Raw genomic sequence first — 72,089 nt, forward strand, 5'->3', positions numbered from 1 at the left:
CAATCAGGTTTGAATCTAGGGAGAGTCCTAATAGCAAATTTGGACTTTAATGTATGGATATTTCATAATTTCATTGATCAATATAGTCTTTTTATTTTACTTGTTAATTCCCTCCCTTGTCTCCAGGTACTGGGGATTGAACCTCAGAGGGCTCTACTACTGAGCTACATCTCCAGAACTTTTCACTTTGTAACTTCAAGGCAGGGTATTGCTAAGCTGCTGAGTCTGGTCTCAAACGTGAGATTCTCTTGCCTTAGCCTACCATGTCACTAGGATTACAGATGCACCATTACACCTGGCTCCTTTTAGGTTTTGAACTGGGGAATGCTTAGATGAAAATGAACAGAAGGAAGAACTGTCTGGTGGCATTATATAGGACCACAGAGGTAGGAAAAAGCTGGTGTGCAAGGAGAGGTGGTAGAAAGGTTTTTTTCAAAATATATTTTTTAGTTGTTGTTGGGCCTTTACTTCATTCATTTATTTATATGCAGTGCTGAGAATCGAACCCAGTGCCTCACATGTGAGATAAGTGCTTTACCACTGTGCTGAGGGCCATTGCCAAGTAGGAATGACGCATCAAAATTTCCTTGCCAGCGTACCCCATGTTGCTTAGAGGACATTCACTGTGACATTGCATGTATGTTTTAGTAAGGTGACCTTGCTCAAGGACCAGGGCTCGGGTTTAGAGCTGATCAGGTTTTAGGGAGTATCCCGTCCTTGGGTTTAGGGAAGTTTCAGGTTTAAGGTGTACCCTGGCGGGGGAGGGGGGGATAGGGCGTATCCTGCTGCCTCAGGCACGCCGGATCCTTGAGTTCCCGGTTGAGTTCTCGTGGAATTGAAAAGTATTTGGGACGTGAATTTGGGCCCAGAACTGGGATTTCCCCAGAACGTGTGTAGAGGCTGGTGTGAGTTCGGGAATAAAGAATTGCTGTTTGGGCTGGGGATGTGGCTCAAGGGGTAGCGCGCTCGCCTGGCATGGGTTTGATCCTCAGCACCACATACAAACGAAGATGTTGTGCCCGCTGATAACTTAAAAAATAAATAAATAAATATTAAAATCCTCTCTCTCTACCTTTCTCTCTCTTAAAAAAAAAAAAAAAAAGAATTGCTGTTTGAATCTACAAGGTGTGTGGTGGCTCGTAATTCAGTGCCCAGCCAAGACTGCGGCACCACTGAGCTACAACCCCAGCTGGTAGGTTTTGATTGCAGACAATGCACTGGAGACAGAGTGACTAATGTGGAACTAGAAGACCTGTTCTTTTTTGGTACCAGGGATTGAACCAAGGGGCACTTAACCACTGAGCCACATCTTAAGCCCTTTTTAAATTTTATATTTTGAAAGAGGATCTTGCTAAATTGCTTAGGGCCTTGCTAAATTGCTGAGGTTGACCTTGAATTTGCAATCTTCCTGCCTTAGCCTCTGACCTCAAACTTTCAATCCTTCTTTTCAGTCTCCTCAGTCGCTGGGATTATAGGCATTTGCCACCTCACATTGCAAGAATGCTTTCTAAACAAGATTATATTGAGACAAATCAATCATTTCTGCATCTTTCTGTATTCTTTGTTTAAGAAAATGATTAGGGTATTGCTGCCGCTGCAGAGGTAGATGTTAAAATCCAACAAGAATATTACTTTTGGGATTGGTTTGTGGCTCTGTGGTAGAGCACTTCCTAGCATGTGTGAGGCACTGGGTTCAATCCTCAGCACCACATAAAAATAAAATAAAAGTATTGTGTTCATCTACAACAAAAAAAATTAAAAAAGAACAATACTTTTGAAACAAGTGAAATGATTTAAACCCATTTCTGTAAGACATTTTATGAAAATATACTTAGGAGGCATAAATTGCACTGTCGTCAAATTAATTTGTTTCCTAAGCTCAAATTTAATTTAAAATGAGATATTTCTTCAACTACTTCAATCCACCGACTGTCAAGGGATTTTTGGATAGAAAACACAGGAAATTAATACAGTAATGTTTGAGCAAATAACCAGCACAGTTCTGTCTTCTGTTGCCTGTGATGCTTCTAAAGAGTATTTTTAACAACTTCCTGATGAAATGGCTATTGCTAGTGTGAAGCCAGCCTCATCTCTGGATGACACCTGCAAATTTTTCTCCATCCCCATGTCCTAAAACAAACCCATTAACAAACTCTGCTAAATCCTTGGCCTGCATTTCTTTTGACTGACCTTTCCATTTTTCCATCCCTGGGTTGCCTTCTCTTCAGACTCACCCACAGGGCAAAGGCCTCTTCCCGAAATAAAGCTTTCATCAAGCTATTTCTGTTATTAAAATTGAGGGGATCCCTTGCTTACAGGATGAAGTCTTAATACTGCAGCTGAGCTCCCCATTGTTTCAGCTAGGCAAATTCATTCGCTTTCTTTAGACTTGACTCCTCCACCTACTGAGATTCTGCTAATTGGAATCCTTTGGTGTTTCTTTCTGCCAATTCAGGATCATCATCTCCTTCTATTCGGACTTGAGATTCACTTCTTTGAGTATGTTTTCCTTGTTTAGAAGCTATTTAGCAGATGAAAAAAAAAAAAACCTCTTGTTTTCGAGCTTATAATCACCTTAAGTGCTTTTAAGATAAATCATCTAGGTCTAGGGATAAATAACTTACAGAGATTTCCATTCTTCAAGAACCGCACAGAGCGATTTTACTTTGTCAGAAACAGCACTCCAAATTTTAGGCGGCTGCCTTTTCACTAGGAATCTACACGAGAACCAGAGCAAAATGATTCTTTCTGGTGACCTCTAGTGGGCAAGGGACAATCCTACAAAATTGTGAAAAGTGGAGGGCAAAGTAAAACCCTTCCCTGTAACCAGCAGGGTTACTCTATGGTCAGCTGATCGCATCCTTCCCCACCCTTATTTTTTTCTTTAAGCATGTTTTGCATCTAACATAATTTTCCCTACGACTCACCCGTTTCGCCTTCCGCAGGTTGGGCTGCCGGTGTCAGATGTCGAGTGAATTGCTGGTAGCGGTTCAAAATAATCCCTACTAAGTAAAACCCATTCCCTGGGCATCCAGCAGAGCTTGGGGTTGTTCGCTCAGCGGAGCCTTAAGGGGCTCTTCAAGCTCCAGTGCTGCAGCCGGATCCGGGGTGCACGGGGGAAATCGAGACATTATGGAAAGGATGCCGACGAAGGCAACGAGAAATTCTGTTTTTGCCAGGGAATCCTCCCCAGACTTTCACCCCACTCTATGAGAGACTTCACGAGAGGGTCCAGGCGCGCTACACGTTGGTGCCTTCCCAGGACAGGTGCCGGGGAGAGCGGAGGCCGGGGCCACTCCGCGGGTGGCATCGCGAGGGGGCTGGGATGTGCGGCCGCCTTCGAGCACACGGCACGTGGGTCGCCCTGCGCGGGGAGAGGAAGCGCAAAGTCTGCAGGAAAAGCATCGGCTGGTGTGCCTTCTCTGAGGAATCCTTTTGGGGCGATCTCAGAAGCTGGGACAATTTCTGGAAAGAGCTCTGGCCAAACGCCATCTGTCCCTTCTCTTCAGACCCTGCACCCCAGACCTCACCTCTGCACCCCTCCTTACCCTCCTGTCTCCTCTTTTCAGGGGTTGTTAAATGAGGCCCTTGGGAGATGTCCAAGTCATCCCGATGGCCAGGGGTGGGATGTGGCAGCAGGCAACCTGGCCACTGGGTTTGGCTCCCCCTACACCAGGGACTCTCGGCTCCTGGCATCCCCGCCCTGCGGACCCCTCCTGGCCGCGGCAGGCGGGAGTGCAGCGGGGAGCCAGCGTCACGACGCTGGGAGCCCGAGGTCCAGGGCGGGGCACCGGGGAATCCCAGCCCGAGCGCGCCCGGGAGGTGCGGGCGGACGCGGGCGGGCAGAGGAGGGCGGCGCGCGGAGGGAGGTGAGCGGCGCGGAGCCGGCAGGCAAGGAGGAGGCCGGCGAGGGAGGCCCCGCCCCCGCCTCTCCGAGCCGGCTCCTCGCCGCCTCCGAACCCGCTCACTTTGCCTCTCGCCTCTGGACGGCTGCGGGGCAGCTGCCCGAGCTGCGGCGGGCGGGAGCGCTGCCCGGGACCTGGAGTCTTCCGCACGGCGCCTCCCCTCGGCGCCCGCGCCCCTCAGGGAGGACGGCGCCGCCGCCTTGGAGAGGGCACCCCGGCATCGCAGGGGGCATCCCCCGGCGCGAGGGGCGGCGGCGCCAACACAGACTCGTTCCCAGCCAGTGGGGCGCAGCGCTGGCGCCGGAGGGGACTCCCCGGCCACCCGCAGGTATTGCCGCGCGGGAGGCGCGCTGCTAGCAGCGACGCTGGGCTGCCGAGGAGGCTAAAGCCGAGGGGCCCCGGGCCGGTGCGGGGCAGAGAGGAGCCCCAAGGGAGAGCGGGCCCCGACGGCGCTCTCCCCGGTCTGCCGGAGGCAGGCAGGCCCCACGCGGCGGCCGGGCGACCCTTGAGCTGAGGGTCCCCAGGGCAGCCAGCCATGACCTTCGGGCGCAGCGGGGCGGCCTCGGTGGTGCTGAACGTGGGCGGCGCCCGGTACTCGCTGTCTCGGGAGCTGCTCAAGGACTTCCCGCTACGCCGGGTGAGCCGGCTGCATGGCTGTCGATCGGAACGCGACGTGCTCGAGGTGTGCGACGACTACGACCGTGAGCGCAACGAGTACTTTTTCGACCGGCACTCGGAGGCCTTCGGCTTCATCCTGCTCTACGTGCGCGGCCATGGCAAGCTGCGCTTCGCGCCGCGGATGTGCGAGCTCTCCTTCTACAATGAGATGATCTACTGGGGCCTGGAGGGCGCGCACCTCGAGTACTGCTGCCAGCGCCGCCTCGACGACCGCATGTCCGACACCTACACCTTCTACTCTGCCGAAGAACCGGGCGCGCTGGGCCGCGACGAGGTGCGACCCGGCGGGGCCGAGGCGGCTCCCTCCAGGCGCTGGCTGGAGCGCATGCGGAGGACTTTTGAGGAGCCCACGTCGTCGCTGGCCGCTCAGATCCTGGCCAGCGTGTCCGTGGTGTTCGTGATTGTGTCCATGGTGGTGCTGTGCGCCAGCACGCTGCCCGACTGGCGCGCAGCAGCCGCTGACAACCGCAGCCTGGATGACCGGAGCAGGTACTCCGCCGTCCCTGGGAGGGAGCCCTCCGGGTAGGACGCACTGCTTCTCTGCACGTCCGTCCTGTAGCGTCTGTCCGTCCCGTCCGTCCTTCGCGTCTCCGTCCTGTCTGCCTGATGAACCAGGCAGGGTTCAGGGCCCAGGGAGGCCCCACGCGTGGCAACTAAGGGAAGGGTTGGGCCCCGTCGTCACCCCTGTTTTCTGGGCACTGACCAGATCTGATACCTCTGCTAGAGACTCAGCTTGAGGGCGAGATCCCCAGGCCTGGATAGGGACAGACGGAGATACTCAAACCTCTTATCTTTGTAGTTTACTTCTGAGCAGATAGAGACCTGCTAATTAATTTTCTCTAAACTTTTGTTGCTATTATGCAGTCATTTAACCCTGAGCATTTAATTAGCAGTTTCAAATATTTGTCAATTTTTGGTGGTGTTTGAAAAGATGAAATCTTGTTCTGGCGAAATGTGGTCTGTTGTGCTCTGCCCACACATGCTATACACCCTGCCCCCGGCGTAATGTGTGCTGTAATGGAATTGCCATATGATAAAGGAGGCTAATTTAACGACAGACTCTAAATAATGGATGTCTGTGCCCTTTTCTGCCTTCTTTCTCTACCAGGGATGAAGTTAGTGAAGCTCCTGTCTATCTGGTACCAAAGAAACACACTGTGACTTTCAGAGGGTCTTCAGTAATGAGGAGGGAAAGAACCCTTGCCTCTGGAGAAGAGAAAAACTCAAACTGCCTAAAACCCAGAAACAGTATCTGTGTAGTTTGTTTTGTTCTTTCCACTTTACTAGATGAAAGGAGAATATTTTAATCTGATTCCTAAGATGAGGCTTACCTCTTAATGGTGATAACACTTTTCTGTTTTTAGTACAAGTGAGTTTATTTTGCATATTTAGTGGGAGGAATAAGCATACTAAAGTTGGACTTTCAAGGGAGACAGCCATTTTGGGCACAAAAATCAAGTTGTATATTCTGTTTTACCTTTGTTTGGTAACCCTTTTAAGATTCTCCCTCCATTCACTTTTGTATTTTATTTTTTTTTCCTAGTCACTTTTTAAATTCAAGTTTGCACCCTGTGATCTTTTTTTCCTGATAGGCCCGTGGATGTTAGGAATGGTGCTATGCTTCTTGATTTTGTAGTGGATTAATTTCACATAATATTCTTCCTTGGGGAAGCAAAGATTTCTCCATAAATCTAAGTAAATAAAATTGTCTAGTATTATGGAGTCTATTACTGATATGTCATCTTGGCATGAAATCCAAGATACACGCTTTGAAAATAAATAAATTAGGAAACTTACTTTGTTTATTTTATTAGGTTCTAACTGTTTTCAATTTTTAGATAAGAATTACTTGGTACTCCAACAGGACAATAAAAGTAGTTTATATATCTAAACACATAAGAGTCCTTGATTTAGACTCCCTCCCACCAAAGAGGGTTGCAGGAAAATGAACCATAAATGGCCAGCCTTGAAATGATTCACTAGTAACTAGAATTCTAAGATCAGTGAAGACTTGAGCTGTATTAGTAAAGAAAACAGGAGACTTGAGTTATTAGCACAGATACGCAGGGAGTAGACTACACCAATATATAAGCAAACACAGTTGAAATACATGAATAATAATTTTTTCGAGGGAGCTGAGGAGTTTTGGGAGTTTAGGGAAAGGTAGGCTGCAGATTATTAATGTACAGCATTTGGAAAGAAGTGAGAGGGATGAATGATAATTTCAGAGAGAGCATCAGAAGAAACCAAAAAGGGGAAGAGGCAGAGAAAAAAGAGGGAGGATGCAAAAAAAGCGAAGGAAGAAGAGTAATGTTTAATTTGTATATATATTTCATGTATGTATATAATTATTCAAGTCAGAACTGTTTCCTAGACACCAGATATTTCAGACAAATACATGTTTTTCTTGGCTTAATGGCCCAGTTTTAAGCTTCCTTTTAGAAGTGTAGGTATATCAGACCAATATCTGTAATCCCAAACAGATGAACCGAAGGATGACTGACTGAGAATGTGACACATTTCAGAGAAAGCCCCTCACATGCCTCCTTCAAGTAGTCTTTCAAACCTCTTTTTTTTTGGGGGGGGGGTACCTGGGAATGAACTCAGGGGCACTCGACCACTGAGCCACATTCCCCAGCCCTATTTTGTGTTTTATTTAGAGACTGGGTCTCACTGAGTTGGTTAGCACCTTGTTGCTGAGGCTGGCTTTGAACTCAAGATCCTCCTGCCTCAGTCTCCAGAGCCGCTGGGATTACAGGTGTGTACCACCATGTTGGGCTGAAATTAGTCTTTCTAAAACATCATTCTGGTCATTCAATCATAGCTGAGATTTATCAAATAAAGCTCCTTTCTTGGCCTCAAGACTCTACAATTAAAAAAAAAATTAGTTGTAGATAGACACAATACCTTTATTTATTTTTACATGGTGCTTATGATGGAACTCAGTGCCTCACACAAGCTAGGCAGTGCTCTACCACTGACACAACCCTAGCCCAAGGCTCTTGAAAATTTTATCACAACCTTGATTTATCCCATCATTAGCTGCAAATATCTTTTCAGTATAAGCTGTATTAAGGCACTGATTCAAATATTGTAACTTTGTGTTGTAAAGAAAAGTTGGATGTGTAGGACTTAGAGAAGATAGATTTCTTGAGATTGTTCTGAGAAGGCATTCAAGGTCAGGGAGGACAGGGAAAAAGCCTTCATTGCAAGGCTGCAGAGATTTTGCACGGTCCAACACTGGTGTCATTTATATAAAAACTAGCTTATGCAGCCTGTATAACCCATGTGCCAGTTGTGCTCTACCTGGGAACAAAGTAAGGACGCTTCCAGGTGAAAGGAATAGCAAAAGTGTGAAACTTATATAATGTGTTCAGGGAGTGAGAATTCAATGATAGAGTGAAAGGTGGCTAGAGAGCAGATGTGAGGGAGAATAATTTTATTTTGCAGGCATTGGCTGCAACAGTGAGTCATTGGCTGGTTTGTAGGGTTTGTGGTGTGTGGGTTATGCATATAAAGTAATGAATGTAGCTAGATGCAATGGCTATGCCTGTAATCCCAGTAACCCTGGAGGCTGAGGCCGGAGGATTGGAGTTCAGAGCAGCCTCAGCAACTTAGTGAGGCCCTAAGTAACTCAGTGAGAACTTGTCTCAAAATAAAAAATAAAAAGGACTGAGGATTTCATTTGGTTCAGTGGTAAACATCCCTAAGTTCAGCTTCTGGTACCTAAATCAATCAATCAATCAATATAATGAATGTGGTATGTACCATGAATTGGAGGGAGGTGGTGATTGTACCAGGTAAGTTGAATGTGGAGATTTTTTGCAGAGGGAGGGAATGAGAACCTGATTGCTTTGTGGTGGTAAGAATGGAGAATACATGACAACTCTGGAACATTCTAGGAAGAATTAGAATTACTCCAGGATATTGGAAAGATACACGAATCGGGGGCTGATTCAGTGGATTTCCAGGGGCTGTATGTATTCCCTGGGACTTGAGGTTCCATTTGTCCACCCTGGCCTGCTTGCTGGTTCTCAGTGTCTCTTTACTCTGCAATCTCTGGCCTCTTGAAATTGAATCATTCATCAAGCCCAACTCAGGTTGTTTCTCTTGAAGCCTTTACTGTGTATCCTCCTGAACTTCTTGAGAAATTCCTGTTTGCACTGCTTAATTAGCATCTATAATATATACTTCCTAGCATGGTAGTTATTTTCTCATATTAATGTGTTCTAGCTGCTAAGCTTAGATTAGACAGCCCAGGAAGGCAAGTGAATTTGCTTATGCTATTTCTTATCATGGCATTTTTTTTTAGAAAAAAATTACTTTTCAGGTACAATAAATATCTATTGTTTATATTTCAAAATAGAACCTTTCAGAAAAAAAATTTTTTTTTTCTTTTGGTACCGGGTACTGAATCCAGGAGCAATTTACCACTGAGCTGTATCCCCAGCCCTTTCTTTATTTTTCTGTTTTGAGATAAGTTCTTGCTAAATTGCTTAGGGCCTCACCAAGTTGCTGAGGCTGGTTTTGAACTTGGAATCCTCTTACCTCAGCCTCCTGAGTCTTGGGATTACACGTGTGCCACCATGCCTGTCCTTAATACCATTTTTATTACTCTGTCAACCCTTATATTAATTATACGTGGTTCTGGAGATTGTGCCCAGGGCCTCACACGTGAAGCAAACACTCTACCACTGAACTGCATCCCCAGCCCCAGAAATATATTTTCTGTTGTATGGTTTGGAGAGCTGTTTGGGGTAAGGCAGTGGACTTCAGGTGCCAGAACTCTTGGCAGATGGGATCCTGTACTAGAGTAAGAAAAAGTCTATCAAGAAACAGTATTTATCAAGTACTTATTGTACAAAAGGGATAAGGAACATGGTTTCTTCAGGAAAAAAAATTTTTTTCCATGATAGGAATCAAACTCAGGGTCTCACCCATGCTAGGCAAGCCTTCTACCATGAAGCTACATCCTCAGCCCTTTTTAAAAAGATTTCATCTCACTAAGTTGTCCAGCCTACCTTGGAACTTGCGATCCTCTGGTCTGAGCCTCCTTGGTAACTGCGGTTACAGGTGTGTGCCAGTGTACTCCACATCAGGAACATCCTGATTTTCTTGTGCAGCTTCCTGGGTCCAATCTCTCCCCTCTCCAATTCATGGTACACACTGCTTTTATGGCTGTCCTGTAATTGCTGGGCATCTGTGTTGTTTCTTGTCCATACAAGTTGCTTTGGTGATTATATTGTATATGCATATAATTTTGCTTGCTTTTTTTTTTCCCCCTCCTGCAGCACTGGGGATTGAACCCAGGGGTGTTCTACCATTGAGCTACACCCTCCACCCTTTTTGTTTCTCATTTTAAGACAGGGTTACTGAGGGTTTTAGGGTTTCACTAAATTTCTGAGTCTGGCCTTGAACTTGGGATCCTCTTGCCTCAGCCTTCTGAGTCCCCCGGATTACAGACGAGCTCTACCTATCTGACTGACATTATTGTGTTCCATTTGCAAATATACATTAGAATAAATTCTTGAGCGTTAAATCATTGAGTTAAAGGAAATGTACACTTATAATTTTCATAGATAATTCCAAACTACTCCAAAAAGATGGTATCAATTTATGCTCCCACCCACAATGTATGAGAGATCATGTTCACAATCTGAAGGTGAAGAATGATATCTAGGAGTTTAAGTGTGTTTTGTTTAATTTTGAATAAGATCATACATCTTTACATGTATTGAGAAGTCATTCATCTTAAAGGTTTTTTCTTTTCTTTTTTAAAGAGAGAGAGAATTTTAATATTTATTTTTTAGTTTTCGGAGGACACAACATCTTTGTTTGGCAGTTTGCCTTCCAGTAACATCTGAGGATTATTCTGACATTGATGAGATGAATGTTCTTTTTGGCTCTTTAACATACAGACATATAGACAAATCATCCTTTTTTATCTTTTTGGTACTGGGGATTAAACCCAGGGGCACTTAGCCACTGAACCACATCTCCAGCTCTTTTTTTGTTTTTTATTTTGAAACAGGGTCTTGCTAAATTGCTCAGGGCCTCACTAAATTTCTGAGGCTGGCCTTGAACTTGACTCCTCCTGCCTCAGCCTCCCAAGCCTCAGGGATTACAGGTGTGCCCCATCACACCCAACTCATCCTTTAAAATTACTAAGCATTGCTACCTTTTTTCATAAAAAGATGCTCTTTGCTTGTTGCCTTTGAGAAGTTATGACCTCTGAAAGACAGGTCAGATATAAAGCTGTCCCTTTCACTGCCTGGTCCCTTTTGCCTCAGGACTTCTGTCCCCTCAGACAGTCTCAGTAGAAGTTTATTTGAGTTCTTAATCTCTAGCATGCAGTCTTGTGATGGTTTTGATCAGATCTTCAGAAATTCTTTCTAAAAGTTGTTTTGTGTAGGAATGTTGATCTTTAATTTGTATTACTTTGTATTGGGGTGATGAGAATTTGAGGAGATTTTTAAATGTTTGAATTTCTTACATTGTTATTTTAAGCTCAAGTTAAGGAAATTTAAATAATCAACATGAAAAGCTGGATGATGGAAATTTAAAAATCAATTGTATTATTTCCATTGCCTTTTCGTTCGATATTATAAAAATCAAGTAGGTTTTTAAAGTGTGTTAAAAATAAAAAGCAGTATTTGAAACTGAATGTGAAAGTCTCAGTGCTTTTATTCTGCAGATAAGATGGCTATTTTCAGAAGTCAGTAATTAATAGATCTCTGATAAGATTGAACATAACCCAGAACCTCGGTTAAATCCTGCTCTTTCACAGTAGACTTGTTTCTTTTAATATGTATGGGGTTTTCAATCCTCTGCCAATTTTAGAGTCCAATGGAAACTTTGTTTTGTTAATGTCTTCTAACCAAAGTGCTTTTGGTAAGCAAATCATTTTTTGATAATATTATCTTTTAGTTAAAACTTTGCTCATTGGGAAAAAAAGTGTTTTGATGTAAAAAGTTAATATGCCCCTCTCTCCTCCGTCCTGTCACCCAGTTTCTGGGTATTACACGCACACACAAACACATGTGCACACATTTTCATACATATATATAAACATACATACATATGTATATATTTATATATATAAATATTTTCTTTTAAAATATATAATTTAAGCAAGATCATTGTATAATTACATTCAGCAATTTGCCTTTTTCATGTAACCATACATTTTGGAACTCTTTCTGATATCAGTTCATATATTTCTCATTCTTTTTAATATCTGAATAGTATTCCAGTGTATGGATGGGACATCATTCATTTAATAAGTGTCTGTCCTGGAGATAACAGTAATGGTTGTAAAAGCCATTAGCGCACACACACACACACATATGTGCATACATATCTATGCTTGTATAAACGTACACAAATGTGTGTATTTATTTATTTTTAATATTTTATTTTAGTTGTAGATGGACACAATACCTTTCTTTTCTTTTCTTTTCTTTTTTTTTTTTAAAGAGAGAGTGGGACAGAGAGAGAGAGAGAATTTTTTTTTTTTAATATTTATTTATTTTTTCTTAGTTCTCGGCGGACACAACATCTTTGTTTGTATGTGGTGCTGAGGATGGAACCCGGGCCGCACGCATGCCAGGCGAGCGCGCTACCGCTTGAGCCACATCCCCAGCCCTATTTTATTTTTTCAATGTGGTGCTGGGGATCAAACCCAGTGCCTCACATATAGTAGGCAAGCACTCTACCACTGAGCCACAACCCCAGCCCCATGTGTATTTATTTTTGAGACAGTTTCTGCTGTATTGCCCAGGCTAGCCTTGAATTCTTGGACTCAAGAAATCCTGCCTCACTCAGCCTCCTGAGTAGCTGGGGCTATAAGGATGTATACCACTGTGCCTAGCTGTAATGCATATTTATTGAATACTTAAATATATGCTAGTCACTTAAATTTTTACATAATTATGTCATCTAAGTCTCATTACAGTCCTATGAAATAATGCTGCTTTTATTACCATTTTATGACTAAGATTTAGATAGATTAACTAATATGTCCAGACTCGCATGAGTGGGTAAGAGTTGCCCTAGTTCTGATTCCCATTTTGATTAATTTGCCTCAATTTCTATAGAGTGGTGCAGACCACATTGTTTTTCGTATCTCTTTGGAAATGGGTATAACTCTATATGTAGGCTAAATTCCAAAGTGGAGAAATAGCTGAGTTAAAGGGATTATACATTCACATTTTTTGATGGAAGGGACTGGGTATGTAGCTCAGTAGTAGAACATCCCTAGCATGCATGAAGCCCTGGATCTGATACCAGCCCCTTAAAGTATGAATAAAAAGTCAGGACTGTTTATTTGTTTATTTATTTATATTTTTTATTTTGCAGAGCTGAGGATTGAACCTAGGCTCTCCTGCATGCTCATAAGCAAGTGCTCTGAGTTATATTCCCAGTGCCCAAATTCACCTTTTTTTTTTTTTTTTTTTTTAATATGGTGCTAGGATTGAAACCAGGGCCCAGGACGTGAGACAAGTGCTCTACCTCTGAGCTACATCCCTAGTCCCCAGATTCACCTTCAGAGTGCATAATTGAGTGGTTTTCAGTGTATTCACCGAGTTGTGCAAGCGTCACCATCTGTACTGCTTTCACCATTGTGGCTTAGTGGTGTGTTTGGGGGAGGATACAATGTGTTAAGGAGGGGACCCAGGCATTTTGGCTGAGCAGATGAATCAGAGATAGTAACAGACAAAACATTTGTGTTTGAATAAATTAATTGATCAACTGGTGGGTTCTACTGGAGTATTTGGAACAATATATACATTTAAATGACCCTCTTCGTGAGTAGTGAGGACTCCTTGGCTCTTAACTCTACTGGCAAAGGGAAGTATGTAATTGAAGCAATCATTTGACTTTCCCAGGCAACACATGTCAAAAGGGAAAATCTGTGGTGGAAAGAACCAGGGCTCAGAGTCAGGAGAGGGGTGTGTGTGAAAGAGAGAGAGACAGAGAGACAGACACAGAGGCACACATTGTACAGTTAATTAGCTGACTCATTTAGTAAATTGGGATATCCCACAGAAAGGGTGAATGAGAGAATAAAGACCAACCCTCAACTAAAAGCAAACTTCCTTAGCTTTATCTTTCCAGGTTTGAGGCCCCTTCTTACTGTCTAGCTTGTCTTGAGGTTGCTTGAATGGTTTAGATTCCTTTTAGTCTGTTCTTTGAGAACAGAAATTCTGTGCTTTGCAGCACAGGGTTTAACGCCTTGCACAGGGGCAGGCACCCCATATATATTTTAAATTGAATGAGGTGTGTGAAAGAACCACGCAGGTACAACGGCATTTTCATTTTTGTAAGAAGACGAATTGTCTTCAACCTATAAAACCTACAAGCAGGATTTTTTTTTTTTTTTAAGCTACTGGGGATCAAACCCAGGTCTTCACACATGCTAGGCAAGCTCGCTACCACTGAACTACATCTCCCAGCCCAGTAGTTTAATTTTTTCTCTCTCTCTGTGTGTAGGGTGTGTGTGTGTGTGTGTGTGTGTGTGTGTGTGTGTGTATGTGTTTCCTTTTTCTTTTTTCTTTCTTTATTTCTTTTTATTGGTACTGGGGATGGAACCCAGGGACACTTTGCCACTGAGCTACACACCAAGCTCTTTTAATTTTTTATTTTGAGACAAGGTCTTATTAAATTGCTTAGGGTCTCACTAAGTTGTTGAAGCTGGCCTTGAACTTTCTTTTTTTTTTTTTTTAAAGAGAGAGTGAGAGAGGGGAGAGAGAAAGAGAATTTTTAATATTTATTTTTTAGTTCTCGGCGGACACAACATCTTTGTTGGTATGTGGTGCTGAGGATCGAACCCGGGCCGCACGCATGCCAGGCGAGCGCGCTACCGCTTGAGCCACATCCCCAGCCCATGGCCTTGAACTTTCAATCCTCCTGCCCCGCCTCCCGACCCACTGGGATTATAGGTGTGTACCACCATATCTAGTCCCAGCTCTTCTTTTTGAAAAGGGAGAATAGTAAAGATCTGGGTACATATCTGAATGTGAGTTTTGAGCAAAAGACTTAATTTGCTTCCTCCTCTTTTTGAAGTAGGGGGCATGAAAGAGGGGGAGGTTGTTCTCTGTTGTCCACATTTGCCTTCAATTTGTAATCTGCCTGCTACCACTCCCAGTTTGGTTTAATTTTAAAAGCTCGCTCTAGGGGCTGGGGCTGTAGCTCCCTGGTAGAGTGCTTGACTAACATGTGTGAGGACCTGGGTCCTTAGTACCACGGGGGAAAAAAATGTTCGCTCTGGCCCAGGGGTGAGGATAGTTTGAAGGATATAACAGGAGGCCAGGTAGCCAAGTGGTTTCCTTAGCCGTCTCATAAGAAGCTTTGAGAATCCGGTTTTACTTTGACACTCAGAGGACTGCCTCTGAGTCCTGGGTCCAGGCAGCTGAATTCCAGGGTTTCCTTGTTCATTTTGTGGGAGGAGATATTGGAATCAGCTAAGTTGCCTCTGCCATCATGGTGTGACCATGATCCCAACTGGTCTACTACTCTCTTAGTTGCTAGAACAGTGGAATTCTGGAGCCTGCATGTGAAGTCAGCCCACTGGCTGTGTCTTTGAACAGATGCAAAGCTGAGGGTAGTTATATTTTTATTTTGTTTTACGGGGATTTTTTTTTTTTTGTACTGGGGATTGAACCCAGGGTCACTTTGTCACTATGCTACATCTTCAGCCTCAGTTCTTTTTATTTTTTATTTTAGAACAAGCATCTTGCTATGTTGCTGAAGATCTTACTGAATTGCTGAGGCTGGCCTTGAACCTTTGATTCTCCTACCACAGCCTCCTGAATAATTGGGATTATAGGTGTGCAACATGTACCTAGCTTTTTCTTTCTTTCTTTTTTTTTTTTTTTTTGTACTGGGGATTTAACCCAGGGGTGCTTAATCACTGAGCCACATTCTCAACTCCCACTTTTTAAATTTTTTTATTTAGAGATAGGATCTCACTAAGTTGCTTAGGTTGGCTGTGAATTTGCAATCGTCCTGCCTCAGCCTCCCTAGTGGCTGGGATTACAGGTGTGCACCACTGTGCCATGCTTGTTTTGTTTTGTTTTTCAATTAAAAGTTTTTTGGTGGTTCTGGGAATTGAACTTGGGGCGTTGTGCTCTAACCATGACCCTAGCCCCAGTGTATATTTTTATAATAATCAGTGTGATGAAATGGGAAATTGCAGAAAGCACTTCTGTGCATACTGGAATATCGTGACTTTCTCCGGATAAAGTACTTGTGCAGTTGGCTGAGTCGTGAACTGAACTAGTGGCTCTCTTCATGACACACTACTCACTTTTATTGCAAGAATGACTAACACACTGGGTTTATTCCTACTTGAGAGTAGAGTAGGCATCTTCTCAAAAACAGACAGGATGAGTCTTTGAATCTGATGAAAATAATGGACAGGGCTGGAGATGTGGCTCAAGCGGTAGTGCGCTCACCTGGCATGCGTGCAACCCGGGTTCGATCCTCAGCACCACATACCAACAAAGATGTTGTGTCCGCCGAGAACTAAAAAATAAATATTAAAAAATTCTCTCTCTCTCTCTCTCTCTCTCTCTCTCTCTCCTTTCTCATTCTCTCTTTAACAAAAAAAAAAAAAAAAGAAAATAATGGACAGTGTTTATTCCTGATGAAAAAAATTCAAGCTTTCAAGAAAAAGTTAGAAATGCCTTCCTAACACTTAGCAACTTATCTGATGAAATTTGTGCTGGTGTTCATAAATGTAATTTCTTTTAGAATACATAATGAGGTGTTGGGGTAAAGCTCAGTGGTAGAGCATCTATCTGCTTAGCACATGCAAGGTGAAAAAGTCTATATGAAGATGACGTAATTTTCTCAGTTCTTTCAAGGATCAGCAACATTTGGAGACTACTGTGCCTCAGCTTGCTAGACCCCAGGCAAGACTGGGGAACCACATTGCTATAGGTTGTGATAATGTCACAAAGCATCAAGAGATGAGGATGGTCAGCCAGAGGGTGTCAGATCACACAACAGCTCCCTGAGTGACATGTTCAATGACTCGCTTTATGGGTGAGGACAGTGTGTCACAGAAGCATCCAAACCCTAGACGATACTGAAAAGCCTAGAAGATGACATCACATTTTTGGCTATTTCCAGCTCCTCTTCCTAGGACCATGCCAGGGTTTTAACCACCCCTTCATTCATTTTCTTCTCTTGTGTCTGCCTTGATGATCACTAAGGATCTGATTGTAGGATATGATACATTTTGAGGAAAAACAGACATTGTCAATTTTGTCTGCATGATACCTGTGAGCACCTCTGCCTTGGGCACAATTCCTGCATGTATGAGATGTGAGTGAGCAGAATAAATACGATGGCGCTCCCTCCCTGTGCTCAGTGGTAACTTTTGTGTACAAAACCTCCTGAGTTTAACCATGAGCATCTCAGGATCACAGGCGATGGAGAAGTCAAGTGTTGGACTCCCTGCAGGCCACCGAGTGCCAGGGGGTTGGGATCAGCCAGGTTCTGGTCCCCCGAGCTGCTGTGCGTGGCTGAAGCTTCATTGCTTTCTGTGCAGCAGCAGCCCTGTCTCTGGGCGTGGAAATGATGCGTGGGGAATTTTGACTCAACATTTCAAGAACCAAATTAAGGACCAAATTGAATTTAATTGGTACTTATTGTCATATATGTCATTTAAGAACCAAGTAAATGAAAAAGATTTTTTTTCCCCTATCCCTAGAAAGATAAAAACTAAATTTTAGCAGTTCACAGTACAGTATACAATGGGCTTTTGAAACAAATTGCCCCTATTTCTCAATTAACTCATAATTTATTTAAATGTTGGTGGTGAGCCCATTATAGTAAATGATCTGAGGACTTTTTCTTTAATACAAAAGACTGTTGGAAATAAAACAAGATTTAAGCATTTAGAAAAATGAAGAATTCCTTATGCCAATCAGAATGTTTTCCTTGAATACAACTACCCAAAACTTGAGAAGAACAAATCAATCTGTGAAATGAAAGAAACTTATGCTTTACAAAGGTAGAAGAAGAAATTATGCATAAAAGCCATTATAAAGTTTTTCAGGTATGTGAAAAATATAGATTATAGTACAGTGAACATTTGTGTACCACCCAACAGAAGAAATAAAACAAAACAAAACAAAAAATATACTCCACAAGGTGCTTCTTTCTTATTAAAATACTTTCCTTTTCCATAGAAATTGCCACCTCCTAACTCTGATGTGATTATTTCCATGTATTAAAAATATATTTTAAGGGGCTGGGGATGTGGCTCAAGCGGTAGTGCACTCGCCTGGCATGCGTGCGGCCTGGGTTCGATCCTCAGCATCACATACAAGCAAAGATGTTGTGTCCGCCAAAAAACTAAAAAAAAAAAAAAATTAAAAAAAAATATTTTTTTTTTTGAGAGAGGGGAGAGAGAGAGAGAGGAGAGAGAGGGAGAGAATTTCTAATATTTATTTTTATTTTTAGTTCTCGGCGGACACAACATCTTTGTTGGTATGTGGTGCTGAGGATCGAACCCGGGCCGCACGCATGCCAGGCGAGCGCGCTACCGCTTGAGCCACATCCCCAGCCCATAAAAAAATATTTTTTTAATATATACATGTCTATACATTTATATGTGTGTTACTCAGCTTTCCATTACTATAATAAATACCTGACATAATCAACTTAATAAAGAGAAAAGGTAGCTGGGTGTGGTGGTGCACACCTGTAATTCCAACTACTTGGGAGGCTGAGGCAGGAAGATTTCAAATTCAAGGCCAGCCTTAGTCACTTAGGGAGACCCTGTCTCAGAATAAAAATAGTGAAGTGCTGTAGCTGCTGTAGCAGCTCAGTGGCGGATCATCTCTGGATTCAATCCCTCAGTACCAAAGAAAAAGAGAGGGGCAGGCGGAGAGAGAGAAAGAGAGAAAGAGGGTGGGGAGAAATGAAATGGTTTATTTTGGCTCTTAATTTGGGGGATTGGCCCTGTTGCTTTTGGGCCTGTCATGACTGAAATCTGTACTGGAGCAAATCTGTTCATCCCATGGCAGAGAAGCACAGAGGAAGAGAAAGGGATTCGGGTCCTGTTAACCCCTTTGAGGTCATACCCCAGTGACCCAAAAGATCCCCCACTAGGCATCACATTGAAAGTTCTTATCACCTCCCAACAGTGCAAACTGGGAACCAAACCTTTACCACATGAGCCTTTGGGGAACATTCCAGAGCCAAACTACAGCAGTGCATCTGCACATAAAGTATGATGTCGTTTTAGTACTTTCAACCATTTTTATAAATGGTATCACCAGTAGAATCTGCAGCTTGTCCTTTTAGGTCAGCTTTATATTCTGATGTTGATTTCTGTAGCTGTAGTTCTTTCATTTTAACTGTAATAAGAAGGTATTGATTTATTTGTTCTTCTGTCTGTAGAAATTTTGCTATTACTGTAGTGCTGCAGTGAATAGCTTAGTTTATATTTCAGTGCACACATAGGAGAATTTCTTTAATGTATCTACTCAAGATGAGAGTTGCTATATCCGAAGGTATGCGTGTTTCTCCTGGATACTGCTAGATGGTTCTCCAGGTTAGTTGTACTGATTTATACTCTTTTTGGTAAGGAATAAATCTTGTTGCTGGTTTCCTTGCTCTGTCTATGTGTTGCTAGAATTTAAAACTTTGCTTATACGATAGATGTAAAATAATATCTCATTTTTTCTTTAAAATGTGTTATTATTTTTTATTATTATGCTACTGGGATTGATCCTAGGGGTGCCATATATCTGAGCTACATCCTAAGCTGTTTCTAGTTTTCATTTTGAGACAGGGTCTTGCTAAGTTACTGAGGCTGGTCTTGAACTTGTGATCCTCCTGAGTCACTGGGATTACAGGTGTGCACCACCACGAATGGTTTAAATTCATTTTATTGAGACATAATTTATATAAAATACATTGCACCCATTTCAAAATATACAGTTTGGTGATATTTGACTAATGTATATACCAATATGATTACCATCCCAGTCAGATATGAAATTGCCTTATTGCCCTAGGTAGCCACTGATTTCTGTCACTGTAGGTTAGTTTTGTCTTTTTGTTTTCGTGGTACCAGGGATTGAACCAAGGGACACTTTACGACTGAACCACATCCCCAGCCTTGTTTACTTTTTATTTTGATACAGGGTTTGTCTAGGTTGTTTTTGCCCTTGTTAATTTAGTGATACTGGCTTTGAACTTGGGGTCCTCTTGCCTTAGCCTCCTGAGCTGTTGTAATCATAGGCGTGTGCCATCATGTCCAGCTAGCATCATGTTTTTAAAAATTCATCCATATGCTGTTTGTGTCATTGGTTTATTCTTTTTTTAATTGTGATATAATTCACATAATAATTTTTACCATTTTATTTTATTTTTACTTATTTTTAGCTTTTTTGAGAAGGCTTCATGCTGTATTATCCAGGCTGGTCTCAGACTTGTGGACTCATGAGATCCTCTTGTGTTCATAAATAGCTGGGGACTTACAGGCATGCACCACCAATACTGGGGAAATTTACCATTTTACTTATATGCATTTTTTTTAAAGATTGCTGTGATTTTTATTCAATTTTAAATCCTGATTACAACAAAAGCAGTGAGAATGAACCTTTACAAAGATTGCAAAATTATGACATCATTGTGAGAATTTACCATTGTAGGCATACAGTTGGTGGTTTTTGCTATATTCTCTCTCTCTCTTATTTATTTTTTGTGATGCTGGGGATTGAACCAGGACCTTGTGCATGTGAGTGTATTCTTTGTATGGTGCAGTCATCATCCCTGTTCAAGAGCGTTTTCATCATCCCCAAAAGAAACAACCCCCTTAGCAGTCATTTTCCTTTCCCTCTCCTCCCTCTATCCCCTGACAGCTGTTTATCTATTTTCTGCCTCTCTGGATTTGCTTAGTCCGGAGGTTTCATATGAATGCAGTTATACAATGTAGAGCCTTTTATCTCTGGCTTTTTTCACTTAGCATGATACTTTAAAAATTCATCTATGTTGTATTTTATTCCTTTTATGATTGAATAATTATCGTATGATTACACCACATTTTGTTTATCCATTTCTCTTTTTTGACTATTCTGACTGTTGGGAACATTCATGTTCAGTTGTTTTTTTTTTTTTTTTTTTTTTTTTTATATTAGGGCTTGAACCCAGGGGTGCTTAGCCACTGAGTCACATCCCCAGCCCTTTTAATTTTTCCTTTTGAGATAGGGCTTTTCTCAGTTGCTTAGACCTCACTAAATTGCTGAAGCTGGCTTTGAATTTGGGATCCTTCTATTTCAGCCTCCCCTGTGGCTGGCATTACAGGTGTGTGCCACTGTACCCTGCTCATGTCCAAATTTCTGTGTGAATACGTTTTCATTTGTCTTGGTTAGACAACTAGTAATGGAATTGCTGGATTGTATGGCAATCATATGTTTTTTTATGTAAGTTTATTCCTCCTAATGGTATTCCATTGTATAATGTACTACCAGTTTATCATTTGTTAATCGATGGACATTTGAAGATTTTCTTATTTTTAGTTATGAATAAACTGCTATGAGCTATGAGCATTTATGTACAAGTGTTTTTGTGGACATATTCCACTGCATCACCCACCCTTAAATAAACACCTAGGAGTAGAATTGTTGGATCATAGGTAGATATATGTTCAGTTTGTTTTCCAGTACTGGGGATTGAGCCCAGAGCCTAGCAATTGCTAGGCAAACATCCTATCATTGAGCTACATCCCCATCCCTTTTAAATTTTATTTTGAGACAAGATCTCATTAAGTTGCATAGGTTGGCTTGGCCTGGAATGAGGCTGGTATGCTCCTGCCTCAGCCTCCCAAGAAAGTGGTCTTAGATGTGTGCCACAGATGTGTATTTTTTTGTGGGGGGTATACTGGAAATTTAACCTCAGGGGTCCTTTACTTCTGAGCTACATCCTCAGCCATTTAAAAAAATTTTTAATATTGAGACAGGGATTACAGGCATGCACCAACATACCCACTTACTTTTTAAAATATCACCGGCCTTGGGTATTTATGGGGATTGGTTCCAAGACCCCAGTGATATCAAAATTTGTGGATGCTCAAGCACCTTATATAAAATGGTGTAGTATTTGCATTTGACCTATGTATATTCTTTTGTATCTTTTAAATCATCTCTAGATTAATTATGTAATACCTAATACAATGTAAATGCTATGTAAATAGATGTTATACTCTATTACTTATGGAATAATGACAAAGAAAAAAGTCTGTAGGGTCAGGATAGATACAATGTTTTGTTTTCTGAATATTTTTGATGTACAGTTGATTGAATCCATGGATGTGGAATTCACAGATTCGAGGGTCTACTATACTCATATGGTCTTCCAAAGTGATTGTACCATTTTAAATTCCCACCAGCAATGTATGAGAGTTTCAACTGCATCATGTCCTCTCTGCACTAGATATTATCAGTCTCTTTAATTTTAGCTTATCTGGTGGGAGTGATACCTCATTGTAAGTATAATTTGCATTTTCCTGCTTAGTAGTGAAGTTGAGCATCTTTTCATATATCTTTTTTGCCATACGGATATCCTTTTTTTTTTTTTTTTTTTTTGGTACTAGGGGTAGAACTCTGGGGTGCTTTTACCACTGAACTAAACCCCATCCCCCTTTTCTGTTTTATTTTGTCACAGGGTTTCACTAAATTGCTGAGGGCCTCGCTAAATTGCTAGGCTGATCTTGAACTTGCCATCCTTCTACCTTAGCCTCCCAGGTTGCTGGGATTACAAGTGTGCCCCACTGTGCCCAGAGTATTGTTTTGTTTTGTTTTTAGACAGGGTCTCACTAAGTTGTTGAGGCTAGCCTCAAACTTGTGATCCTCTTGTCTCAGCCTTCTGAGTTGCTGAAATTACAAGCATGTGCCACTGTGCCTGGCTGGATTTCCTTTTTGTAAACTGTGTTCATAGTTTTTGTCCATTTTTCTTTTCTTTTTCTATCCCATCCCCTTCCTTTCTTTAGTACTGGGGTTTGAACTCAGGGATGCTCTACCACTGAGCTGATTCTGTATCCTTTTTTATTTTTCATTTTGAGACAGGGTCTCACCAAGTTGCTCAGACTGGCCTCATCCTTAGGATTCTTCTGCCAGAGGCACCGAGTTTGGTGGATTACCCATGTGCTCCACAGTGCCTGGGAACATTTTTTTTTCCTTAATAGTTGTTTATCCACCCTTTATACTGATTTGTAAGTTATTTTTATTGAAATATCTTTTTTTCCCAATTGTGGGTGGACTTTTCACTTTGTTTATGATGCTTAGTGTATAGAAATTGGGGTTATTTAGTTATTTACTTATTTTTTTGGTGTCTGTGCATTATTGAGCATGTGCTCTATTATTACACCACTAGCCTCTGTGGATTTTAACAGACACACTTATCCTTATCTTCCTTTATGGCTGATGTGATTTTTAATTTAAAGAAATAACCCATGTCTCCAAGATTGTAAAAATCTGATTCAAAATAAAATTTTAAAAGGCTGGGGATGGAGCTCAGTGGAAGAGCACTTGTCTGGCATGCTCAAAGTCCTGAGTTCAATTCCCAGTATGGGGAAAAAAAGAAAGAAAGGAAGGGAATATATTTATAAAAATTTGAGTTAGCTTTTACTTTTCAAGTTTGATCTTAATTATTTATTCAGTGAGGGGTTTATTTTTTATTTTTTATTTTTTTTATTATTTATTTTTTATTTTTTAGAGAGAGTGTGAGAATGAGAGACAAAGAGAGTTTTTTAATATCTATCTATCTATCTATTTATTTATTTATTTAGTTAGTTAGTTTTCGGCGGACACAACATCTTTGTATGTGGTGCTGAGGATCGAACCTGGGCCGCACGCATGCCAGGCGAGCGCGCTACCGCTTGAGCCATATCCCCAGCCCCAGTGAGGGGTTTAAAGGGTTTTTTTTTCCCCTCTCCATGGCTAACAGTTTCCTCAGCACTACAGAATAGTCCAATATGAATCACACTAATCTGGGGGAGCTTCATCTGCCATATATCTAGTTTCTGTGAGTATGTAAATCCTGTTTAAAGGTTATTATTGACATAGTAACAAAAGTTATAAAGTACTTAAGTGTAAACCTAACAAAAGATATAGACAGATTTTTAAAAGAAAATCATACTGTAAACATACTGGGCTCCTTACTCTTCATTCCTAATTGCTCCTGTTAATTTGAGCATCAGTACCACACTGTCTTAATTACTATAATAATATAATCAGCTTATCAATTTCCATGAAAACCCTTCTTGGCAATTTTGATTGCAATATGTTAAATTTTTTTGCATTAAGACTGGATTAATTTGAGACAGTTGGCATGTTTACATTAATCTTACTATCCATGAGCATAGTATATAATTACATTTACTCCAGTGTTCTTTAATATCTCTCAGCATGATTTTCTTTTAAAAATTCGTCTATATCTTTTGTTAGACTTACATTTAGGAACCTTATAACTTTTGTTGCTATTGATAATAATATCCTTTTAAAATTCTCAGTTTCTGTTTTTTTCTTTCTTTTTTTTTTTTTTTTGGTAGGGGAATTGAACTCAGGGGTGCTTTACTACTGAACTATGTCTCCAACCCCTTTTATTTTTTTATATTGAGAAAGGATCTCACTAAGTTCTGAGGGTCTCCCTAAATTGTTGAGGCAGGCCTCAAACTTGCCATCCTCCCGCCTCAGCCTCTCAAGCCGCTGGGATTACAGGAGTGCGCCGCTGTACCTGGCCTCCAGCCCTTTTTTGTCTTGAGACAGGGTCTCACTCAGTTGCCCAGGCTAGCTTTGAAGTTGACATCCTCCTGCCTCAGTCTCTGGAGTAGCTAAGATTACAGGTGTGCATCACTACTGCTGGCTTGATACCAATTTTTATAAGATGATTCTAGTTTTAAGAGGGGGATGGCTCTCAATATCCCTTCTAGTCTCATAATTCTCTTATTAATGAATTGCCAGTTAAATGGAAAAGGTGTAGAACCATCTGTTAGTGACATATGGAGTGGGAACAGATGAAGTTTCAGGACAGGATTAAGTTTCTTGTAACATTTTTCAGGTCAGTGCGTGCATATTGGGGTGGTGTAAAGAATCAGTAAGGTTGCTGCACATGTTGGGTGAAGGGGGCCCACCTGGAATGGAGGACGGGGGCCTGGGAGGCCAGGTGCTGGTGGCTCTGGGTTTCTTTTTTTCTCACCTCTGGGAAGTTGTTTAATGAGAATCAGAACCATAGGTTTCAGCCAGACATAGTGGTGTATGCCTGTAATCCCAGAGGTGTTGGAGGCTGAGGCAGGAGGATTGCGAGTTCAGAGCCGGCTTCAGCAACTTAGCGTGGACCTAAGCAACTCAGTGAGGACCTAAGCAACTCAGTGAGACCCTGTCTCAAAATAAAATATAAAAAAGGGCTGGGGATATGGCTCAGTGTTTAAGTTCCTCTGAGTTTAATCCTTGGTACCAAAACAAAAACCATAAAAAGCCCCACAGATTTTGGGTCTCCCTATCCACATGCCCACCTAGATCTTGGTAGTCTTATGCAAACTCAGTGCTTAACTCTGTGAAGAGACACATCCCCGATATCTGGGTCAGTCAGAGAGAGACATCGCTCCTGACCCAGCCTGAGACACACAGAGCCTTCCAGGGCTAAGGCAAACAACTCCAGGCTTCTGTTAGAGGGAATGAGCATGAACACCATCTCGTTCTAATTGATTCTAGATGGATGAAATTCTTTAGGTAATTTAGCTCCTAAAAGGTGATTTCTGTCTTTTTATCTGTTAAGAACATCAAGAGAATGGACAGAGAGGCTGTCTCTTGAAATAAGACTTTCCTGGGTGGTTTTGGTTCTCTTCACTTGTCTTTTCATTTAGAGAAGCTCTGCCTGGCTCCTTCTGACCTTTCGGGGCCTGTCTGTGGGAGGTGCAGATAGTGGCTGAATGTCTGCCTGTGCCATCGGGCTGGGTTGTGCTCACATGCTCCCAGCCAAGACTGTGCACCCCCACAGCCCGCTAGTTGCAGGGTCTTGTTGAAGTCCTCTGGCTTCTCTCTCCCATCACTTTATTTCACTTCATTCCGTTACCATTATCTCCTTCCAGTTTGGGTTCCATTTCTCTGACATCTGTCATGACCTCCTGACTCACTGCACCCTCCAGCCATCCCATAAACTGCTGCCCCGTGTATATTCCCACAGCTTATGTGGCCTCCTCCCACATGCAGGTCTGGTATGGATAGCCACATGTGGAAATGCATACTGAGTGAATGGATCACCATTTCCAAATCATCAATGGGCTCCCTTTGCTTTTAGAGCTGCAACTTGACCTTCAAAACCCTTTGCTGGCAAGCTTCCAGGTCCACACCCAGCTGCCTTTCCCAGTCTCCCCCTCTTCCCACTGTACATCTCACGGTGATCCAAGTGGGGCTGTTTCCTGAGCATCTTGAGACACAGTGCTCCCTGCTTTTCTTGATATCAGCCCCTCCTCTTGTTTTCCACTAGCATCGCTTGGTTTTTGGCTTTTATTTTGTTTTTTGAGTATTTTGAAGTTCCCTAACTAGACCGCTTCCTCTCAGTCTCTCCCCCAACAGAAATGTCTTTGCTGCAGTCCCAGTACCCCGACTATGCCACTGATGAGCCACTAGCCTATGACTTTATCTGTAGAGTAGGGATAATACAATGGTGATGACAAACTTGTGGGCCCTGAAGGGTAGTAATAATATACACCTAAAAGTTTTTTTCTTCCTGGGTACTAGGGATTGAACCCAGGGGTGCTCTACCACAGAGCTGTATCCCCAACCCTTTGTAGTTTGAGACAGGGTCTAATAAATTAACCAGGCTGCACTCAAACTTGCAACTCTTCTGCTTCAGCCTCCCAAATAGCTGGAATTACAGTCATTCGCCATTGTGCTTGCTTGTCTCCTTTGTATGTTGAATAGTCTTTATTCTCCACCTCAGAAGTTTATTGAAAAATAAAAAAGCCTATTATGTTGATGGTTGACTGTAACATAACAACTTCTTGCCAAGCCTGGTGGCTCATGCTTAGAATCTCAGCAACTTGGGAGGCTAAAGTAGGAGGGTTACAAGTTTTTTTTTTTTCTTTCTTTCTTTTTTATATATGACAGTGGAATGCATTACAATTCTTATTACACATATAGAGCACAATTTTTCATATGGAGGATCACAAGTTTGAGGCCAGCCTCGGCAACTTAGCAAGACCCTGTTTCAAAGTAAAAAAAATAAATAATAATAGGGCTGGGGAGTAGCAAGCAAACAAAAAATGCTGCTTTCTGAGGTTTTAGGGTCTCTGCTAAGACATCCTAGCCACACAGAGTTTCAAGCAAGATGCTACCTCAGGCTGAACCACAGTGCACTTGACATATATTTGGGCAGAAAATGGAATTGGTTATACTAAAAGGAGTCAGAGAAGAAAAAGGGTTATTTGAATTAATTGCCTGTAATTTTTTCACAGACACATTCTGATCTTGGTGAAGATCTATGCAGGATAGGTGGGCCTGGTCTTCACAGACCTTGGATACCTTAGATCAGGTGCTGTGGTATTTAGATGTGCAATCAAGAACTTGGTTTCTTTCTTTCTTTTTTTTTTAATATGTTTATTTTTCCATTTTTTTAGTTGTGGATGGATAATGCCTTTATATATTTATCTTTATGTGGTGCTGAGACTCGAACCCAGTGCCTCACACATGCTAAGCAAGTGCTCTACCACTAAGCCACAACTCCAGCCCATTGGTTGTTCTTTATAGAGGGTCCCTGGTCCCTGTTTACCAGTAACGAGAGAATGTGGATTTGGTGCTTGAGTGGCTAAAACAGAGGACAGAAAAAACAGTGGGGGAAACTGGGCAGGTTTCTTGGAGGAGGGAGACAGCAGCACGTTCCTGTTGTCTAAAAGGAGAGTGAAAAAAACAAGGGCAGCCCATTGGAGGTGGTTAAAGGGAACAGCAGAGTCGCAGCCGCCCCTTAAAAGCTCCAGGAGAACTGCCCAGTTCGCCGCAGCCAGCCGGATGCTTTTCTGCTCACCATTAGCCTCACCCTGCCATAGCACCCTAAAGAAATGGCCACCCAAACACAGGGGGGTAGTTTGGATCTGAAATGTCTCCCACAGGCCCATGGGTTAAAGTCTTGGATCCCTAAGAGGTGTGGCCTGGTGGCACACCTTCAGGTCATTGGGGCTGGGCCCTGGAAGGGGATAATGGGACTGCAACCCTTCCTCTCTCTGTTTTTTTCAACTCCTGGCCATGAGCTTCTCACCATGATGTGCTGCTTTGCTGAAGGCCCCCAAAACGAGGCACACCAGCCACAAGTGGAAACCTCTAAACTTTGAGACAAAAGAAACCTTTTTCTCCATCAGTTACCAGGTATTTGTTACAGTGACTGAAAGTTGACTAACGCAGCAGGAATGAGTAAACAAAATAATGTAAAGCAAGGAAACAAAAGAGTAAGCACGCATTGGCTATGGCTACAAGAAAATGCCTACAAGCTGGGCGGTGGCACATGCCTGTAATCCCAGCAGTTCTGGAGGCTGAGGCAGGAAGATCACCAGTTCAAAGCCAGCCTCAGCAATGGCAAGGTGCTAAGCAACTCAGTGAGATCCTGATTCTAAAAAAAAAAAAAAAAAAATACAAATAATGGCTGGGAATGTGGCTCAGTTGTTGAGTGCTCCTGCGTTCAATCCCTCAGAACCCTCCCCCACAAAAAAAGAAAATACATCCCAAACGGGAGTTCATGTATGACATAGTCATCAATGAGTGCATATTACTCTCCCCTTCATTAGCTGTGGTACATGAGCATATTACTTCTCTTTGCCTCATTTATAGGAGGGAGTAATAGCAAAACCTGTCACACAGTGTTGTGAGAATGAAATGAATTAATACACACAAGTTTAGAGAAAGCTAGCATTCGACTAAGTGCTCAATATGTGTTTTTCTTTATTCTCATCAGTAGAGACTGGAAGATAAATAGATAAATGATAGAGTTCTTTTTTCCCCCCTTTAAGGTACGTAAGAAAAAAAAATCATGTTTAAAAAAGATCCTACCTTTTCCTTATGTAATTGATTGTCGTGGAGAAAACTTTTATAAGGACATCAGAGAGACTTCAGGAAATATAGTGGACGTTGATGTGCAGTTTGTTGAGAATTTTTATTACATTACGTATTATTACAGTATACTTGCCTATTAGAAATGTGATTGGAAACACCGTGCACATTTAAGCCTGAAAGCTCGGGGTAGGGCTGTGGTTGGCTTTTCCTTTTGTGGTAATCCTGGGGTTGTACAGGTTGATTTCAAGCTGCTGGTAACTCGATCATGATGATTGCTCTTCTGGTTGGGCAGGGTTTTTACTCTTTCTTTAAAAGTGTTTTTTAAATTGGAACAGTAATATGTGTGCATGGTAAAGCATTTAACAGCACAAAAGGGAATAAATTTTAAAAAGTGAGTTTCCATCTAGCATCAGGCTTGAGGTTCCCTCCCTGGAGGCAGCTGGTGTTGACAGTTTCTTGAATATCTCTCATGTGTACACACACAATTTTAGCATACTGTATACACACAATTATAGATACTATATGTACTGTTTTGCACCTTGCTAACCATGCATCTTGAAGAATGTTCCACACCAAAGCACAGTGATGTACCACATTTCTTTTTTTTTTAAATTTTTTTAATATTTATTTTTTAGTTCTCGGCCGACACAACATCTTTGTTTGTATGTGGTGCTGAGGATCGAACCTGGGCCCCACGCATGCCAGGCGAGCGTGCTACCACTTAAGCCACATCCCCAGCCCCCACATTTCTTTTCATAGTATAAGATTGAATCATATAAAATAGTTGATTTTTAAAAAATTGTGAGAATAGCCTTTATTGGTTGCAATGGTAAATAGAAGAGAGAATATGATTATTGCTACTGGGTGGCATCCAGAGACTTGGACACCACCCTCCAAAATGTTAATCTTTAACTGACAATTTTGTATGATTCAACCCAAAATACCTTTGAGAAATACATTTATATAATCAATCTTGTATAATCAATTTCCTATAGATAAACATTTATATATTTTTATCATTGGGTATTATAAATCATGGATCTTGTCATACATGTTCTTGTTAATATATGGGTCCATATGTAGGATAAATTTCTAGAGTATATGGTTGGGCTCCTGAATAGTATGAAGCTTGATAGATTCCGCCAGTTGCTCTTGTAAGTGGTTTCAACAATTTGTGCTGCAGCTGGAAATGTGTAAGAATATATGTAGAATTCTTGAAAGAAGAAAGAATGAAAAAATGGAATATTCACTCTCACCTTCTGTCTAGTCCATTTCCTGTGGCTGTAGCAGAATACCACAGATGAGGTTATTTATCTATCTATTTATTTTTTTGGTACTGGGGAATAAATCGGGGCACTCAACCACTGAACCACATCCCCAGCACTTTTTTGTATTTTATTTAGAGACAGGGTCTCACTGAGTTGCTACCCAGCCATTGCTGAGGCTGGCTTTGAACTGGGGATCTTCCTGCCTCAGCCTCCGGAGCTGCTAGGGTTACACCGTACCCAGAAGATTAGGTAATTTATAATGAACAGAAATCTATTGGCTAATGGTTCTAGAGGCTGGGAAGTCAGAGATTGAGGGACCAGTATCTGGTAGGCACATTCTTGCTGCCACATTCCATGGTACAAGCATCACATGGAATGAGAGGAAAGAGAAGGGAAGAGATGCTCAGGAGGGGGTGAACCCACTCCTCTAATAACAAACCCATCCTGCGACTTGGCATTAGCCCATCTGTGAGGGTGGAATCCTCTTGGCCTAAACACCTCTTAGAGCTCTTTCTTCCCAGTGCCATCATAATGGCAATACAATTTCAACATGAGGTTTGGAGGGGACAAACATTTAAACCATGGCACCTTCTCTTTGTGCTCAGGAAAGCATTGAACTTATTCTTCTTTGTGTAAGAATGGCTATTATGAGCTCAAGGATAGTGATGATAATAATTGTAATAATAATAATAATGATGACAGCAACACTTTAATGAGCATTTATGTGCCAGGCAATGTTCTAAGCACCGCCCCCCCCCTTTACAGTGTGATCATGATTAAGTTGAATTCTATTGTAATTTAAGGTTTGTGTATCTTTTCTTGGCAGTGTTGGTGATTTAACGCAGGGCCATGTGCCCACTAGGCACACACTCTACCACTGAGCTATGGCCCAGACCTTTTAAAATTTTACTTAGGGGGCTGGGGATGTGGCTCAAGTGGTAGCGCGCTCGCCTGGCATGCGTGCGGCCCGGGTTCGAGCCTCAGCACCACGTACAAACAAAGATGTTGTGTCCACCAAAAACTGAAAAATAAATATCAAAAAGTTCTCTCTCTCTCTCTCTCTCTCTCTCTCTCTCTCTCTCTCTCTCTCCTCTCACTTTAAAAAAAAAAAAAAGAAAAGAAAAATTTTACTTAGAAGCCAGGAGTGGTGGCACATGCTCCTAACACTGACACAGGAGGCTGACACAGGAGGATCTCAAGTTCAAGACTAGCTTCTGCAACTTAGTGAAATTCTATCTCAAAAAAGAAGAAAGGGCTGGGGATGTGGCTCAGTGTTTAAGTGCTCCTGGGTTCACTCCCCAGTACCAAAAAAAAAAAAAAAAAAAGGAAGGAAGGATAAGAAAAATTTTTATTTAGAGACAGGGTAACGATTCTTACTAAATTGCCTGGGCTGTCCTCAAACTTGATCCTCCTGCCTCAGCCTCCCAAGTAGCTGAGATTACAGGTATTCGTCACCACACACAGCTACTTTTAGTTTTTTAAAGTCAGCTAATCAGTAAAAATATTTATCTTTTATATATTTCTATAATTTCTTCTTTTCTATGCTGGGGATCATATCCAGGGACTTATACATGCTTGGCAAGTGCTCTGCTGAGCCACATTCCCAACCCCCATAATAATTTTCTTAGTTGTCCTCATAATATTGAATTTTATCAGATTCTGCTTGGGGTTAATGACAGGAATAATCACCTTACCTCTTTTTTTTTTTTTTGAGGTAAAGACAGAATATAAATTAATTAATGGCAAAGTCAGCACCATTTTTTGTCCTTGATCTAGTGGGTATGTGGTTGAGCAGTCTGAAGTGGCAGATTGAGGCTCTAGTCCCCTTGAGGATGTGGATTTGATTCCCATCACTGCCCTTTCCCTGCCCTCTGGTGGTACTGGGAGGGGAAGGGAGGGGAGCGGGGATAGTAGGGGATAGGAAAGGTAGCAGAATACAACAGTCACTTATATGCCATTAGGTAAAAATGTGAGTGTGTAACCGATGTGATTCTGCAATTTGTATTTGGGGTAAAAATGGGAGTTCATAACCCAATTGAGTCAAATGTATGAAAGATGATATATCATGAGCTTTGTAATGTTTTGAACAACCAATAAAAAAAAAAAAGAGATTGAAACCAGGGGTGCTCTGCCACCGAGACACATCCCTAGCCCTTCTTATTTTTTAATTTTGACACAGGATCTCACTGAGGGCCTTGCTAAGTTTCTGACACTGGCCTTGAAATTGTGATCCTCCTGCCTTGGCTTCCAGAGCCACTGGGATTGTAGGTGGACGCCACCAGAGGTACCCTAACTTTGAAAGGCCAAATAATATTTCATTGTTTGTTTATATTACATTTTCTTTAATCATTCATCCATCGATAGACATTCGGGTTGCTTCCACATCTGGGCTATTGTAAATATTCTGTTATGTATATGGGAATACAAATGTTCCTTCAAGGCCCTGCTTTTCAATTGTTTGTATACCCAGAAGTGAGATTGCTAGATCATATGATATGTCTATTTTTAATTTTTTTGGAAGCTTCTGTGCCATTTTGCATAATGGATGTACCATTTTACAGTCCCACCATGGCTGTGCTGTGGCCCACATCCTAGGCCTTTGCATTCTGTTGAAGTCATTTACGAGGTACTGGGCAAACATCTGCTGCATACTTGCTAAGCTAAGTGTTTGATGGATTTGGGAAGCAAGGAGAGGACATCTAAAGATGAATCAGGCAGAGAACTTTCTGGGTGATGTGAATGTTCTATATTTTGATAAATGTTTGGGGCACAGGTTATGTATTGTCGAAACTCTGTAAATGTACACTTAAGATTTGTACATTTTATTGTATATAAAATTTACATCAAGAGGAAAAAACCTAAACTATTGAACTCCAGTTAATGACACGCTCTCTGAAGTTTTAGAGGAAAGAGCACTGATGGCTGCAATTTATTTTGAACTGCATGAAAAAGGAGATTAATGGACAGATAAAGAGAATAGTTGGTGATAAGCAAGTGCAGTATATTTAAAATATTAATGAATCTATTCTCTTTGAAAGTTTTCATAATAAAATGTTGGGGGTAGAAGATGAAAAGAGAACCCAGAGGACCCTGATCTTTACCTTATGCTGCATAGTTAATGGCCTTTTGTGTCCCAGCCTCGTCTTTTGGAGGTAGTAGGAGAGCATGGAGACTGATACTGGTTAATCTGAAAGCATTTGCTCCTTACTGTAGCCTGTTTATAAACCTGAGTCATTCCCAGAAATGTCTTATGTCTTGAGGGATCAGCCAGCAATTAGTAATGGCCAATGACTGCAAGCAATGTTGAGGTCCTCCAGGACCGGCAGAAAGGGACACTTTTTGCATCATATCTGTCTTGGTCCATTTTCTGCTGCAATACTAGAATACCAGATGGGTAATTTATAAACAATTTACTTGGCTCATGGATTCTGAGTGTGGGAAGTCCAGGGGAATAGCCCAGCAGCTGGCACAACCTTAATGCTATGTCATGGCATGGCAGAAGGGCCAGTGAACATGTGAGAGGCAGAAAACTGGGATGATTCCCTGCCACCCTCCAGTGCTGGGAATTGAACCTAGGGTCTTGCACATGCTAGGCAAGTGCTCTGCTACTGAGCTACAACCTCAACCCAAATAAAGTTGAATTTACCCCCCACTTTTTTTTTGGCTTCTGAGGATTGAACCAGGGATGACTCATTAATGTCCTGAGGCTAGCCTTGAACTTGCAATCCTCCTGCCTCAGCCTCCCAAGTTGCTGGGGTTTCAGGTGTGCCCAGTGAATTTATCCCTATTTCAAGGAGCTCCCTCCCAAGATAATTAACCCACTTTCTCAGTGGATTGAGCCACATTGATCCATTCGTGAGATCAGAGCCCTCATCTCCTGATCACCTCTTTTTTTTTTTTTTTAAAGAGAGAGAGGTAGAGAGAGAGAGAGAATTTTAATATTTATTGTTTAGTTATCGGCGGGTACAACATCTTTGTTGGTATGTGGTGCTGAGGATCGAACCCGGACCGCACGCATGCCAGGCGAGTGCGCTACCGCTTGAGCCACATCCCCAGCCCATCCTGATCACCTCTTACAGTTGTCACTTCTGAGTTCTGTTAGAAAGGCAATTAAATTTCAACATGAATATCTAGAGGGGACACTCAGAAACATGGCAATAAACTAGAACACAGTTACACTTAACTGAAGTGAAGCTTTCATAAAACTGTACTTTCATGTGCCCTGGTATTTTCTTTTATTTATTTATTTATTTATTTTTTTTTGCAGTACTGGTGATCAAACCCAGAGCCTCACACATGCTAGGCAACTACTCTACCTGTAAGCTTTTCTAGTATTTTCCCTTTCTATTTTTGAAAAAGAAGTTTTTGATCCACTAATGAGTTAAGAGTCTGTATTCTGAAAAATGCTCTTCTAACATCAACCCTGGAGACCCAGAGATTGACAGATACAATTTACCATTACAATCAGTATAAATGGACACCACTATGAAAACTATTAATGTTTTCAGATGTTCCCCATAGTTCTGAAGGCCTGTAGATCTGGGTTTCATTACCTGTGTCATTGCAGTTTCTTAGTTGTGCCAGAAAAAGATGGTTAACCTGTCGTCAGTCTCAGTTTTGTTATCTGTAGCATGGAGATATTAGGGGAATGCACACTTCACAAATTATTATTATTATTAATTATTTTTGACACTGGAGATTGAACCCAAGGATGCTTTACCGCTGAGCTACATCCCCAGTCCCCTCTTATGTTTTTCTTTTGGGGGCGGCAGGGTCTCGCTAAGTTGCTGAGGCTGGCCTTAAACTTGAGATCCTCCTGCCTTTGTCTCCCAAGTTACTGGGATTACAGGTGTGTGCCATTGTACCTGGCTCAGAGAATTCTTGAAAAGGATTTGGTGTAATGATGTCTGTACAGTGCTTCGCCTAGTGCGCAACTGAGAGGTTGCAGTAAGTTGTCACCATTTTTTTTTCTTTCTTTTTTTGGTGCTGGGGATTGAACCCGGGGCCTTGGACTTACAAAATAAGCACTCTACCAACTGAGCTATACTTCCAGCCCCAGTTGTCAACATTTTTATTAGTCATGCATTCAGGAACTTCTGTATGTGTGGACTGCAAAAGCAAGCAGACTGCACTTCTAAGGAATATGGTGTTCCTTGTTATGTTCTTCAGTTCTTTTTTCTTGTTGGTGTTCTGTAGATGTAACCTTCAGGAGTACCCCATTGTTTCTGCAGTGCTCAGTAAACAGTACTCACTTTCAGCAGTCGTTGGTGGCACTGGCAAGAGAGCCATTTGGAAACATGGGGAGTTTGGCAGGCTGAGTGGTGTTTGTTTTTGGAGACTGCCTTGGCATAATCCTAGGTGGAAGCGATGCCTGGGGTTTCTCACTGATTCATCCCTTTGGTGTGAATTCTGAAGAAACTGCATCTGACTTGAGGGATGGGCAGGAGGAACACCTAGGACTTCATTAAAGATGTGCTTCTTTGAAATTTCCTTTCTGAGAGATTATTCCACATCATTTGAATTTCTTCCTTTTTAATCTGAACAACTTTGACTGCTGGTGGAAATAATTAGAAACCGTTCTGGTATTTTTGGTACAATTAAAAAATTTTACTCTTATGTAATTAATAGAATCTTAGGATTTTAGAGCTGGTAGGACCCACACAACTATGCCACTTGACGGGTAAAGCTCATCCATTAGAGGGGAAAGAACACAGGGCCTCTTGACATCAAGGCCAGTGCCCTTCCTTGCTCATGTTGGCTAGAGAAGAGTATGTTAGCCAGAGAGCTGGTACATTTTATTACAAGCTAGTCTAAGACAGCTATTATTATTATTATTGACTATTTATCTGAAATGCTTTGGGCCAGAAGTATTTCAGATTTTAGTTTTTGGAATATTTGTACACACATAATAAGATCTCTTGGGAATGGGATCCAAGACCTGAAAAAAACCAATTCATTTATGTTTCATATACACCTTATGCACATAACCCGAAGGTTATTTTATACAGTATTTGTAGTGAGCCTGTTTCTTGACTGCTTCATGATATCAGGTATGGAATCTTCCACTTATAGTGTCATGTCAATGCTCAAAAAGTTTTGGATTTTGCAACATTTTAGACTTTGGATTGCAGATTGGGAATGGTCTTCTTGCAGTACATAGTGTGCTTCTGCGGTCCCTTCTGAGCACACAATTTACTACTCCCTATAGTTACCAGTTTATCACCTAGAGTAGCAAGCAATTTAGGAGTCTCCGTGGCTTAACACAACAAAGATTTACCTTTTGCTCACATATTGTGTCCAATCTGGATTAGGTGGAAAGTGTCTTTGCTCTGTTCTGCACAGTAACTCATGGACTTTGGCTGATAGGAACCCCATTGTCTTACAGCCAGCCATTTAGCATAAGTGCCTTCCAGGTTGCCATGGCAAGACAAAGAACTCACACCCACTCTTCTATGCATCTGCCCAGAAATGCTAAGTCATTTTGCACACTGCCCATTGGTCAGAACTGGTCACATGACCATACTGAGTTGCAAGGGATTTAGAAATATGGGTAATACGTGGAATATTTGAGCTTTACCAGGAGAAGTGAGGCAAGGTATTAACGCTAGTTAAAACTGTAATTTGGAAAATTGTAGCTTCCCATTTTTTAGGTCTACCAAGTTTTATGACTCTCCCAGTTTTTTAAGCGTCCATATTCATGAAGGCCATTGTGGCAATGACCTTTCTGGTTAGCCTGGTGAGGACAGGGAAGCTACTGCCAACCACAGGGTCCATGAGCAGAGCAGCACACAATAGACCACGATAGAGGAATTGTGGGGCCAGCTGTGACGTCATTACCAGAAAGGATGTTAGATGATCTGGGCTGTGGCATGCATCCTCCTGGTTACTTTGTGTGGTTAGCTGTCCCTCACCCCCCAAAAGATAAGAAGGACCTAATTCCCTGGAACTGGTGAGTGTTACTTTATATGGCAAAAGGAATTTTTAAAAATTTTATTTTATTTTAAAATTTGTTCTAATTAGTTATACATGACTGTAGAATGCATTTTGACACATGGGACACAAATGGAGCACAACTTCTCCTTGGCTAAAGGAATTATATAGAGATGTGATTAATCTTCAGATGTTGGGGTTATCCTGGATTATCGTGGTAGGTAACTAGTGCCATCATAGCTTGTATCCTTAAAAGGAGGAGGTGGGGGAGATGTGACAGAGAAGAAGAGGAGGGGAGAGTGGGACCATGGTGACAAAGAGTGGAGTGACGTGGTCCCAAGCCAAGGAATGCCTATAGCCACCAGAAGCTGGAAGAGGTGAAGAGTGAATTCCCAGAACCTCCAAAGAAGATATGGCGTAGCTGCCATCTTGATTTCAGTCCAGTGATACTGATTTTGTATTTCTGGACTTTTGTAAGAAAGTAAATTTCTGTTGTTTTAAACTGCCAAGCTTGTAGGTATTTTTATTTAATAACAGCAACAGTGAACTAATTTACTTTGGTACATACAATAGCATTTTTCATCTGTAAGAGTGGCAGAGATCACCAAATTCAATAATACTTTACATTGGTGAGGTTGTGGGAAATAAAGTCTGACCTGTATTGCGGGTAGGAAGGCAGTTTAGTATATAACATCTGTGGGGGTAGTTTGGCAAGATCTATCAAAATTATCTCCTTCGACCCAGTACATTATTTAAAGTCTGGAATTTATGTATGAAATGATGTAAAAACAAGAATATTCATTGTACCATTGTTTTTGGTACCCAGAGATTAAAAACTACCTAACTGTTCATCAAGTGAGCCTGTTAAGTAAATCACAACACAAACATTCAATAGAATACTGTTATCATATTTAAGAAATGAGGAAACTCTTTATTCAATACTTAAGCGAAACAATCCCCCCTACCCTCCACACTCAATTTTATTATAATGCTGGAAGTATTTTTTTTTTACATTGTAGATGGACACAGTACCTTTATTTCATTTTTTTGATTGTTTATTTATTTTCACATGGTGCTGAGGATCAAACCCAGTATCTCACACATGCTAGGCAAGTGCTCTACCACTGAGCTACAACCCCAGTCCCTGGAAGAATTCTTAAGAAACTGATAATGTGAATATGAATGTGAATATCTGTGCAAAAAACAAGGAAAAGTTAATAAATAAACGAAGTTAAGTTTTATGGCACTGCAAAGCCCTGCGATAAGGAAACCTGGTTAGTTGTGTTTGTTCATTTCCATGAGTAACATCCAGTACAGTCTGGGTTCTGTAGAATGCACTAGAGTAATTCTTTTCAGTGTATTGCCATACCTAGACTTATTCTACTTATTCTGATTTTCTCTCTCTCTCTCTCTCTCTCTCTCTCTCTCTCTCTCTCTCCCCATTGGACTTCTGATGTTTAAGTCTAGGTAAGAAAGAATTATGTGGAAAAAATGAATGATGATATGCTAGTAATGATTTAATTTTCAATTAAAAAATTTTAATTAATTTACAATTGCTCCTGAATTACCTCTTTCTTCATGCCAGAGCTTCCTAACTGGCAGGCTGAGATTTGATTTCCTCAGGCTTAGAGCATACAGGGTCAAGACCAGGGTGGCCAAAGCCCTCAGGATGGTGGTTTCTGCTTAAAGAATTCTACCCTTTGGCTCCAGTAGGCTGTGTAAATATTAATTATTTTCAATGTGTGCAGTGATGTGGAAAGGTTGGTAAATATGGCTCTAGGCAAAATGTGGACTTACATTTTTAAAACATATGCTACATAAAAATAATTTAGGAAAAAAAAAAGTAGTTGTGGTCTTCGGGGACTTCCTGGTGGTGGTTTGCCCCAGTGTGGGAGTCCTCAACCCTTTCCTACTGAGCTGAGCTGAGCACTGTGGGCAGACACTCCCCTGCTGAGGGTACTTGGGCACCTCCTGCACAAGACTATTGGAGGGAGAGGAAGAGGGGCATTTTAGGACATGATCTTGAACTTGCTCTAATCTATCAAGAGAGAAATAATCAAAAGACAGCGAGCATGTCCACTGTGGGTAGGAACAACGCCATTCTGACCTGTCTCATAACTGATACCGCAGTTAAGAACTGCTATCCCCAGAGAGTAAGTGACATTTTACGCTGTGGCCAGCTCAGTTTAATTTCAAGCCACCAAACGAGAGGTTTTTAGGTATTAAAGGCAAGTAAAAAAACATTTAAATGCTGTATTTACTTATAGCATTAATATAAATAAGAACTTTATCAAGTTCAGTTTTCATGAGAACTGTGCTGTTTGTCCTTCTGTTACGTCCTGGTGGGTCTGATGATGTTGGTAATGCTGTCTGTTCTTCATGTTTTCTGGAAAAGTAACTGAATTAGTATGTCAGTGTAGTACTATCTGAAGAAATCCAAGAGCTATTAAAATGCTTAAAAATAAAATGATCAATTCTTCCTTTGTTCTCTCGACAGGATAATTGAAGCTATCTGCATAGGGTGGTTCACTGCAGAGTGCATCGTGAGGTTCATCGTCTCCAGAAACAAGTGTGAGTTTGTCAAGAGACCCCTGAACATCATTGACTTACTGGCAATCACGCCATATTACATCTCCGTGCTAATGACAGTATTTACAGGGGAGAACTCTCAGCTACAGAGGGCTGGAGTCACCTTGAGGGTGCTCAGAATGATGAGGATTTTTTGGGTGATTAAGCTTGCCCGTCACTTCATTGGTCTTCAGACACTTGGTTTGACTCTCAAGCGATGTTACCGAGAGATGGTTATGTTACTTGTCTTCATTTGTGTTGCCATGGCAATCTTTAGTGCACTTTCTCAGCTTCTTGAACATGGGTTGGACCTGGAAACATCCAACAAGGACTTTGCCAGCATCCCCGCTGCCTGCTGGTGGGTGATTATCTCTATGACTACAGTTGGCTATGGAGATATGTATCCTATCACAGTGCCTGGAAGAATTCTTGGAGGAGTTTGTGTTGTCAGTGGGATTGTTCTGTTGGCATTACCTATCACTTTCATCTATCATAGCTTTGTGCAGTGTTATCATGAGCTCAAGTTTAGATCAGCTAGATATAGTAGGAGCCTCTCTGCCGAGTTCCTGAATTAATGCATTGCAAATCAATTCTTGCATACGCTTGGTTTGATAGAGAGAGTTGACGCTGCTTCATATTTATGTGTTTCTTGCTGGGTGAGCACTGCAGGGGCATTGGTATCATCTTGGTAGGATAAAAATTATCCTTCCCAGCTGAAGGGATGAAACAGTTTACTTATTACGGAGTAAATAGGATTGAGGCTGCAAAGGAAGAGCAATGATCCTAGAGCAAACTTTAGGACTTTATTTGGTTTCAATTTGTCTCTTCCTTGCCTTGAACAATTACATAGTTCTGTTTTGTGTGTATGTGTGTGTGTGTGTGTGTGTGTGTGTGTTTAAAGTACATTATTTGGACACTTTGAAACAGAAAGGTACTATTTTTCAAATGTTTTTCCATCTTAGTGGATTCTGAAGAAGCTTGGAACTTGTAGTGTTATTTTTTGAGACTAACATTTTCATTTCTAAATGTTTTATAATTTCTTGTATCAATGTCAGAAGTATCCTGGAAACATATGTCACATGCAGGAACTGTTTAACAAATACTTTAAAAATTTGGCCAAAATTTAAGCTGTATAATGGAGCTGGATACAAGTGTGAATATTATTTGAGAACCTTTTCCATATTTATCTATCCTCTGCTTTATTTTTATGCCTATTTATTTACCTTATCGTATCGCTTCATGGAAGCCTGAGTATGTTCGCCCTTTTCTATTTTGGGTTTCTTTATCTCCTTACTGAAATGACTTCAAGAAAGTATTTAAGAATGAAGAGAGCTTGTATTGTTTAGCGTTTTGTTGGATAATATTAGAATTCATTGCTGTTACTAGGTGATAATTGTTCTAACATTCAGATGTCCAAACAAGAATATTCCCTTCATAAAAATGATAATAGAAATAGTTGATATTATCAATATTATAACCCATATTTGTCATCTTCTGCTCTTAACTTCCCCCCCAGACATCATGAGTTTAATGAGACTCACCAGATGAAAGTATATTTATGTAGCCTTTTGATACCAAAGTCATGCTTATGTGTTGTCACTACATTATCATTAAAAAAAGGAACATTACTGTACTCTTAGTTGCTGAGTAGGTAAGTCAGTTTTAAGCTAGCTAGAAGCAATGAATACATAATTATTTGACCTGATCTTCACCATTGTAAATCAGTTACGGTAAAACTCTTTTTTGTAAGACTATTGAGTAATATACCATATTAATCTGGCTAGATTTTTAGTACTAGATAATGTGCAAGGTGATCATTTAGTGCTAAATTTTAACAATATGAGCTAGAATTTTGCCTTTTCAACCAGTTGATAAAAAGAAGTCATTTAGAAACAAAAAATTAAAAGTCATAGATTTATGAATAATTTATTGTGCGCAGTATAATTATTGGGAGTGGAGGAGAGAAAGATTGGGAAGTGGTAGATAGAACAGAGAACCTAAGTGTATTTATAAAAAAAGGGGGGAGGGGGCGCTTACCAGGAATGGTCATTAAAGCAACATTAGCCATCAGCTCATTCAGACTTTTGACTATTATGGGTAGAAACCCAGGGCAAGAGAGGGAGCTGCAGCTAAAACCTGGATCTCCAAAACCAAAACCTAGCCCTGCAGTTTTGTTTATTTTTGTGTACTGGAACTGAACCTAGGAGCCCTCTACCCCTGAGCTATGCCCCAGTCCCTTTATGTTTTTTTATTATTTTGAGACAGTGTTTCATTGAGTTGTTGGGGCAGGCCCTGAACCTGCAGTCCTGCCTCAGCCACAGGAATTTCACTGGAATTTCAGGTGTGCTGCTACTGCAATTAGCTGGGGTTTTGACACCTGGTAGGTTCTGACAAAGCCTTGAGGAACCCCTTTCTTTTTCATTGTCATTGCTAATGTAATGATAGCAAAGCTGTCCCCCCCCCCCCAATTTTCTTTCCTGAGTTTAGCTGATATTTAGGCCATTCAAAATCTCACTCCAGGGCTGGGGATGTAGCTAAGTGGTAGAGAGAGCTTGCCCAGCGTGTGCAAGGACCTGGGTTCAACCCCCAGTACTAGGGGGGAAAAAAACCTCATTCCATCATTCTCTCTACTTCCCCCCTTATTTATATGTTGCTTTTTTTCCATACTTAGTACATTCTGTTATTTATTGCATATTCATTGTATTTTTTAAATTTTTTAGTTGTAGATGGACACAATACCTTTATTTTATTTATTTAATTTTATATGGTGCTGAGGATCAAACCCAGGTCCTCACATGTGCTAGGCAAGTGCTCAACCACTGAGCTATAACCCCAGCCCTATTCATATTTTAACATAATTGAAATATGTGGCATGGATTTTTAAGTTTATTTTTACCAGTTTGGACTAAGGTGTTGTGATTCAAACAAATAATATGCAAATCATAGCACCTTCATAATACTAATAAAAATATGATCGCCTTCCATTTACTGGTACTGGGAACTTTTCATGTGAATATGCATTATATCCCCCAAATAAATAACTTTCTTGAGGGCTAGGACCCTCTTTCTTACACCCACCTGCATTTCCCCTCAGTGTCCAGACTGGGGCACAAATTTTCAACTGATGTAGGGGTAGAAACTTCTGGCCTGAAAAGAGAAGGATACGTATATGCCCGTACTCATACGTGTATAGACACATAGGCACACACATATGAACACTGTACACACACAGGCTTCAAGTTGCCCTTAAGTAACAAGTCAAAACTCTCTTGTTGATGATGTCAGACTTTACACAGGGCTGCTTTCCAGAAAGAAGCAAGTGGGCTAAACACTGATGGCAGTTCCACTGCCCATTTATAAAGGAGGGTCTTTTTTTTTTTTTTTAAACTGGGGATTGAACCCAGGGGTGTTTACCACTGAGCCATATCCTCAGTCCATTTTATTTTTATTTTATTTTTTAAATTTTGAGGCAGGGTCTTGCTGTGTTCCTGAGGGTCTTGAGAAATTGCTGAGGCTGGCCTCAAACTGGTGATCCTCATGCCTCAGCCTTCCAAATTGCAGGGGTTACAGGCATGCACCACCATACCTGGCTCAGAATTTGTTTTAATGGATGTTATAACATTTTCAGGAGCAGAGGCCTTTTCTTGTAACTTTTCCTGAATAGTACTGCTTTAGGTTTTGTTTTTGTTTATTTTTGCAGCTCTGGAGAATCAAATCCAGCACCTCATTCATCTAGGCAAGCACTATACCAATAAGCTACACCCAGCCCTGAATTTTACTGCTTTTAAAAAATGATTCTCATAATTCAATCTTCATGTCAGGATTTTTTTCATTAGGATTTACATCAGTGCTAGTAAGTCAGATATTATCCTAAATTAGAATAACTAAAGAAAAAGGAGGAGGCCCAAATCTTTATTTTGATTTTACCACAAGTGAGCATACAAGACTTGTTTTTTTTTTTTGACGGGGGTGGGGGAGGCGTATGTTGTACTTGGAATCAAACACAGGGGAGCTCTATTGCTGAGTTACTTCAAGCCCTTTTTATTTTTTTATTTTGAGACAGGGTCTTGCTCCATTCTAAGGTTGGCCTCAAACTTGTGCTCCTCCTGCTTCAGCCTCCTGAATTGCTGGGATTATAGGCATGTACCATTGCACCCAGCGATGACTTGTTCTTATAAGTAACTTGGTTTGTATTCTCTAAAATGGGATTTTGGGGGGATTAGGAAAACAAAGGAAATATATGTGAAATGCAATATTATAAATATTAAACCTTAGATGAATAAGGTTTTGAAGTGTTATCATATTTCACTTTGACATGTATACTGTGTTTTCTTTCTTTTTCTTTTTTTTTTTTTTTTTTTTTTTGGTACCAGGTTTTGAACCCAGGGTGCTTAATTACTGAATCACATGCCCAGCTGTTGTTTTGTTTTGTTTCTTTTTTAATTTTGAGGCAGGGTCTCGAAAAATTGCTTAGAGCCTTACTAAATTGCTGAGGCTGGCTTTCTTAACTTGTGATCCTCCTGCCTCAGCCTCCCAAGCTGCTAGGATTACAGGTGCCTAGCTACTGTGTTTTCATTGTAAGTTGCTGATTAAAACAGTGGCATTTTTTTTTCCCTTGGGTTTGGTTGTTACTTCTAACCACACATTTGTAAATTCTTAAGTATGTTAAAGTATTATTTCACTGTGGCTGCCAGTAAGTCAAAATAATATTTCCTCTTTTAAACTTCTGTGAGATGCTTTTCCTGTCCTGTTATCTGGCAGAAATAGAGATGGATTAAGTTGAATGTTGGTGCTGGGAGAATTTTTTTTTGTTGGCTTGATATTTTCTAGAAGCAGCTTATTTTTCTTCTTTTCTGTAGAAATGAAAATAAAACTCTGAAAACTCCTAGTTCAGATTCACTCTTAAGCTTTGTAATGTCAAACTTAAAGCAGAGCTTCACAGAATATTTCAAGAGCCCTCTGACCCTCTATAAATGGGTGTTCTTTTTAGCATGCAATAAACAATCCAATCTATCAAACCTGGTTTAAATATGTTATAGGGTCATAGGAAGTTGGAACTAAAGGGATATTGGAGACCTGCTGGCCTATCTTGCCCCAGTAGTATACCCTGTGTCCCATGCAGATCATAGCAACCAGGGAGGTGGCTCCTATTGGGTTGTGATTGAGGCATGGTCACATGAGTGTTGGATTAGGCCTCAGAAACCTGATTTCCAGACTTTTTTTCAGTCCTCTTTGGATATATACTTTCTTTTAAAAATAACATCAGAAATGATGAAGGATTTCTTTTAAAACTATTTCCTGTGAGGCTTTAGAGCCACCCCCCACTTTAGTTCTAATTAAAAAATATGTGTTTTTTTTCCTTCTTCTTCTTTTTTTTAAATCTTTGCAGTGCTGGGGATGTAATCCAGGGCTTCATGCATGCTAGGCAAGCACTCTACCATTGAGCTAGGTCCCAGGCCTCATATATCGTTTGTAGAAACCTTAGATGTCAGCAACTACAGCTCAGAGACCAGTGCAGTGTGTAAGGAACTCAGATTTTCAATAGAATTTCCCCCTTTTCTCAATGCACCTGTGCTTACCACCCCCCCACCCACCCTTTGCAGTGCCAGGTGTTGACCCAGGGCCTCATGCCTATTAAGCAAATATTTTACCAATGAGCCACATCCTTAGCCCCTCATTAGGATTTTAAATTGCAAAATGTCAGTTGTATACCCATTCACATATGTAAAAATAAGTGTAGGCATTTCACAGTTACTGCATTATTTAGAAGAGCCAGGCTGAGAAATATCCTAGCTGAGTAGGAAGTAACATGGGTAGAAGCTCTAATGGAATGTTCTGGAAAAGTTCCAGTTTGGTCCAGGAAGGTTGCATACACTTCTCTGTTTGTTCAGCATGCATTCATATGGTGTTTTGCTTCCTGCCTTTCCAGAATCCATCTGTACTCATAGGAAGGGGCATATCAGTTCTGCCTCTGAAAAAAAACCCTGATTTACTGCTCCATTTGTCATGGAACCTTCCCTAGACTTGTGAAATGGCATCTGCCAGCATGATTATAGTGCCCCATTCTGTGATTAACTTGTGCCTAAACTTTTAGATTTTCCACCTCTCCCAGGCGTTACTAATAAGCACTTAGATTTTGGCCATTAATGTGAGCTTAATTTGCCAGTTTGGGGAATTGAATTTGATAATCTGTATTTATGCAATAATTTCATGGGCTGGGGATGTGGCTCAAGCGGTAGCGCGCTCGCCTGGCATGCGTGCGGCCCAGGTTCAATCCTCAGCACCACATACCAACAAAGATGTTGTGTCCGGCCGAGAACTAAAAAATAAATATTAAAAATTCTCCCTCTCTCTCACTCTCTCTTTAAAAAAAAATAATAATTTCAATAAATTTAATTTTAAGTAGCTTTGGAGGAAATTCTATGATTTATATTTAAAAATATTTAGAACACTTAGCCAAGTATAGTAAAAGCTTAAGTGACATTCAGTGAGTAAAAGCCAGAGGGAATATTATTTGGCTTTCACCTCCCAGAATTAAGTGACATCATATCATTTATATCTGAAGTAGTGCTCTGGTGTACTTATTTATGCAGCATTGTACTAATATGAAAACTAAAATTTCTTATAATTTGTATGGGGTAGCTCTCCCACCCCCACTAGATTTCAGTTATTTCCATTATTTTCAAATTGATTCTATAATTCTGCCAGTGACAGAGTAGATGCCATTTGTAAGGTGGATTGTTAAAAATGTTTGTTTGCTTTAAGAAGTGTAAATAATGTCAGGTGTATTCACGTACTACAATGATTTATTGAACATATATATTGTTTTTCGGTCTGTATCTTATGAACTCAATATTGTACCTCTTATAAAATTTCACGCTTGGAGACAGGGATGTTGCTCAGCGGTAGAGTACTTGTCTGTCATGTTCAAAGCCCTGGCTTCAATCCCCAATTACCTAAACACAAACAAACAAACAAATTTCATGGTTTCCTACTCTATAATTACAGATGACAAGAGAATTTCACTTCCTTAGTGGAAAGTAGTATTTGTGGTTACAGGTCCTGAGCTTTGATATAAGTAAAATGTTTATTCTGTGGTCATTAAAATATACATTTTTATGATTTTATTTTTTAAAAAATCATAACTATTCTTTCAAACGAAATACTTGGAAGTCAAATTCAAAATCATAAAGCTAATATAAGACTTAATTTTTATATCCATGTGAAAACTGTTTATTTTTGTTCCCATGACAGAAATGGAAAGTTTAAATTTTTTTCTTTGATATAAGTTGCTTATCCATATTTTTCAATTCAGTAATTTATGTTGCTCTGAGGGCTTGTTTAAAAATAAATAATACAGCCAGGTATGGTGGCACATGTCTGCAATACCAGCTACTTGGGAGGCTGAGGCAGAAGGATTGCAAGTTTGAGGCCAGCCTGGGCAATTTAGCAACAACCTGTCTCAAAAAGTTTAAAAAAGGGCTGAGGATGTAACTCAATGGTAGAGTACCCTGGGTTCAATCCCCAGTATGTACATACATAAAATAAATCATATAAATATTCTAGTTTTAAAATTAGAATGGTAGGTTACAGTTGCTTTCTTTATAAGACTTGGTTTACCATCATTTAAGGAAGGCCAGCTTTTATCAGTTGACTATAGATTTGTATTTTTTTGACTCAGATTTTTTCCAGTGATCTATATATTTTTTCTTACACCAGCACTACACAGGTTTGTAGTAAGTTTGGAAATCAACAAGTGTGAGTCCCTCTTCACCTTCAATACTGTTTGGCCTTTCTTGTTTTCTTTGATTTCCGTGTGAATTTTAGTATTGGCCCATCTTTTTCTCTTAATAAAAAGTAGGTGAGGGCTGGGGATGTGGCTCAAGTGGTAGGGCGCTCACCTGGTATGCCTGCGGCCCGGGTTCGATCCTCAACACCACATACCAACAAAGATGTTGTGTCCGCCGAGAACTAAAAAATAAATATTAAAAATTCTCTCTCTCTCTCTCTCCTCTCTCACTCTCTCTTTAAAAAAAAATAAAAATAAAAAAAATAAAAAAATAAAAAGTAGGTGAAATTTTGATAATTACATGTGTTGACCATTTAGGGGAGTTTTATTGTCTTAACAACATTAAGTCTATCAGTCCATGAATATGGGATATCTTTCCATTTACTTTGCTCTTCCTTAATTTTTGTTTTATAGTTTTCAGTGGCAAAAAAAAAAAAAAAAGCAAAAAACATTTCTTTGGTTCAATTTATTCCACTGCTGGATTGAACCCAGCTCTACCATTGAGCTACATCCCCAGCCCTTTTTGTTTTTTTGAGACAGGGTCTTACTAAGTTGCCCAGGCTGGCCTAGAACTTGGAATTCTCAGTCTCCTGAGCTGCTGAGATTGCAGGCATGTGTTGCCACACCTAGCAAAAAAAAATGATATTTTAATATAAGTCTGTGTTGTAATCTTGCTGAACATACTTATTAGCCCTAATAGTTGTACAAGGATTCTTTAGGGTGTTGTATATGTATATAAGATCATGTCATCTTCGATGAAATAGTTTTACTTTTTTCTTTGCATTCTGGATACCTCTTATTTGTGTCTCTTGTTTAGTATATGTGCTGCCGAAGCGAGCACTGTGTCTCTTGTTTAATAGCTCCAGTTTGTACTTCCAATACCGTATCAAATAGAAGTGGTGAGAGTGGACATCCTAGTTTTCTTCATTTTCTTAGGGAGAAAGCTTTCTGTCCTTCATCATTAAGCGTGATGTTAGCCTGGGTTTTCCCATAGCTACCCTTTGTCATGTTGAGGAAGTTTTCTTCTATTTCTCTTTTTTTTAAAAAAATATTTATTTATTTATTAGTTATTGGCGGACACAACATCTTTGTTTGTACGTGGTGCTGGAGAATCGAACCCGGGCCGCACGCATGCCAGGCGAGCGCGCTACCGCTTGAGCCACATCCCCAGCCCTTCTATTTCTCTTTTGTGGAATGTTTTTTATTCATGACAGTGTGGTTTTTGTTTTTGGTACTGAGGATTGAACTCAGGGGTGCTTTACCAGTGAGCTACATCCCCAGCTTCCCCTGCCCCCCCCCCACCTTTTTGAGTCTCACAAGTTGCTGAGGCTGGCCTTGAACTTGCAATCCTCCTGCATCAGCCTCTGGAATCACTGGGATTACAGATGTGAGCCATCACGCCTGGCTAACAATTTTTTTTAAATATTTTTTTTAGTTGTAGATGGACACAATATCTTTATTTTTATTTGTTTATTTTTATGTGGTGCTGGGGATTGAACCCAGGGCCTCAAGTGTTCGAGGCAACCACTCTTATCACTGAGCTACAACCCCAGCCCTAACAATGTGTTTAAATGAACAGATGGAAAGCTTTTGTTGTGGCTTTGAGTTGTTATTCCTATCTATGTCAGAAAATACATTTTGTTCAGCTGAATTTCTAAATCGCTTGAAGATACTCATCAAGCTGAAGCCATAAAACCGCTTCTTGATAGTTTTTGGACAGTTCGATTCATGTACATTTAATGGTTTCTAAGCCTTTTAAGTTGATTGTCTTCATTAACCTAAGTTAATTTGAATCTATGTTCACTTGTCTAAAGATACAGAGACACAGAGATACAAGAGACATAAGATGATTTGTTTCTATTGGTTGGTTTACTTTAATGCTTCTTTATCACCTGTACTTGGGCTTCTCCAACACGCATTCCTGGAGTACTAGGAGCGTACCAGAGGGTGTGGAGCTAGGGTGCCTCTCTCTCTGGGAGGTAAGTGTTAGAGCTGTTTCTGTGTTCTCCTCTGCCTATCTTGGGGTGTCCAACATAGAAAGGCTTGAGAAGCAGGGAGCCTGTCAGAGCTTCCTGGATTGGGTTTCCTGGTAGTGTTGGAGTCCGCATCTTTCCACAGTACCTATATGAAAGGCACATGTCACTGAATTGCTACCGTGGAGAGGAAGGTCTCAAAAGCAGGACTTAGTAGTTCAACTGCAGCATTGCCCTAGAAAACAATTTTAAAAAAAAACTCTTGTGTGCACTTAGCCGGAGCCTTTTCTATCAAATGTCACTGTTGTGCTGGGCTCTAAGGGATATGTAGGGATGACCATCAGCAGGCTTTACTTGGCAAATACCCTCTGAGAGATGCTTGTGTGTGGAAAAAACCTTTTTGTGTTCAAGACCAATTCTTTGGTTTAACCTAGGCTTTTTTTTTCTTCTTTTTAAAATTTTTAGTTGTAGTTGGACACAACACCTTTATTTCACTCATCTATTTTGATGTGGTGCTGAGGATCAAACCCAGGGTCGATTGCTCTACCACTGAGCCACAACCCTAGCCCTAACCTAGGCTTCTTTATGCAAAAACTGAGCCCAGATTTTTGAAATGTAATTGATGAATTACATGATAAATATGATCATTTTGAATTTTTTTTGGTAGATTATGACAATAGAATAAGTTCACTGTTATCCGTAAGTAACACATCCCCACATGGCTAGAAGATCTCTTGCCCTTTTTCCAGTTTGGCTAACTTCTGATGGATATAGCCCCACTGGCATTTTTGAGTAATTTCTTGAGTAATATTGCTAATGTAATATTTGACTGAATACTTACAGTTCTCTAATTTTGTACATATACCCCAAGGGTCTTTTGCTAATGGCTACATTTTAAATAAACCATATGAATGCTAGGCAAATGTTAATGATCTTCAATGCAAATGTTGGTAGCAAACCTAAAGAAGTTATGAACCAAGATTTGGAACTCACTACATTTATAATGTTACATGTTTGTTAAAAATGTTTAGGGAAAAAAGATTTTAAAGAGTGGTATTTTTGTCATAACTGTAAAATAAATGTTATTTAGTACTTTTCATAAAAATTGTTCTTAGGAATAGCAGGATCCCCACTTACTGGTCACTGAATGCTTGAATAATGGCTACAGTTCCTAAATTTTATAGAGCAATGAAAGTGATAGTTTTTTAAATAAATGTAGTTATTACCATTTTATGATTATTTTATTTTTGCTTAATACTTATAAATATTATGAAAATAAATATCTGGTCTTAGTTGATCATCCTAATAGAATTTGCTTAGAGGACAAAAACAATTGTAGCTAATAGACCCTCAAAAATGTGTCTTTTGGCCAGGCACAGTGTTACAGGCCTGTAATTCCAGTGGCTCAGGAGACTGAAGCAGGAGGATCTCGAGTTCAAAGCTAGCTTCAGCAATTTAGTGAGGCGCTAAGCAACTCAGTGAGACCCTGTCTCTAAATAAAATACAAAAAAGGGCAGGGGGTGTGGCTCAGTGATCGAGTGCCCCTGAGTTCAATCCCTGGTACACACACATACACCAAAAAATGTCTTTCCCTGGGGGTGTAGCTCAGTGATAGAGCACTTGCCTAGCATGCATGAAGCTCTGGGTCGAAACCCCAGCACTTCAAACAAAACAAAGCAAAACCCCTTCTTGTATTATAGTCTCTCCTTCCAGGGAGGCGCAGAGGTCACCACAGGTAATGGGGTGTTTATTGGAAGGATACAGCAGCAGCTGCCTGCTTGAGTGTGGTGGTTCTGATATCGCCTCTCCTGCCTCCAGGGTTGGCATCCAGATTGGCATCATTCTGACTTGTGTAGGATTCTGCTTCTCTTCCACTGTCTGGTCCACTCCACGTCCATTGGTTCACTCTCTTCCCACTTTCCCTGTTTAGATTCCAGAGTGGCATAAGCTAACTAAGCCTGACCATCTCCTGGGTGGGGAGAGATTTCCAGGGGAATGGAGAGATTGCTACTGGCAGGGCAGTTTCCCTTAGAAGGAGGTGTTGGAAGAGCTATCATGGTGCCAGTGACATTGAGCAGAGCAGCACTCTGGCCCACTACGTGACATTGTGCTGATGGGACCCAATGAGCCCGCAGTAGCAAGAACTTAGCCGTCCCAGTGATTGGCCTGCCTGGTTTATTCAAGAGTAGACAATGGATTTTGCTCAAAACTCTAATTGTTCTTGTTATATAATTATAACAAGAGTGAGTCATTTTGTAGGCAGAAGCTATGGCTGATTTGTGGCTTTCTCCAGAAGTGTGAGTGAAGTCAGTGGCCTGTTTCACAAAGTACTAGATAAGCAGATTTCTAGATCTCTTCAATTAAGAGAATACTTAACTTGGCATTTACACTTGGAGCTCCTTACACAATTCCCCATCCCCAAACATTAGAGCATTTTTGCACTGGAGCAGCTCTGTGAGATTGGTACCAGTGCTTTCTATCTATCTATTCTTGTAAGACGCAGCAGGGGACCTCCACAGCCACATGGTACCTGACATCACTGTGGAAGTGAGATTTGGGTTGCCAATCTTTCTGGTTACTCAGTGTGTGACTGTTTGAATGTTTACGGTTTTTGTTGTTATTTCTTCAGATAGGTAATTTAACTTTTTGAATCCCATTTTGTTTCTCTCTCTCTCTCTCTCTTTTGTTGTGGTACTGGGGATTGAACCCAGGGCCTTGTGAATTGAAGGCAAGCACTCTACCAATGATTGTATATCCCCAGCTCGTTTCTCTTATTTTGATCTAATTTGGAAATTTAATAAGCAATTCCTGCCAAACTTCCCCTTAGAACAACATTTTTTTCTACAGTGCTTGATTAAATTATTAGGCAAAAATAATTAGCTGTTTTTTTTTTTTCCTCTTAATGCCATTGAGAGTTTGGTAGAGGAAATGAGTGCAGTAATTGTCAAGCTTAAAAAAATAATAACCATGTTGTTGGTTTATCTTTGTATTTGGTCATAATGAATACTGTCTGTTTTCATTTTAAGGAAAACAGTTTGAACATGAGTACAATTAGTATTCAGATTTTTTTCACTGGATATACTGCATCAAACTATTCAATAATTAAAAGTACATAGGCTCTATAATCCTTTAGACCAGAACAGAAATCTGGAGCATATTTTTTCCACCTATGTAATATGATCATTTTTCATTTGTAGGGTCCCAAACTAATGATTTACATATTAACACACCAAATGGCCTGCAATTTAGATTTGTATCATCCTTTGTTTTAGAAAGCCATCTACTATAAATCTCCAAAGATAAGCTGTTAGGCCATTTCTAAGTCAAAAACAAAGAATAGATCTACTTTTGTAAAAAATCACATAATGTAGATTTTAAAAACAATTTCTGAATACCATGTCATGGATTATATTCTATTTAAATTATTTATGGAAAGGTATGTGTATTTTGCACTAAGAAGTATCTTATACATCCAACCACTTTTATATCAAGATAGTTCAGTTGTATGTTGAAAAATGATAGGAAACATTTTTATTTTTGCTTTAATTTTGATTTTGTCGTAAGTTTACTTTTAATCAATAAGCTGATCACCTTACCATCCTCATAAAACCAAGGCCTCTCTTTAGTCTTGAATAGCTTGAATTTTGGTGCGCATTTTTGTTACTTTCAGAAATCAAGTCAAAATAGCCTTATATTAAAGGTAGCCTTATATGGAGAGCCTGATTGCAAAGATATCAGAACATTTAATTTCTAGTATTTTTTCTAGAATTCAGAATCTTGGGTATTTTGGGGGCATATAAGAACTTTGAGAAGAGTTCTCTAGTTATGGCTAAGGTATGTTTTGTACACTGCGGATGTCTTTATGCTTTCTGACATTTGTATTTATGTTGAGGAAAGTCATACCTCACTTTCTTGTTTGGCTCAATAAAGCTCATCAACAGATAAATTGCTCTGTGTGTATGTGTTAAAATATTCTTGCCTTAAAATAGAGTACTCATGCGGCCAAATGGTCTAGTGATTCAACTTTCTGTGTGCCTGGTCAATGCAGGCCTGATAAAGTCCATGGGAGTAAGAAAGAAGAATGAAACATCTTTTCATTGTTAATAATCTGAACCTGGATTAAAAGTATTTGGGGCATGTAAAGATTTTATGGAAAAAGTAATATATGTGTGTTTGGCTTTTACTAGTTAAGATGGCAAGTGGTTGAACAGATAAAATATGTTTTGGTTTTAACCATCATTTTTATTGACTCTGTTCTAAAAGGAAGTAGTTATTGAAAGCGTGCATGTGGTCAGGTTTACTACTTCCACTGTGCACACATCATTATTGCTACCATTACCCGTCATCACTGGTGGCCACTGCACCTGTCATGAGAGTTCAGACGTGCTGCATCAACCGATGGAGATGGTAATGTGGATAAATAAAGACTGTATTATAGTTTGGGATTTAAAGTCATATAATTATATTGTCTGATAGCTCTTGTAGGAACGATGGTTTATGGACATAGCTTTTATCTTCTAATAAAGATTCTTAAAATCAGCTCAATTTATGTGATGTAATTTTGTTTCCTACTTTGATACAGGATTAGTAAAGTGTGCAGTCATTTGGGTCGTTGCTTTTCTTACCTCACTGTGTTACGTATGTATGTCGGATCTTCTATAGTACCTATAAATGTACATCAAATATTTAATTCATGGTTGAAACTTTTTGGCATCTTTAGTCCTTGAGGAAGTACTATTTTATATATAAAAAATCAACTTTGTTATGATATAAATACGTTGTATGCAAACCTGAAAAGAAATGTGTACAGCTTGAACATTTGAAGAGTTAATAAATCTTGCCTTTGAGAACGACCCTGGAACTGGTACTAAATACTGTTCTGTTGAGTCGACTCCATTAATTGGTGTATTTTGTTCTTTTTTTTCTTCTTCTTCTTCTTTAATTTGTTCTTATATAACAGTAGAATGTATTTTGATATATGTATATGGAGTATAACTTCTCATTCTTCTGGTTGTACATGATGTGGAATGACATGGGTTGTGTAATAATATATGCACATAAGAAAGTAACATTCGATTCATGTAGTTTATTCTTGATGTACTTATTTCCCTTCTGTTCTGAACCAAAACTTCACTTTGCAATAAATGACTGGCGGATGAAGCACAAAAGACATCTCTTGGCTGTGACAGTGCCTCTGTGGATTGTGTGGCTGTGAATCCATCAATTGATCCTCCTCTGGCGTACATTCCTATTTTCCTCCTTTGTAGCTACTCCTCTTCTCTGTGGTAAGAACATAATTAATCTACGTGAGGTGAGTTTCCAGGGGATGGTAATGGGTACCCAGCAGCATAGAAAATATATAGTTAAGTGAGAAATCTTGGAAATTGCTGCTTGTTTACAGTTTGTTCTTGGTGACAAAAATGCCTGCCAGACGCTTTCAGTTCTAATGACTCTCCCCTTCCTGCCTGCTCTGTCTGCACCATCCCTGTTCACCCTTGACCTTCCTCCCCAGTGCCCCATCAGTATGGCAGACACATCCCCAGGAAGCAGGCCAGCAACACCAGACAGCACTTTTCCTAGGGCAGAGGCCTCGCTTACCTTGCCTGTCTCAGCAGGCCCTGTGGATGGGCTTAATTTGAAAGTCACCCGTATGGGGGATGCAAGGACCTCTTAGGTCAGAGAAGTGGGTTCCTTCCCGGATAGCTATTGAGCCAGGGCCCGGCATTCCCTCCAGGGTCTCTCTGACCAAGGTGTGAAATGGTTTTCCCCTTATACTGTACAGAGGTTTTCTTTGATTTATTGCTGTTAAAGTTGTTGCTTCAAGAGCTGGGCACAAATTCTACAAACAGTGGGGAATCACAAGAAATTTGTGATAATTGCATTTAAGATAGGAGCCCATTTGTCAGGTGACACTTAACGTGCTGTTAATCAGAGTGATGATTTCTAAGCCATGGGGTTTGCTTCTTGTCTGAGTATTTTCTTTATATTTTATTTTTGGAACTAATCAGGTTTTTGTTTTCTTCTAGGGAAACAATAGCAAATGTCAGACTGAACATTATATGATTGGATTATTTTTCATCAATTTAAAAAAGCACAAGCCTGTGTTTATGGTTGAAATTTTGGATGCCTGAGAAGATCATTAATGTTTTGATAAAAACAGGTGGCAAGACTCTTCAGAGGTCACCCTGCCGCCCATCTTTCATTGATGTCTCAAGTTGACAAGGTGATAGATAACAGAAGTTTCATCACCCCTACCCTCTCTGCATCTTAGGCAGGGTCTGTCCAAGTACCTCTCCTCTTGTGTTCAGCCTATAAATACAGATGACTATTTGGACAAAAATGGGTTTTGGCACTCAGCTATAAGAGCAGGGTAACCTTTTCAAGACCAAGGAATTTTTCTGTGTGTGGGTGGTCCTTCTGTCTGCTGGAAACAGATGAAAGTCTTTCTGCCTTGCCAAGTCCTGAGGAATTTGTGGAGCTCGAGGTGGGGATCTTGAGGACCCCAAGGGGTCAGGGGAGAGAGGAACTTGAGGGTGACTTGACTTAGGGAGCCAGTTCTTTTATTGGAGCGAGCTAGGAGAGATTGGACTCATCTTAAAAACGAATTCATACTAGACAATATAGAAAACAGAAAGAAAAAAAATAAGCACATTCTTCCCAATCATTTTAACAAGTGACTATTGTCACTTATTTTCTTCCTCTCCCCTCATTTCCCTATGTGCTTGGCTGTCCCCACACAGTGGAATATCCACTCCCTGTGGCCAAGGAGCTCCTGGTGGGGAAACAGACCAGTGAAAAAAACATTAATGAGGCCCAGGGGTAGGAGAAAGGTTATAAGATGGCCTCTGTGAGGGCCCAAGGGACAACTGGAGGGTTCACGAGTCAAAGTAGGAATGATTCTTAAATTTAGTCAGGGAGACTGACCCTGAAGGATTCATAACACTCGTGGGGGCTCAGCATGTATCAATGCAAGAGGAAGGAACCTCCTCTTTGTCACTTGCTCTTGGTTGAGTAAGTGCACAGAGCTCTTGTGAGGGGTGCTGTTGGTGAGCAGAGGTCACTTTAGGGAAGGACTCATGTGCCAGCCAAAGAGGTGGATATATACCTCTGCAGGCAGAGAGCCATTGAGGGTCATAAGTCAGGGGAATGACATGACAGGGTTTGTACTTAAGGAGGGTGTCTGGCAGCTGCATCAAGGGTGGAGCGAGATGGGTGACAATTCAGGGAGACCATTGTTACCATCCAGGTAGGAGGAGGTGACGAGAGTGGATCTGATAGCAATGACGAGAGAGACCGAGAGTGAGTGAGCAAATTTTGTTGGGGAAGAGTTCCATTTCAGACTTAATGTTTTGAGGAGCCTGGGTAGAATCCAAATGGAAATATGCTGCAGGCTGGTGGCTCTGTGCCTGGAGCCCTGGGGAGGTCCCATCCAAATGGTCAGGATTTGGGAATCCTCAGCTGGAAGTGGAAGTAGAAGCTAGTTTGGAAAAGGATTTGAAAAATGCCTCAGAAGAGAGTATTTGGGTAATAGAGAAAGAAACCTAGGCTTGGTCCTTGGAGACCCCCCAAATGAGACCAGCAGAAGAAAGGGTGTTGAGGGGCCCCACGGGAGGTATGGCTGTGAATGTCTCCCCACAATCAAGTGAGCTTTAGAACTGAATTGTCCATTGAATTCAGCAACAAGGAGCCAATAAGAGCTTTGAAGAAAGCCATTCTGGTAGCCTGGGGATAAGGATGCAGGTCAGGGCTTCTTCATAGACATGGTTATAAATAGAGTGGACATAAATCACATCAGCACCAATGGTTGGCATTTTTCTCTAACTGTAGAGTCTCCATAGCCATTGCTCTTAAGTATCCATTCCTTAGGATAAGTGTTCTAGAGATGTTCCAAAGAGTCTTACCATTTTTATGGATTTGAAACTGTACTGTCACATGATATTCAGATTGGGGCATTCTGATTGGCAGCATCATCAGTAATGCCTGATATTGTCAGTTTCGCCACAGACTCACCAGCATAGAATTTTACCTCACTAAATCATTTTCCTAATACAAATGAACAGTGCATTCTCACAGTATAGACTTGCAGTGATATGTTGGTGACCAATGGGCATGTCTTATAGTCATTTTTAGCTTCTGGGCAACCAGATCAAGAGCCATATATTGGACCAGAAGTTTTAAAATTGAAATGGAAAATCAGCTTGTCAAACCATCTGACCATTGCTGTGGGACCGGCTGCTCTTGCACTGTCGTCCTGGATAAAATGCTTAATTAATCTCTCAGGGTCTGTTTCTTGACGAAGAGAATTTGCTGGTATTTTCTAAAGTTCTTTCCAATGTTAGGATTTTGAGCTGTTCAGCTCTGTTCTCAGCATCTCCCAGCCCACAGCCAGCCCCAGGTAAACATTAGGAAATTGACAGATCAGAAAATGTATTTTGCCTTGGAGTAGGAAGATATTACCTACAGAACAATAAGGATTCTAAGTATTGTATTCATTAAGAAAAATGAATAAAAAGAAGAAAGTCAGGCCGGGCGAGGTGGCCCATGCCTGTAATCCTAGAAAATCTGGAAGCTGAGGCAGGAAGATCAAGAGTTCAAGACCAGCCTCAGCATCTTGGCAAGGCTCTAAGCAACTTAGTGAGACCACGTCTCAAAAATTAAAAAGCTTGGGGGTGTGATTCAGTGGTAGAGTGCCCCTGGGTTCAATCTCCAGTACCAAAAAAAATAAAATAAAAGTCAGGGTTATCTTACTATAATGAAAATCCTACTCTCCTACCCTGCTTTTTAGCTACCACCTACTTATTAGGTTTTAGTTCAAATGTTTCTTCCCAGGGGACTTGTTGTCTAATAGATTAAATTCATTAGATGATCTCTCATCCCATTGGTCCTCATTTATTTATTATCATCTGCAAACTAGGATGTTTCACCAGAACAGTGACCTTCTACGTGTAATTGTTTATGGTATTCCCCCATACCCAGCCTAGAAGCCAGCACATCATTCCTTAACACATGTTGAATGAACATAAACTAAGGATCATTTTTTTTAACATTTTCGCATATTTCCTTTTGGCTTTTTCTCTGTGATATGTTTACATACCAAGATTTTTTTATTCATCCGGACATGATGGCACATGCCTCGAATCTCAGCCACTTGGGAGGCTGAGGCAGGAGGATCACAAGTTTCAGGCCAGCCTCAGGAACTTGGGGAGACCCTGCCTCAAAATAAAAACCAAAAAGATCTGGGGATGTAGCTCAGTGGTAGTGTATCTCTGAGTTCCCCCCACCAAAATATATTGTTTCCTTCTAAGAATGAGGTCAGTGTATACTACTGTTTCATTATTTGTTTTTCATTCCTATTGAATTATTTGTCTGTGGTAGCCTATTGTAGTGATCTATTCTCACTCACAGCACTTTGAGCAACGGCTAGTCTAGTTTAGAAATACAGCCTGGGATGCAGGAGACTTACAGAATGAATCAGTTCTAGTTTCTAAAAATGGTCAAACTAGCTGGACACAGTGGCACATCCCTGTAACCCAATTACTTGCCCCAGCTGGGGAAAGAGAATGGCAAGTTTGAGACTAATATGGGCAATTTGGTGAGACCCTATCTCAAAAAAAAAAAAAAAAAAAAAAAAAAAAAAAGGACTGGGGATATGGCTCAGTGGTAAAGTGCCTAGGGTTCAATCTCCAGCACTGCAAGAATAAAAACAAAAAGGTCAAACTGTGTAAACTGATCTGATGTTGGAGAGCATGATTTATCACCGTGGGCAGTGGCCTCCAGGGGATGTGGATGGAGAGACTGGAGAGTTGAGGAAGGACGCTGGTGGCCAGCCTCTCACATGCCCTCACAGACGTGATGTTGCTGAGTCTTCGCAGCAATCCTGTTAAGCAGGTGTTACTAACCCCTCTTGCAGATATCTCAGGGTTGTGAAATAGCACCCCGAAACACTCTAGCTATTTGTGGCTCAGCTAAATTCAAACCTGGGTCTCCTGACCCTGGGTCCTTATTTTAGGTAGACTCTCCCATGGGAGCACTGGAGTCCCTGGTTACAGGTAGACCACACTGCTGGTTGTCTTGCTGGTAGAGCTGGCTTTGATGGGGTTGAACCCCAGTGCACACAGCCAACCATTTTTTTCCTGACTGCTGCTATTTGTCAGCTGTGGGTAGTTACCTTATTCTGTTTAAGCTACACTGAGTAAGCCCAGAACATGAAATCAATGAGTGATCTTACTTTTTAATCAGGAGTCTGAAAGTTCAAGTTGTATTGAGTAGCTGAGAGCCAAGGCCAGGCCTTCCAGCTCTAATTTAGCAAACGTTTGATTCAAAGTTTCCATTTCCTTGGGTCTGGCCTTTTGCAAAGATATTAAGAAGGACCATTTGAACTTTATTCTTATCACCTGGGAAATAGCAGCACAGAACTTCCAGGGGCCTGTCAGGAACAATGTGACACAGCTTGAATAGCTAAAAATCAGAGTAGCATTTTCAGTTAAAAACCCAGAGCAGATACACAAAGTAGCATTATACTACAAGGGACCGAAGCTGAAATTGAATGTATTCTTAATCACATTTAGATTCGGAATGGGCCACTATGATAAGATTCAGCTTTATTTGAAAGGGACTGTTATTACTAATAATCATTAATCATTGTGAGCCATAAAATCTGATACAGAAGAGTAGGAGAATTAAAGGATGAGAAAAGTGAGTATCATGTTCAAGAGTCTCATTTAATCACATACAGCTTCCTGAGATGTGATTTTAATTTTTAAACAACTACTCTTCATTTATGGAGATTCTGTGGCTGGCTGACTACCACCACAGCCACCCGAGCTTTCCCTAATAATTTAAAAATATACATTTGCATGCATATTTAAAAATGATTAAGATGGGGAAGTTTATGATATGTGTTTTTAACCACAATTTTAAAAAGCCCACACATTGGTGGTGATTCATTATCTCTCTTCTGATCAAAAGGAAGTATTTATTTTTAAAACTCTTTTTTAGTTTTTAAAATCACATGTAATTGATACAATTGAAATAATACAGGAATCTACAAAGTGAGCAAAAAAATTTTTTTTACTACAAATTGAACTCAGTAGGCATCTGCTGATAGTACTTTTGTGTAATTTTTTTTTAATGATAGTGCATTTTGGCTACTTATAGATCAGAAAAGCACAGTGACAATAGCAAAATTGGAAACAACCCAAGTGTCCATCAGCAGATGACTGGACAAACAAAATGTGGTATATACATGAAATGGAATATTTTTCAGTCTTAAAATGGAATCAAATTCTAATACATGCTACAACATGGATGAACCTTGAAAACCTCATGCTAAGTGAAATAAACCAGATATCAAGAAGCAAATATTGTATGAATCTATTTATGTTGAGAGGGGTGGGGATTTGTTGTATATAAGTATAGAATTTTTATCTGGAATGATGATAAAGTTCTGGAAATGAGTACTGGTGATGCTTATACAACATTGTGAATGTACCCAATGTCATTAATTTGTTTGTTTAAAATGGTTAAATTTAATGATTAAGCTTTACCATTTTAACATATTAAATGTTAAGTATATTTTGTTACAATAAGTAAAGAAAAAGCTGGGCATGGTGACACATGCTTATAATCCCAGCAACTCGGGAAACTGAAGCAGGAGGATCACTAGTTCAAAGCCAGTCTCAGCAATCTAGTGAGGCCTGAGCAATTTAGCAGGACCCAATCTCAAAATAAAAAAAAATAAAAAGGGCTGGAGATGTGGCTCAGTGGTTAAGCACCACTGGGTTCAATTCTTGGTACAAAACAAACAAACAAAAAACAACATAATGTATATATATATTTTTTTCTTTTTGGTACTGAGAATTGAACTCAGCTGTGCTATACTACTGAGCTGCATCCCCAAGCCTTTTTTATTTTGAGACAGGGTCTTGCTAAATTCCTAAGACTGGCCTTGAACTTGTGATCCTCCTGCCTCAGCCTCCTGAGTTACCGGGCTTACAGATGTCCACCATCACACTCATCTATAATTCTCTATCCTACTCTAAACATTTACAAATAGTAGCTAATGGGCTAAGGGTTTAGCTCAGTGGTAGAGCTCTTGCCTAGCATGTGTGAGACCCTGGGTTCATTTCCCACCCAGTGCTATAACCACAAAAGAGAGAGAGAGAGAGAGAGAGAGAGAGAGAGAGAGAGAGAGAGAGAGAGAGAGAGAAAGGAATGATGAATAATATATGATACAAAACATTTTAAATACAGTTATACTGACTGTTATACATCAATAACCAACAACCTCTAATCTTAAGGCATCACAACCACAAAAGTCTATTTCTTGCTGACATTACATATCTTTCACAGTTGACTACAACTCCATGTCACATCCTCTTCATTTTGTGATCCAGGGTGAAGGAGCTGTCTTTATCTGTAGTGTTGTCATTCTTGTGCCAGAGGAAAAAGAGAAGACAGTGAAAACATGAGACTCAAAGCTTCTGCTTCATAGTGTCACTGAAACTGAAACTATGAATACAAGTAGCTAAGTATCAGCTTTATTTTTATTTACATCTTATTGACAAAGCTAGTCATGTGATCCAGCCTGACATTATTAGGTTAAGAACATGTAATCCTCCCATGGGAATGATAATTCAATTACTATAGGGCTGTAACCAGACATAGGATGCTGGTCTGTGATCATGGAGGAAGGGAAGCATCTATACATATGAGACCTCACCATGAGCTAGTGCAGGTTCTGGCCTTACACTATCTGAATGGGGCCAGAGTCCGAAGCCCTAGTGTGAGGCCTTCTTTAGATCCCTGTAAGCACAAATTACAAAGCACTCAGGAAAGTGTAGGTCTATGAAAAAGAATTTACAAACCTAACAAATAGAGACTTTATACCAAGAAATAGGAATAATAGACTAATCCAAAAGGCTTTATGATTTAAAAAAATATGTTTAAGTGTTTAAAGATATAACAGAGGACGGGTATCAGTGAGCCGAGATCAGGAGGCAATGAAAAAAGAATAGGTGGATATGAAGACTAGCACAGTTCTGCATGCCTGTAATCCCAGCAATGTGGAAGGCAGTTTAGCAAGACCCTATTTTAATGGCTGATGTAGTTCAGTGGTACAGTGTTTGTTTAACATGTATGAGGTCCAGGGATCTATCCTTAGTGCCACAAAAACAACAACAACAAAAAAAAACCTAATCTGAACCAGTCAGGATTCAGTTCAGAAACCCAAAACTATTCTAAGTACTTTTAGCAGAATGGAGTACAGGGAATTAGCTGCTTCCAAAATCACTACCAGGCCTAATAGTCTAATTATCCAGATGTAATTTTTAAAAATTGCTTCTAGCAGTTTCTAGCAGATACTATGCATTATATGAGTCTTTATTAGATAAAAATTTTAAAAGATCAGTTGAGAGCTGTTGTGGGATTAATGATTTCAATCTATCATCATAGCCATAATTCAGATGTCAGGAAGCCAGCTCTGCTGCCACCAATACAGTTTCCTCCGGTCCACAAAGGTGGTGATCGTTTGCTGGAATACTGAGACCAGGCGGATTTGGTTCTTGGCTGCCACCACGGCAGCAGGATGTAGTGTCCTTCTCGTTTCCATTCTCCTGCTCCTGTACGTATGCATGTGATTGGTCAGAGCTAAATCCTCCAGAACTCTGTCATGTACTCTGGGAATGTGATTTTCTTTTCTTTCTTTTTTTTTTTTTTTTTTTTTTGCTTTTCAGCACCTGTAATTCAGAAGGGAACAGAGAAGCATGTGAGAATAAATATCAAGTGGCAGTCAATAACAAGTACAAGTAGCTAAGAATCAGCTTAATAAGAAATGTGCAAAGACCCTTATGAAGAAAACTAAAATGCTGTTTAAGGGCACCAGAGGAGACCTGAACAAATGGGAAAACATCCCATGGTTTTGGATCAGCAGACTCAGCATTAGTTCTTTCTCTGGTTACCATGTCCTGAGCTGCTTTCGTCCATCACACTCTTCTACCATGATGTTCAGCCTCATCTCTGGCCCAGAGCAATGAAGTCGGCTGATTATGGACTGAACCTCTGAAACTGTGAGCCAAAATAAACTTTTCCTTCTCTAAGAATAAAGGACTCAGCATCATAAAGAGGTCATCTCTCTAAGTTCATTTAAAGACAAATAATAAACAACAATAAAATTGCTAATTGGTTTATAACTAGATAGGCTGACTCTAATATTCATATGGAAAAATAAACAAGAATGGTGAGGAGAGTTGAACAAGTAGATAGTGAAGTGGAACTAGCACTAACCAAACCTTAAAGCACACAAACTCAAAACATGAAAACAGTGGAGTATTGGAGAATGAATAGATACAAATCAATCAAGAGGAAACTACATAAGAAAATATTTGTATATGTTAGAAGAGCTATTTCAAATCAGTGTCAGAAAGAGACAGCATTCCATAAATTGTATTGAGACAATCAGGAATCCATCTGGAAGAAAATTGGCTCTCTGCCCCAAAGCATACACCAGAAAAACTTCCAAGTGGTTAAAGGTTCCAGATAAAGGTAAAACACAAAGCTATAAATGTACTCACAGAAAACAGGATAATTTCTTCCTAACTGTGGAATATTTTATAACTTTGACCATAAAGTTCTGCATAGCAGAAAGAAGAAGAAAAAAAAACCACCATAAGCAAAATCAAAAGACCTAAGGAAAAACCAGTTCTGCTTACATCCCAAAGGAACCAGTCCCCCTAAAATGTTAAGAGGTCATAATCAATAACCAATAGAGGGCTGGGGTTGTGGCTCAGTGGCTTACCTCACATATGTGAGGCTCCCGGTTAGATTCTCATATGTTCTCATATATGTTTGTTCATATAAATATGAACAAAATAAAGGCCCCTCAACAACTACAAAATTATTTTTAAAAATAACCAATAGAAAAGAATCAACAGCCAAATAGAAAAATGAGCAAAGGATTTGAACAGACAGTTCACATAGAAAATATTAATTCCCTTAAATACATGAAAATATGCTCAACATCATTCAGAATAAGAGAAATGCAAATTAAATGTAGACTGAGATACCATTTTTCACCTATCAAATTGTCAAAAATTGAAAAGTTTAATAATATACTCTGTAGGTGAAGCTTTGGGGGAAATAGTGGGAGGGAATATAAATTGACTCAACCTCTGTAGAATTCAATTTATCAATTTTTCTCAAAATTGAAAATTCACGTATCCTTTGACCAAGCAACATAATTTCTGAGAATTTAGCTCAAGGTACACTCTCACATACAAACTGATGTATGTATAAGGTTATTTGTTCTGCATTATATAGAATAGAAAAGATTGGGAATGATACAATTGCCGCCAAAATGTGACCAGGTAAGATAACTTATGAAACACCCAACAATGGGAATACTAGGTATTTCATTCATTGCATTAAAAAAGAATGAGAAAGCTCTCGTCCCAATATGATAAGATCTAAGAAGTATTATGGATTGGAGAAAGTTAGGTACACATCAGTATATAGACTATATCATCTTTCTGAGAAGGAGGTGAAAAAATAAGTACATATAGAAAAATCAAACAAAAGTCCTAAGTTCCAAAAATTTAATGGTATGAATTATGTGATCACATTATGATAAGCTTAATGAAATGATTTCTGTAAGTGTGTACATCTTGCCAGTTTGGGGACCTGGAGGTTCAGAACTAATTGCCATTTATGATATACCCAAAAATGTATTGTTGGGGGACATAGTGGATTTTATTGCATTTGCGTAAAGACAGTGGATAAATAAGAATTTAAGAATAGAGGTTACCTGGGGTTGAACTGCACTTGGTAGATGGGAGACAGATGGGAGCAAGCCTGTCTATTGTGTATCTTTGTTTGTTTATATTTTGAGATAGGACCCCACTAGTTGCCCAGGCTATCCTCAAGCTTGAATGCCTCCTGCCTCAGCTTCTGTCCTGGTTCACTGTGAAATTTTTTTTAAAAAAATTTTAAACCATATGACTGTATCAAGTATGAAAAATATTTGAAAAAAGTTTTTAGGGTTGGGGATATAAGTCAGTTGGTAGGGTGCTTGCCTCACATGCAAAAGGCCCTGGGCAATCCCTAGCACCAACAAAAAAAGAAAGTTTTCAATTAAAAGAAGATCAAGCATACTGAGGATATAACTCAGTGGTAGAGCGCTTATCTAGAATTCAAGAGATCCTGAGTTTGATCCTCATCACCACAAAAATAAATAAATAAATAAATAAATAAATAAATAAATAAATAAATAAATAAAGGTTGGGGAAGGGAGAATAATACTACCAATAATTCTGTGGCAAGAACTTTGAAGCCAGGTGCAGTGGCGAATGCCTGTAATCTCAGGAGGCTAAGCCAAGAGGATCACAAGTTCAAAGCCAGACTCAGCAACTTAGAACTTGTCTCAAAAAATAAACACATGAAATAAATGTGAATATTTACGGGGATGAATAATTTCCTAGAATACAAGTTACTCAAATGGACCTAACAAACACTGATAACCAGAAAAGACTAATAATAGTAAAATTAAGTGACTAGAGAGTCAAAACTCTTCCCACTCCCCATATAAAAGCTATAGGACCTAGACCATTTCATGGACCAATTTTCCAAGTAAAATCTCTTGTGCTATGCAAGTTGTTCCAGAGAAAAGAAAAATAGAAACAGTTACTCAACTCATTTTGTAAAGATGGTATAACCTTAGTACTGAGATTGGATAAGGAGAGGGCAACAAAAGAAAACTAAAATCAATCTTTAATTAGACATAAATGCAGAAATTCTAATTAAATTACAATATTAGCACATTAAGTCCAGCATTGTACTTTTAAAAATCATCATGACCATGCAGGGTTTATTTCAGGATAACATTAGGAAATATATTAATTTAGTTAATTCACTACATTAACAGATTGAAGGAAAAACACCATATGATATAAATAGATCCAGAAATAGCATTTAGCAAGATTCAACACCCATTCATGATAAAAATTTCTTGGCAAATTAGAAATCAAAAGCCTTATTATTTTAATAAAGGATATCTACCAAAAGCCCACATAGAGCATCATTCTCAATGATTAAACTTGGGAAGCGTTTTCACTAAAAGGAATGTAACAAGGATGCCCATGGTCATTACTCATGTCCAACACTGTGCCAGGGGACATAGTCACTGTGTTATGAGAAGCCCAAGAGACCAGCAAAGTAGTAGAACTAAAAAGGATGTTGGCAAAAGTATCTGGAGTCAAGCTCATCATAAATAAATCAGCTTTTTTTTTCTTTTTTTTTTTCCATACTGGATATTGAACCCAGGGGGTACTTGCCCACAGGGCCACATCCCTAAGCCCTTTTTTGTAATTTATTTAGAGACAGGGTCTCATTGAGTTACTGAGGTTGGCTTTAAACTCAGGATCCTCCTGCCTCAGCCTGCCGAGCCCTTGGGATTAAAGGCCTGTGCCAGCACACCTGGCCAGCATTTCTTTATATGAGAAATAACCGATTAGGATATGAATGAAAGGAGAAAAATGAAGAGAGAGAGCATTCACATTAGCAAGACAGTACTTAGAAAGAAAAGGCAATGTCATATTTTAAAAGTACAAAAATGGGCTGGGGGAGCTCTGTAGTAGAGTGCTTGCTTAGCATGTGCCAGGCCCAGGGTTCTGCCCCCAGCACTACAAAAAAAAAAAACAAACAAAATAAAAAACAACGCCAAAAAGCTACAGAAGTCTATCTAAGAACACATAAGAACTGAATAAACCATGTTTATGGAAGAAAAGACTCAATAATCTCGAAATGGTAATTCTGCCCAAATAGAGCTCTAAATTCAATGTGATCCTAACAAAATTAGCAATAGATTTTTGTAGCCCTTTGACAAACATTTTTAAAATTTATGTGGAAGATGAATGGTTATAATCCAAACCCAATTCTGTAAAAGAATAAGTGCCAGAAGTCAAAGCATTGTTAAGTCTAGAGTAATTAAAACTGTGGATATTGATGCAGAACAGATAGATCAGTGGAACCGAACAAAGAGTCCATAAATAGTTCAGATTAGAAGATCTTGGGATGTGAATAGGCATGGCCTCATAAACCAGCAGGAAAGTGTGGGTGTTTAATAAATATGAGTAGGAAAATTGTTTTTCTGTGGGAAGATTAAAAAAAAATCCCTATCCTATGCCATATCCAAGAGGTAAATCTTGATGAATTAAAGATCTGAGCCTGAAAAACAGGATTTAAAAATGATTAAAAAGGGGCTGGGGATGTGGCTCAAGCGGTAGCGTGCTCGCCTGGCATGCGTGCGGCCCGGGTTCGATCCTCAGCACCACATACCAACAAAGATGTTGTGTCCACTGAGAACTAAAAAATAAATATTAAAAATTCTCTCTCTCTCTCTCTCACTCTTTCTCCTCTCTCACTCTCTCTTAAAAAAAATAAAAATGATTAAAAGGAAAATAGTAGGGTTCTCTGGAAAAACAGAACAAATAGGGCATACATATTGATTTATTATGGGAATTAGCTCATGTGATGATAGAGGCCTAGTGTTCCTAGTTACTAGGAAGTGTAATTTAATTTTTTGAATATAAAAACCCCAATTCCAGAGTTGAAACAATATTATATGTGTATGTACATGTAAGCTTCAGTCTCTTCCCTCTTCCAACCCTATTCCCATCCCCGTAAACAATCATCTGGATTTGCCTGTGCTTTGTCTTTCCGAGTCTTGTAATAGTATTTCCGCTTCTTCCCACATGAACGGTAATACATACTCTGCCTCACCTTTTCCTCCCCCAGGGCTTCCTCAAAACTACCTGCGATGGTCACTCTCCATTGTCAACTTGACTGAATTTCAGAGCCATCTGGACAACTGGTGAAACACTTCTGGGTGTGTCTGTGAGGGTGGTTCCAGAGATGACCGGCACGAGGGTCAGCAAAAGGGGGAAGGCCCACCCCAAATGTGGGTAGCACCTGTCCATCAGGCTGAGGATGGGATGGAACAAAAAGCAGAAGGAAGCAGCTCTGTATTTATTTATTTGCTGCTACCGCTGCCTGCGGACACCAGACTTCAGCTTCCTTGGCCTTTGAATGGGGCCTTAGCACCAGTGACTCTCCCAGGAGCTTCCAGGCCTTAAGCCGTGGTTTAGGGCTGCATTATTGGTCCTTCTTGTTCTGAGGCTTTTAGTTTCTTGGACTGAGCAGGTACTGGCTTCCCCAGCTCTCCAGCCTGCAGGTAGCTGTTGCAGGAGTATCCAGACTCTGTGTAATTTGGTCTGATAAATCCCCTCTTTTAATTATATATACATTCTGTTGGTTCTTTTCCTCTGGAGAATGCTGACTAGTATACTCTCCTGTGTCAGTGACTAATTACTTCACTGCTGTTTATGCCCTGTACACCATTGTGTGGCTGTATTTTAGTTTATTCACCTAGTTCTCTAAACAATAGATACATAGGTTCTTTTTTTATTTAAAAAAATTTTTTTTTTTTTTGGTGGAGGGGAGGTATTGATGATTCCCAGGGGTGCTCTACCATGGAGCTACATTTTCAGTCCTTTTAATTTTTTATTTTGAAACAGGATCTCACTAAATTGCCCAGGCTGGACTCCAACTTGTGAGTCTGAGTTGCTGGGATTGCAGGAGGGCACCCTCCACACCTCGTCAGATAGTTTTTGTTTTTGGGTAACCATCCCCAGCTCTTTTTTATATTTTATTAGAGACAGGGTCTTGCTAAGTTGCTTGGGGCCTTGCTAAGTTGTTGAGGCTGGCTTTTGATCCTCCTTGCCTCAGCCTCCCGAGTCGCTGGAACTACTGGCACCCGGCTCTCAGGTTCTTAAACAGTCTTTCCACCAATCCTCCTGCTCCTGGCTCCACCTCCCCGGCTCTTACCCTGCTGTACCTGTTGCAGACAGTCCTGAGCCCTTGGGGTGCCTGTAGAAGGAGTGCTGTTTATTTTCTCCTACCTGCTGTTCTGCCATTCCACTTTCTTGGAACTGCCTAAATCACTTCTCCATCTGCTTTCAGTTTCCAGTTTCATTGCTTCTGTCTCCTCTCCCCTTCTCTTTGTCTTCCTGGGCATGTATTCTTTACAGATCTCTTTAATGGTGCTTTAGAGGAGTGTGGAGAGGGAGCAGGACTAAATACATGTATCTAATCCACCAAATTGATCCATTCTTTGATTTAGAAAAATGCTTTGGTTGGGCTTGTGAGTGTTCAAGTTGAGAAAGATTTGCTGCAGCCATTGCAGGGCCCTGCCATCCAGACACAGGTGAGGCAGTGCCAAGGGGAAGCGGAATTTGCCCAGCACTATGCTGGGGAGGAAGGGAAGATGCGAGAAGGGTACAGTTGTGACAAGGGCCTAGAGAGGTCAGAGCTAAAGTGACACGGAAGCCTAGGGCATGGGGCGAGAAAGGTTGCCGATGGAAACTTCCCTGTCGCTGGCTGAAGGGCTTTGGAAAGAGTCGCCTAATGTCTACCTGTAGGCTGTTTGCTGTGCTGTGGTGTCACAGCAGACCGTTGTCTCTCCCTGTGTCTACTTTCCCCTTCCTTCTTAGTGGTTTTCAGCTGGGCACATTATCACCCAGGATAAACAGCCCATTTGCCAGCTCCCCTTGCAACAAATCATGGTCATATGGCTCATATCTGGTTAATGAGATATAACCAGATGTGACCAAGTGCTAGACAATAAATGTGAGCAGAAATGTTATATCAGAATTCCAGGAAGGCCAATTAAAGGTGGTTTAGTCAGTTGAGATAGCTTCTCCCCCGCCCCCGTCTGCCTTTGCTCCTTCCAGACTGCAATTTGGATGCAATGACAAAGCTCCAAAATTTTTTGTATGTTGTAAGGTGCACATGAGGAAGGAAGAGGATTCTGGGTTCAAGACTATGAAGTTCCCATTACTGGGACCCGGTTGCTTATCTCTGGACTTCTTTTTTTAATGTAAGAGATAAATTAATTTTTTTCTACTTTATTTTAGTACTTATCCTGTGCCAAGTACTGCTTTAAGGACTGGGTATATATTCTTAAATTATTTAACACTATGAGTAGGGACTAATATTATCTCTGCTTTACTGATGAGAAGTGAGGCACCAAGAGATGAATTAACTCGCCTAAAGTTAATCAATCTGAGTTTAATAATGACAATTGGGGCTTGTAAGCACCGAGCTGCATTGCCTCGGCCTGCATAAGCACGGCCCCATCCACTCCTCCCTGATATGCCTGTGCAGTTACCCCAGAATCTGCTCCAACACAATCTCCTATCAGAAGGACCAGGCCATAAGCATAGCCCGCTCCCAGAGGAAGGAACCAGGTGACCTGGAAGGGCAGGGAGAGCATGGACCAAAAGTAGATGGGTGACAAACCCTTTCCCTCAAATACAGTAGAGGAGGGTGGTACCGAGTCTCTCATCTGCAGAGCCTTTGCGACATTTAGTGTCATTTCCTCGGGTGTGGGCTTTGGTCCATTTTGACTTCATTTGAATTGAACTGATGAAAGAATACTTTAGCCAATTTCAGAGACCATAATTGTTATGACTATAGAGATCCCCGTAGATCCTGCTTTATCTTTGGTAGGGAAAATTAGGGGCCAACTTTTAAGATGCTAAGAAGAGCACTTGGCACCATAAACCCATCTTTATTGATTGGATTAATCAAAGACAAGAGATACAAAATGTTAAAAAGAGAGACAGTGTGTGCTAGACATCCCTTCTCTTGATTAATGAGGAAGCAAGGAAGAACAGATTTCTCAGGGGGCTTAGAGAGATATTCGGGCTGTTCCTATTGCCACCTTTTCTCATAAGTTTCAATCCTTAGTCCCAAAGCTGATTGCAAATAAGCCAATTTTAAAGATATTGTTGCAAGCCAGAAGGTGCTGGAAGCCGAATTTGGGGTCACGCTAATTAGCTGTGAGCTATGGGTGCTATCCAGGTGATTCAGTTTGCCCTGTATCCTTAGGCAGCTCTTAGGGGCTTTGCTCGGTCATAGAAGTGATGACAGTGTGTGGGGCTCCAGGAGGAGGCCGTGTCCTGCCTGGGGGAAGCCATCATCTCAGAGACAGCCTCTGCTCTGATTTCCCTCTTAATAAAGACACAATACATAATGAGGCAAATGGGCCACGTATTTGGAATGCAAATCTGACCTGCAGAGCCACATCCTGGCTGAGCTGCCTGGGAGGAAAACAGTCCTAGCAGCAATCACCAGAAGAGTCCTTCTGGAAGATTCCCCCGGAGAACCTGTGAGCTTGCCGGCAACACTTTCCCTCATAATGACGGGCGCTGGCGCTGGCCCCGGCCCCGGGGAAACCCTAAGCCAAAGCTGAACTGCCCAGAGAAACAAATAGGTGTCCCCAAGGAACCTTGCTGAAGAGTCCAAATTGGACTCTCAGAGAAAATGAGAGAAAAATGAAAATATAAGTGAATCACTCATGATTTGGACAGATTTGGAGGTTGGAAGATAACTCAGGCTCCAGATGCTGGTCTGAGGATTGCTGTAATAGCTCACCGAGTATTTGGTAAGTTTTTGAGTCCCCTAAGAGAAATGGGCCTTCCTAAGGAAAGAACAAAGGCTTCTAATCCAACAGTTCTGAGGAAGGCGAGAAGCTTCTCTGCCAGATCAAAACAGCCTTATCCAGAGGAGGATGATAAACAACCCGGCAGCCCTTTCTTCCTGGCTTTTATTTTCTTCCTTCTGATCATTCACGTATTTCATGATTTCTCATTCCTTCATTCACTTTTGCCCCTGTGGATGGGGTCATGGAGCAATCAGGGATACATCCAGGAACAGAATATTAAAGGTGCCACCCTTGTTCCACATTAGAGAGAGAACATTATAGAACCACGGAAAGTGAAGCAAATCATTCACCGAGGGCAGCTCAGAATAGATCACTCCCTGGCTCTGCATCCGCCATTCATAAATGAATCCAGAGCTTTTCT

At 40.5% G+C, this 72,089-nt stretch overlaps 1 protein-coding gene across 2 annotated transcripts; it reads left to right on the forward strand.

Annotated features, from left to right (window-relative positions):
• Positions 1-4,327: 4,327 nt before the first annotated feature.
• Positions 4,328-39,986, forward strand: KCNG3 (potassium voltage-gated channel modifier subfamily G member 3; the record flags this gene model as incomplete). 2 transcript variants are annotated; one of them, XM_081265268.1, is made up of 2 exons in its annotated part: positions 4,328-5,105; positions 39,341-39,986. In XM_081265268.1, the coding sequence occupies exons 1-2, from the start codon at positions 4,441-4,443 to the stop codon at positions 39,984-39,986; spliced, it is 1,311 nt and encodes a 436-aa protein (XP_081121394.1). In that variant the 5' UTR covers positions 4,328-4,440. The 2 variants fall into 2 exon arrangements, with proteins under 2 accessions (XP_081121394.1, XP_081121395.1); XM_081265269.1 differs by having other exon boundaries at positions 4,328-5,072.
• Positions 39,987-72,089: the final 32,103 nt, after the last annotated feature.

The sequence above is a fragment of the Spermophilus citellus genome (genome assembly GCF_964194105.1).
Source record: "Spermophilus citellus genome assembly, chromosome: 13".
NCBI lineage: Eukaryota > Metazoa > Chordata > Mammalia > Rodentia > Sciuridae > Spermophilus > Spermophilus citellus.